This window comes from Bufo bufo, chromosome 5 (genome assembly GCF_905171765.1).
Source record: "Bufo bufo chromosome 5, aBufBuf1.1, whole genome shotgun sequence".
Lineage (NCBI taxonomy): Eukaryota > Metazoa > Chordata > Amphibia > Anura > Bufonidae > Bufo > Bufo bufo.
The window spans coordinates 425,095,064-425,167,152 of NC_053393.1; the positions used below are offsets into that span (position 1 = coordinate 425,095,064).

The following is a 72,089-nucleotide window of genomic DNA, read 5'->3' on the forward strand; positions in this document are numbered from 1 at the left end:
GGGCATTTTTTACACATTTTGATTTCAAACTACTTCTCACGCATTAGGGCCCCTAAAATGCCAGGGCAGTATAACTACCCCACAAGTGACCCCATTTTGGAAAGAAGACACCCCAAGGTATTTCGTGATGGGCATAGTGAGTTCATGGAAGTTTTTATTTTTTGTCACAAGTTAGTGAAATATGAGACTTTGTAAGAAAAAAAAAAATCATCATTTTCCGCTAACTTGTGACCAAAAAAAAAAAATTCTAGGAACTCGCCATGCCCCTCATGGAATACCTTGTGGTGTCTTCTTTCCAAAATGGGGTGACTTGTGGGGTAGTTATACTGCCCTGGCATTTTAGGGGCCCTAATGCGTGAGAAGTAGTTTGAAATCAAAATGTGTAAAAAATGCCCTGTGAAATCCTAAAGGTGCTCTTTGGAATGTGGGCCCCTTTGCCCACCTAGGCTGCAAAAAAGTGTCACACATGTGTTATCGCCGTACTCAGGAGAAGTTGGGCAATGTGTTTTGGGGTGTCTTTTTACATATACCCATGCTGGGTGAGAGAAATATCTCGGCAAAAGACAACTTTTCCCATTTTTTTATACAAAGTTGGCATTTGACCAAGATATTTATCTCACCCAGCATTAGTATATGTAAAATGACACCCCAAAACACATTGCCCAACTTCTCCTGAGTACGGCGATACCACATGTGTGACACTTTTTTGTAGCTTAGATGCGCAAAGGGGCCCAAATTCCTTTTAGGAGGGCATTTTTAGACATTTGGATCCCAGACTTCTTCTCAAGCTTTAGGGCCCCTAAAATGCCAGGGCAGTATAAATACCCCACATGTGACCCCCTTTTGGAAAGAAGACACCCCAAGGTATTCCGTGAGAGGCATGGCGAGTTCATAGAAGTTTTTTTTTTTTGGCACAAGTTAGCGGAAATAGATTTTTATTTATTTTTTTCTCACAAAGTCTCCCTTTCCGCTAACTTGTGACAAAAAATAAAATTTTACATGAACTCGCCATGCCCCTCACAAAATACCTTGAGGTGTCTTCTTTCCAAAATGGGGTCACATGTGGGGTGTTTATACTGCCCTGGCATTTTAGGGGCCCTAAAGCGTGAGAAGTCTGGAATATAAATGTCTAAAAAATTTTACGCATTTGGATTCTGTGAGGGGTATGGTGAGTTCATGTGAGATTTTATTTTTTGTCACAAGTTAGTGGAATATGAGAATATGAGACTTTCGGGCGTTTGTCGCGCGTTCCCGTACATAGACTTTCGGGAACGCGCGACAATGTGTGTTTGCTTGTCTCTGTATGCGCGATTGTAAACGCGCATACAGAGCGCTCCTTTCACAACACTCCGGTGTGAACCCAGCCTTAGGGCATGCTGGGAGTTGTAGTTTTGCAACAGCTGGAGGGCCACAGGTTGAGCATGCCTGCTCTAGAGGCATTCTGTTATAATAGAAGTCGAAGGGATGCATAACGGACTCCCCTGCATAACGGAAACGGGACGCATCCCATAAACTTCTATTATGACGGAATGAATAACGGGATTCCGTCATAGAATTGCGTTATGGTCCGTGGTAACGGAATCCATAACGCAATTCACCTTTTACCACCAAAGGAAGCGTGAAGGAATTTTATAAGTGGAAATTCGCTCCTCTCTAGTGGCAGCTTGCTGAGGGCACTCTCTGCCCCGTGTGGGGGTAGTTTCCGAGCTTCCTATGCCGGGTGGCACTGTGGTATCAGACGAGGGGATGGCGTCTGCGCGTCCTGTGTAGGCGCACACACGGCCAGGAAGGGGGCTGCACTCGGGCGGGCCAGCGCCTGCATCTTGTCGTCATCCCCGCTGCCCCCATCCTGCTCCGCACAGAGGACGGGGCAGCGGCCGTATCATGTCCCAGCACAACGTGACGGTGATCCGGACCACGGCCAGCAGCAGTAACGTGCAGCACACCAGCCCGGGGCTCGTGGACAGAGGCTACCCGCGCTCCAGCGGCGCCACCCTCAAGCTGTGCCAGGCGGTAAGGACGGACTGCCAGCTGCAGCCAAAGTTTCCAACTTCAGAGAGAAGTCTGCTGTACCCATAATCTGCTTCTATAGGTGCTGTAGTGCCCAGGGCATAACTGCTGAGGGGCATCTGTGATTGGCACTTTCATGTTAGCCCCTGTGGGGGGCATTGGCACTTTGCAGGCCAGCAGTGGTTGGCACATTGCTGTCTGTGCATGAGTAATTGGCACTTTGGCATGCAGGGCGTCAGTGGTTGGTACATTGCTATGGGTACATCATTGGTTGGCACATTGGCATGCAGGGCACCCATGGTGAGCATATAGAAGCCTATGTGGCTGATGTTGTTACACTGTTGGAGCATACCCACCTCCTCTTGCAGACCGTATTCTTGAACTAGAACCATTTATGGCGGTATTTGTAGCTGGCACTCCGCTTCTGCTGCTGAGAAAATCGGATTCGGCTACACGTGGTCTCGGTCACACCCACGGATCGTTAGCATAGACATGAATGGGGTCTCAGTGCCACATTTGCCAGCATTGTTGGATTTTTTGTGATTCCGGGGTAGCGGTCGTGGCACACGTGCGAGTCGTGCTGTGACCCCATTCATTTTTATGCTAGCACCACTACACTGCGATCCCTGGGCGCACCCTTAAGGTGCTGGTCAATGTGCAAAAGAGGCGCACGAATTTCCATGTGGATTCATGTGCGTTTCTGTACCACATCCGCACCGAAATCTGCAATTTCTAATAGCAGCGTTTGGTGCGGATTTGATGCGGTTTTGCCGCAGATCTCACCCTTCATTGGCAAACATAATTGACATGCTGCAGATTCGGAAATCCGCACGGCAGGTCAAAATCCACAAAGTGTACGTGAGATTTGTGTCATTTCATACACTTGGTCCTGTAATATGATGAGGTTTTTCCGCACAGGATTCGGCACGGAAAAACCTCATGTATTCCGCAACGTGTGCGGGTGGCCGCAAGGCCTTATGCACACAAACGTATTTTCATTCCGTGTCCATTCCGTTTTGTTTTTTTTGCGGACCTTATACGGAACCATTAATTTCAATGGGTCTGCAAAAAAAAAACGGAAGTTACTCCGTGTGCATTCCGTTTCCGTATTTCCGTTCCACAAAAAAAATAGAACATGTCCTATTATTGTCCGCATTACGGACAAGGATAGGACTGTTCTATTAGGGGCCAGCTGTTCCGTTCCGCGAAATATGGAATTCACACGGACGTCATCCTCGTTTTTTGCAGATCCGTTTTTTGCGGACCACAAAATACATACGGTCGTGTGCATGAGGCCTAAGGCGTATATTTCTTAAAGGGCTTCTGTCAGCCCACTAAACAGTTTTTTTTTGGTTACTTATAATCCCTATACTGCGATTTATCCATACATACTGTAATTAATCATTTTGGTTCAGCAGATTCTGTTAAAAACATACTTTTAAAATATGCAAATTACCTTGCTACCAGCAAGTAGGGCGGCTACTTGCTGGTAGCAGCCGCATCCTCCTATCCTCCGCATGTTGATTGACAGGGCCAGCGGACGGGATCTCTCTCTGCTGGCCCTGTTTGCATTCAAAATCTGGCGCCTGCGCCGTACCTGTCCTCAGTCGGCGCAGGCGCACTGAGAGGCGGACGCTCGCTCGGCGCTCCTTCCTCAATGCGCCTTCGCCGGGTGTAGATGTGACGTCATCACAGGTCCTTTAGCTTACTTCACTGATAATAGGAATACTATACTGGAGCTGGACAGTAATGAGTGTAATTAGGGGGCGGGGCTTTTCGTTCACCCTTTTCCCCACGGGCCCTATAGCAGCTGCGTGGTCTTCCTCTATTCGAGGTACGCTACTGCTCTCAGCATTAATTAATACTAGGAGCTTCAGGTACTTATAAAGAAGAAAAAAATCTAGCAATGGAAATCCTCTAAAACTCCATTTTATTTTAATCCATTAAAAGTATATACATCTCTATAAATGACACCAGGAGCGGTCAACACGTTTCAAACAGATGGTTCTTAATCATGACCTATGAGCGTGCATTAGTTTGTGTTTGTTTTATCAGGTACTTATACTCCTGGCCAGGAGTCGCAGGTGCCCTCCTGAATTCAACTGAATCGCCATCCTCAGTATGGTGATAGGGCACTATTTTATTCTGTGGTATTTGGTTTCGCTGGGGCAGTATTAAAGGGCTTCTGTCATCCCACAAAAGTGATTATTTTTTTTTGGGGCTAGTTAAATTAGTTATATAGCGATATATGAAAATATAATTGTGTTCCTTACTTTGATCCAGCAGTTTATTCAAAAAACGAAGTTTTATCATATGCAAATTCGGTCTCTACCAGCAAGTAGGGCGTCTACTTGCTGGTAGCTGCTGCAGAAATCCGCCCCCTCCTCTTGTTAATTGACAGGGCCAGCCGGGATCTCCTCCTCCGGCCAGCCCTGTCGGCATTTCAAAAATCGCGCGCCTGTGTGGATTCGGCGCAGGCGCTCTGAGATGAGGAGGCTCGTCTCCTCAGAACTCCCTCAGTGCGCCTGCGCCGATGACGTCTTCTATTTCGGTGATGTCATCGGCGCAGGCGCACTGAGGGAGTGCTGAGGAGACGAGCCTCCTCATCTCAGAGCGCCTGCGCCGAATCAACACAGGCGCGCGATTTTTGAAATGCCGACAGGGCTGGCCGGAGGAGGAGATCCCGGCTGGTCCTGTCAATCAACAAGAGGAGGGGGCGGATTTCTGCAGCAGCTACCAGCAAGTAGACGCCCTACTTGCTGGTAGAGACCGAATTTGCATATGATAAAACTTCGTTTTTTGAATAAACTGCTGGATCAATGTAAGTAACACAATTATATTTTCATATATCGCTATATAACTAATTTAACTAGCCCCAAAAAAAAAAATCACTTTAGTGGGATGACAGAAGCCCTTTAAGTGCTGCACTATGGTATTGCTGTCCCCGCCTACTTGTGTTGCCCCGCCTTCTGTCAGGTTGGATTCAGTCACAACTTGGGGACACTTTTAGGTTCTTTTCCACTTTAAATTCCCAGTCTACACCTGATCACAAGAATGAAAAACTAAATGAGTATCATTTGTCGCTCACTGCTTTAATACTCTATAATTAATAACTTTTGCACGATTTTTCATTCAATGATCTACTCGTGTAAAGGAGCCTTGAGTGTCTCATCCGTATGTTACCGGCACATACAGGTCTTCAGTCAGTGGCAGTGAAGTGATGGCGCGCACACCTATAATTTAGGCATCACCTCTTCCTCTGCGCGCTGAACTGTAGAATTTGTGTGAACTAGGGTTGCACCGGGTATCGAATTATTGATACCCAATTGATACTTTTGTACCGGTATCGATTTAATAATGGGATTTGCCCTTTACCAAGACTAGGCTGCGCTCTCCTAGTATCAGAGAACATGGCACATGCTGCTCTCAGCGAGCGCCATGTTCCCTCAGCAGTACAGGGGAGAAGGAGTCTCTTTCTCCCCCCTGAGGAGAGACAGGCGGAGGAGGGGAGGAACTGTGGCCACTGCGCCACCAATGAAGATAACTAATGTATAATACAAATACAGGAGGCGGGTGCCGGCGGCAGAATCACAGGCACCCAGCCTCTATGACGAGGCGCTGCGATCAGCGGCAGTTAACCCCTCACCCGCCTCCTGTATTTAAAAACATTGGCGCAATGCGGCCCCTCCCCAAGTAGTGAATCATTGGTGGTGCAGTTCGCCTTCGCACACCAATCCCCCCAATCATTGGTGGCAATGGCCACAGGGTCCCCTACACCCCTCTTCATTGGTTGTGCAGTGGCAGTTCTGATCAGAACCCCAGCAGTGTAATCGCGGGGCTCCAATATGTTACCATGGCAGCCAGGACCCTACTGAATCCCTCGCTGCCATTGTAAGATGGTAAGAGTGTAAGATCCTATTCACCCTAATTAGGCTGACTAGGACAAGGGATCAAAAGATCCCAGGTTCTAGCGCCTATTGGGGGAAATGGTTATTAAATAAAAAGTAAAAAAAAAAACACCAAAATATTAAGTATAAATCGCCCCCTTTCCCAATTTTACATATAACATATAAAATCAATAAAGAAATAAACATATTTCATATCGCCACGTCCGAAAAGTCCAAATTCTTAAAATCTCAAAAAATATCTCCTATCCGCTGAACGCCGTAACAGGAAAAAAAAAAAACTGCGCGATTCCCCATTTTTTTTTTGTCGACTTTTCACCTCAAAAAATGAGATAGGACTGTTCGATTATGGGCCAGACCTTCCATAAAATGCGGAATGCACACTGCTTTTTTGAGGTTTTTATTTTTTTTAATGGTATAGATGAGTATCTCAATACTTTTTTATGGTATCAAAATTTTGGTATCGTGACAACCCTAGTGTAAACCCGTCTTTTCTGGGTGATCTGATTATTGCATGACCCCGCAGCATACTGAGCGTATCTGTTTGGTGTGATAGTAACTTTTATTTATTACTGCGCAGTGTAAATGCACAAAAAGATCAACCATCAAACAAGTGGTGACCAATGGCCACGTAATTCTTAACTAAAACACTTTTTGCAGGTGGGCGTGGCTTGTCCGTATATGTTCAGCGCCATTTTGTGGCCTCACCCAAGAAATTCAATGCTACTTTTACTCCTCAGGCTAGGCAATCACTAGCTGATCGGCAGGAGCCCAACACTGTCCATCAGCCCGGACGCAGCAGTTACACAGCTCTGTTCACTAGGTAGTGGATGGAGCTCATTACTACAGTCTGCGCCCATTGAAGTCAATGGAAGCAGCGCTGCAGTCACCTTCCGGACCGTAATAGACAGATGTGTAGTTCTGACACTGGAGCTATTGCCAAAGGGGTATCAGACCTCCACCAGTCAACTACTGACGGCCTACCCTGAGGATAGGCCATCAATTTGTAAAAGCTGGGAAACCCTTTAACCTAGGGATGGCATTTATGAGCATGAAGCAGGTTAGGCTACTTTCACACTGGCGTTTCTGGGTCCGCTTGTGAGATCCGTTTCAAGGCGCTCACAACCGGCCCAAAACGGATCAGTTAAGCCCTAATGCATTCTGAATGGATAAGGATCCGTTCAGAATGCATCAGTTTGGCTGCGTTTGTCCTCCGTTACGTTTTTTAGACGGTCACTAAAACGCAGCTTGCAGCCTTTTTGTGACCGTTTGACGATGCGGAGCCAAACCAATCCGTCTAGACTTACAATGTAAGTCAATGGGGATGGATCCGTTTTTCACTGACACAATATGGTGCAATTGAAAACGGATCCGTCCCCCATTGACTTTCAATGTAAGTCAGGATCCGTTTTGACTTAGACTTTTTTTTTTTTTATGAATAATGCAAACAGATTGCATTATTCGTGCGGATTCGTCTGTGCAGATACAAGACAAATCCGCACAAAACTTGAAAGTAGCCTTAACCAGTTCAAGACTGGGCCATTTATCCCGATTCCTGACCCGGCTCATTTTTAGTTTTTTTTTTTACAACTTGGCTTTGAAAACCTTAGGCTACCTATACATGGGTGCGGATAGACTTGCAGGATTTTCGTGCAGATTTCTGTGTGTTTCTGCTTACTTGCGGATTTGATGCTATTTTGGCATTGAAAAGGGTTACGTTCGCACCAGAAATCGCACAAACAATTGAAACACTGGATTTCAAAATTCGCACTGCTAGTCAATTCCCACACCTAAGAATAAAGCACCGTGTACATGAGATTTGTCTAATCTCCTACACTTCACTGGTACTGTGTTAGGCCTCATGCACATGACCGTTGTTTTGCTCCTCATCCGGCTTGGATGTGGACCCATTCACTTTAATGGGGCCGCAAAAGATGCGGACAGCACTCCTTGTGCTGTCCGCATCCGTTGCTCCGTTCCGTGTTCCGCCAAAAAAATATAACCTGTCCTATTCGTGTCCGTTTTGCAGACAAGAATAGGCAGTTATATTAATGGCTATCCGCGCTGTTCCGCAAATTGCAGAACGCACATGGACGCCATCTGTGTTTTGCGGATCCGCAATTTGCGGACCGCAAAACACACAACGGTCGTGTGCATGAGGCCTTACACTAGTTTTTCCGCACAAGAATCCACACAGTAAAACGCACATAGTCCACAATCTGTGCAGGTGGCCTTAAAGTGGTTGTCCAGGTTCAGAGCTGAACTCGGACATATCCCCTTCTCCCCCCACTCAGCCCCTCTGACATGAGCATTTCATGCTCCAGTGCTCCCCCTTTCCCTGCGCTGTACAGTATAGCGGAGGGCAAGGGCTTTTTGGTTTACATTATTGCACTGCTAGGCGGAGGCTTCCACCTAGCAGTGTCCCCGGTGACATCACCTACGCTAATGGCCGGGCTTTAGCGCTGCCCTAGCCAGAGCCCCCTTAACTTTTTTTCCATCTAGTTACGTAAACAATTTTTGGCAGCTTTTTTCAGCGATACAAAGGGCTTTATTTTTTTTTAGGATTTTTATGTTTTTATTTTTTATATACAGGACAATGTAAAGAAAAAGGGTGAAAATAGTTTCCACATTTTTATCATTTTGTTTTCCTAATAGTACATTGTGCAACTAAAATACTTTATGTAAGTTGCAGCTTCCTGATCTGTATACAGCGATGGGGAGGTGAGGGATGGTAACAGAAAATGTCCCTGCCGTCCCTATGCTGTGCCTTAGGGCTCCTTTTTCACGAGCGGATGCCGTGCGGGTCATCCGCTGCGTGAAAGAGAGCCAAGCCCCGTTCCGGACAGCAGAGACACGGGGCAGTAACATGATTGATAATGCTCTTTGCCTCTCTGTGACCTTTTTACTACAAAATCACAGTGAGATAAAGTTGTTACTGTGATTTTGTAGTAAAAAGGTGACAGAGAGGCACAGAGCATTATCAATCATGTTACTGCCCCGTGTCTCTGCTGTCCGGAACGGGGCTTGGCTCTCTTTCACGCAGCGGATGACCCGCATGGCATCCGCTCGTGTGAAAGAGCCCTTACTGTCACTGACTCTTCAAGGACTTCAAAACCGTCTTTGCAGAGGTAAGTGCCGAGCTCTCGGACTGATATAGTCAAAGGAAGGCAGGCCACAGCAGGATCCCCCCTAAAGTGTCCCCAAAAAAATAAAATAAAATCACTTCACGTGACTGGAGGGTCGCTTAGCCGAAAAGGTAAGTGGGCAAGATCTTTCAGTGTGTGCCGAAATATTGACACAAAGTAAACAACCAAATTTGTCATCCAGCCTCAGCCACTGTGATAAAGGTGATCCATCTTCAGACTGGTCTGTTTGCATTGTCTGGATCAGGGATTAGCACTTATCTCCAACTGCCGTCAAACTACAACTCCCAGCATGCACACATAGTTGGCTGTTCTTGTAACTCCCATAGAAGGAGGATTGTGGGAGTTGTAGTCTCGGAACAGCTGGAGTGCGAAGGATTAGTACATCTGCCCCGCGGTCCTGTCACGTCGCTGTGCTCATACAGAAGACGTCTTGCTGTGAGTCATATTCCTCTCTCAGTCCCAATGTGAAGAATAAATCGGTTTCCTCCGCTGACGTCAACTGTCGGTTGGCACCTGCTTTATGTTACGGGTGAGGAGCCTGAACAGTGAAGTTGTAGGAGGCACATTTTATCTACAGCAGCCAGACTCCAAAAGACAGGAGATCGAAACACTTTTTCTTGAAATGTGTGATTTTATATTTTTTTTTTCATGTCGCTGCTTTCAAAGACCTTTTCATTGGTACCATTTTGGGGTAGATACTATTTGATTGCTGTTTAAGTTTCAGGTTTATTTGTCACACCCAGTGCAGTACATTATATCATGTTTTTTTGGGGGAATTAGGCCTTATTCACTTGTTCGTGAAATTCTTGATAAGAGGGTCAGTGATTCATCCGTGAAGAATCTGTGTTTGGTCCGTGGGTCCGTTTTTTTGCGCTCCCATTTGTCATCTGTGATACCAGTTGACATGGTAGCCCCAGTTAAGCCTCATTCACACGTCCGTGCTCAAATCCATGAGCAGGTGGTCAGTGATGCATCCGTGAAGCTGTCTGTGAAGGGTCAGTTTTTTGCTGTCCGTGTTGCATACGTGTTTCACTGACACTGAACAGCAGAATTTTTTTTTTCTTTCAAAGCATCTCTTGTTAATGATCCGTGAAACACGGATGCAACACGGACCCATAGACTGTAATGGACGTGATGGATCCGTGAACATGGACAAAATAGAGCATGCATCTTTGCTAAAAACACTGACCCACGACTGTGCTTAAACACTGATGTCTGAATACACACATTAAAATAAATGGGAACGTGTGCTGTCCGTGGAGAACACGTACAGCACACGTCCGTGTAACGCTGACGAGTGAATGAGGCTTTACAGGGAGAATACAGCCCCTAGAGAGGATATACAAGGTTGTACAGCGCTAGGGCTCATGCACATAAGCGCTCAGTGCCCATATTGCGGACCATAAACGGCCGGACCCCACTATAGGGGCACTGGCCGTGTGCACTCCGTGGTACAGATGCGGACCCTTTGACTTGAATGGGTCTGCATCCGCCAGATAGGACTTCACCTATCTTTTTGTGGTCCGTCCCTCTGCACCGCCAAAAGAATAGAACATGTACTATTTTTTTTAGGATGTGGAACATCTCTTGTAGATCGCTGACCCATTCAAGTCAGTATGTCCACGATGCACACAGACGGTGCCTGTGCATTGTGGACCGCTATTTTTGGTGTGCATGAGCCCTTACTGCAGAGCTGATCTTGTGCAGACATCTGGCCCCCCATGATCACGGGATCGCTAGGACTGGAGCAGCATTGCCACTTCCTGACCTTTTGACACAGAGCTTATTGAGCGCTGTGTATGCAGCAGTGGGGTAGGCAGATGCAGTAAGTAACTGTCCCTGACTTCTCTTTGGGGACCCCTACTGTCCCCAGCCGTGGCTGTACTGCAGCCAGCGAGTATGCAATACTTGGGCACCGACCGTTTGCAAACCCCACATCACATATGCGGACCCATTCACTTGAATGGATCTGCGGTGCGGAACAGGGGCACGGAAGCATTTTGGAGTGTTTCCATGGGGTTTCTGTCCATGCCTCCGCAGCGCAAAAAAGTAGTGCATGCACTACTTTTTTGCGGTGTCAAGCATCTGATGCGGATCGTGGACCCCATTCAAGTGAATGGTTCCGCGTCCGCATACGGCGGCCTTGCGGCCGGTGCCTGTGCATTGCGGACTGCAATTTGCGGTCCGCAGCACGGGCTCGGCCAGCACACATTCGTCTGCATGAGCTCTGAGGCTGGGTTCACACTTGAGCGTTTTACAGCGCGTTCAAACGCGCTGTAAAACGCTCAACACATGAAAACCAATGCTTCCCTATGGCCCTGGTTCTCACTTGAGCGTTTTACAGCGCTGAAAAACGCGCTGTAAAACGCCCTACGCTCAAACAAGTACTTGAGCTTCTTTGGGGCGTTTTGACGCGCGTTTGTGACCATAGGACATTGCAGTCAATCACACAAACGCGCGTCAAACGCGCGTTTACTATTGCAAAAAACGCTCGCCAAAAACGCGCGTCAAAAACGCGCGTTAAACGCGCATATCAAAGACGCTCAGGTCTGAACCCAGCCTAAAGCTAAGGCTTCGTTCTGAGATCTGTGAACAGCCTGCCGAATCCTCTCTAATTTTTTCTTTGACCGGTCGACAGCATTTGCACCGGATCTCCGAAACTGAGATGTGAATGCAGCCTAAGTTACACAAGAACCAGCATCCTGTGTTAATTTCCAGTATTATGCAGCTCTCTTAGGCTCAGTTCACTTCTGCGCTGTGAACTCCGGCAGAGGAACAGACTGCCAGAGTTCACCGTATGCGGCAGCATTGCCGGATACCACTGCGCACCGCCGGATCCCCATTCACTGCAATGGGATCTGATGGTAATCCGGCTGCTTTCCGGCATATATGCCGACTTTTGGCAAGACAAATAATGTTGCGTGTAGCGTTTTTTCCAGGCTGAAAGCCAACATGTACGCCGGATACAGTAACCGGATTACAGTGCCAGAGCTCAAAACGCAGATGTGAACCTGGCCTTACTAACTCCTAATAAACCAGGCGGGTGGACAGTGATAATAGTGGTGTATGTCTGGATGGACCTCACACCCTTGTTATACTGTAAATGTCAGTGTAGTGTTGTGTATTGTACCTTCATGTTGCTGTATTATGCAGTCTACGTCCTCGGTCTTTACATGTCGTACATGCCGATGTCCCTATGCAGAGCTTATAATAGGCTGCACAATGTTTGGTCAGGGGGTACTTGGTTTTGGCACATTGAGACCACTGGTCTGCAGTCGTAGCTGAAGCCCTGGAATTTACCTTCTCCTTAACAAACATGAGCCGTACTCTTTCTTCCCACAGGGGAAGGATCGCGTTGCAGAATAAATGGCTCTTTTTGTGCATATTCTTTGGCGGTTCATCAGTGTTATTTCTTCCGTTGAATCCTGTCTGGCAGAGAAAGTTCTGGTTACTTCAGGGTGGTTCTGCTAAAGCCTTTTACCTCTTATGTTTGGAGGGGTAAACATGTTTGCAGAACGCTAGGATTTAGCTTGGCTCACTACTGAAGCTCTGCGATAAATTTATATCTGTGTTGGCGTGGACATCTGGAAAAGAAGGATCAGCATGTTGGAGCTTAATCTGCCCGATCCTTTGTTCCTTTGGGAGATGAGCTCTGCCAGAAGTGTCTGGTAATGACATATTTCCCCCCACCCTCTCTCTATTGTATTATACATTGATCCTAGCATTCATGTGGACCTGTCACCGCTCCTGACATGTCTGTTTTAGTATCTACTTACATCCTCCTGGAGCATCTATTCTTATGAGGGTCCATTCACACGTCCGTAGTGTGTTTTGCGGATCCAGAGCAATCAGACGCCTTGTATTTTTTTTTTTTCTTGAAGATGTTTCATTAGTCATCTGACTGGCTTTCTCAATTAGAATGGGTTGTCTGAGAAATCTTTGGCATTAAATACTGGTGTCTCGTTCTTCATTTATGGTAGCAAGATGTTGATTGCATTTGCATGACTGAGGCTATTAGAGCTCAAGCACACGACCGGTTGCCGGCCGGGCCAGTATTGCAGCCCGCAAACAGCAGGTCTGCAATATAAGGGCCCTGGCCGTTTTTGCACCACATCACGGAGGCAGACCCATTCAAGTGAAATACAGAAGGTGCGTAACGGAGGCACGGAACCCCACGGAAGCACTATGGAGGGGTTTCTTTCCGTGCCTCCGCACCACAAAAAATACATGTTCTATTTTCCCTTTCATCCTCCATGACGACATACCATGAGAGATGACCCGCCTCCAACCAGGTAGGGACAGGGAGAATAAATTTGACCCTCCTTCGGCTCATTCTCAATGTCTTCCTGTCCCTCCAGGTGGGAGACGGATTATTCCTCACGGCACTTGCTGTGGGTCCTCTTCTGTGAAGGGAGGCAGAGGTGGCTATACTGGATTCATTATGCCTAGGCACGTGAGGGACGCAGGCAGCACCCGTTCCCTAGTTGGGTTATTGAGGTGCTGGGAGTAAGGGGGACAGACCTTGCAGAGGCCTGACAGTATGTCGGAATTAGGATCAGGCCAGATGGAGCCCTCTATGGGTCCTGCTATTGTTACTTCCACTTGGGGTTGGGTGAAAATCGCAAGCAAGTGCGGATGCGGTGCGATTTTCACGCACGGTTGCTAGGAGACGATCGGGATGGAGACCCGATCATTATTATTTTCCCTTATAACATGGTTATAAGGGAAAATAATAGCATTCTGAATACAGAATGCATAGTAAAACAGCGCTGGAGGGGTTAAAAAAAATAAAAAATAATTTAACTCACCTTAGTCCACTTGATCGCGTAGCCCGGCATCTCCTTCTGTCTCCTTTGTTGAACAGGACCTGTGGTGAGCATTAATTACAGGAACAGGACCTTTGATGACGTCACTCCGGTCATCACATGGTACGTCACATGATCTTTTACCATGGTGATGGATCATGTGATGACCGGAGTGACGTAATCAAAGGTCCTGTTCCTGTAATTAATGCTCACCACAGGTCCTATTCAACAAAGGAGACAGAAGGAGATGCTGAGCTACGCGATCAAGTGGACTAAGGTGAGTCAAATTTTAGTAAAAATTTTTTTAACCCCTCCAGCGCTGTTTTACTATGCATTCTGTATTCAGATTTCTATTATTTTCCCTTTATAACCATGTTATAAGGGAAAATAATACAATCTACAGAACACCGATCCCAAGCCCGAACTTCTGTGAAGAAGTTCGGGTTTGGGTACCAAACATGCGCGATTTTTCTCACGCGAGTGCAAAACGCATTACAATGTTTTGCACTCGCGCGGAAAAATCGCGGGTGTTCCCGCAACGCACCCGCACATTTTCCCGCAACGCCCGTGTGAACCCAGCCTTAAGGAGACGGAACATCACAATAATCCCCTACCTAGACGATCTTCTAATCGTGGGAGACTCAAAAGAATGTCTAGAAAATAATCTATTTCAAACTTGTCAGACTCTGTATCAATCAGGTTGGGTGATAAACTGGGAGAAATTAATCCCCTGCCCTTCGCAGAGTTTACATTTTTTAGGTGTTCGTCTGGATTCCACCCTTCAAAAAACTTTTCTTCCGACCGAAAAGTTCACAGGAGTAATAGGGAAAGCCTCAAGCTTCCAAAATCAGTCAGTCTGTACGATCAGCGAAGCTATGAAACTGTTGGGCACACATCATGTATTTCCGTAGTCAAATAGGCCCAATTCCACACTCTGATCCTCCAGCAGTGGTTGTTAGGGTGTTGGAACAGAAGTCAGGAATCTCTAGTTCAAACAGTTCAGATTCCCCTTTGGGTAAAACATTCCCTACAGTGATGGATAAATACAGATCACCTGAGGGAAGGAGTTGCCTGGTCTCCCAGTCATCTTCAGGTTATCACGACCGATGCAAGTCTGTGGGGATGGGGAGCTTATTGCTCTCATCACTCCTGTCAAGACCAATGGTCCGAGGATCAGATGAATCTCTCATCAAACCAGAGGGAATTCTCTGTGGTTTGGGAAGCTCCAAATGCACTATCCCAATATATAGTGGGGAAGGACATTTAAATAAGATCGGACAACATGACGGTAGTAGCCTATATAAACCATCAAGGGGGAACAAGAAGTGTGGGATTAAGTTGAATGGCAGAAAAAATATTTTCCTTGGCGGAGGCTCATCTAAAAGGGTCTTTAAACACAAAGGCAGACTTCTTAAGCAGGGTATCACTGAAGTCAACAGAGTGGAGTATAGAGAAACAGGTCTTTCTACAGATAACAGCTTTATGGGGGACCCCACAAGTGGATCTGTTTGCCTCCGCAGTAAACTCAAAATCAAAAAATGATTTTCCCTAAACCCCTCGACGGGAACATAGGGGTGGATGCCCTGTCCCAAAAATGGGACTTTCACCTAGCATATGCTTTTCCTCCCTTTCCACTGATACCCAGGGTGCTAAAAAAGATCCGTCAGGACAAGGCCCATGTGATATTGATAGCACCATTGTGGCCGAAAAAGTGATGGTTGCCTCTACTAAAATTCCTGTCAGTACAGAGCCCGTGGATTCACCTCCCCAAGGTGGAAAAATTACATCTGGCTGCTTGGAACCTGAGAGGCTAACTTTAAGAGCTAAAGGCTAATCAGACTCCATAATTAACACCATGGCAGCCAGCAGGAAGATTACCTCCAAGATTTATTCCAAGATCTGGAGAAGGTTCTGCGGCTGGTGTTCCCAATCCAAAAATGTATCCCAGGAGTTCTCTATTCAAACTATTTTGGGATTTTTACAATCTGGATTTGAGAAAGGATTGTGTCCAAATACCTTACGGATCCATATATCAGCATTAAGTTCCGTGTTTGATAAAGAAAATTGCAGACCATCCTTGGGTCATCCGGTTTTTGAAAGGGGCAGATAGATAAAGAACCTTTCTAAGGCTACTTTCACACTTGCGGCAGTGTGATCCGGCGGGCAGTTCCGTCGTCGGAACTGCCCGCCGGATCCGCCGATTTGGATGTGACTGAAAGCATTTGTGAGACGGATCCGGATGTGGATCCGTCTCACTAATGCATTGCAAGAACGGACCCGTCTCTCCGCTTCTCATGCGGACAGACGGATCCGTCTTGTATTTTTTTCACATTTTTACCGGTCTGCGCAGGCCGGAAGGACAGATCCGGCATTCCGTTTTTTTGAATGCACTAATGCATTCCTATGGGGGAAAATGCCGGATCCGGCATTCATGCAAGTCTTCAGTTTTTTTTGCTGGAGATAAAACCGTAGCATGCTACGGTTTGATCTTTTGCCTGATCAGTCAAAACGACTGAACTGAAGACATCCTGATGAATCCTGAACGGATTGCTCTCCATTCAGAATGCATGGGGATAAAACTGATCAGTTCTTTCCGGTATAGAGCCCCTGTGATGGAACTCTATGCCGGAAAAGAAAAACACTAGTGTGAAAGTACCCCAGGACCTGCGGTTCCTCCGTGGGATCTTAATCTAGTCCTGTTTGGGTTAACTATAGCCCCCTTTGAACCTCTCTTTCAGAAGATGGTTTAAAATATATTACACTAAAAACTTTATTTTTAGTGGCAATTACCTCAGCAGAAATTCAGGCCCTAAAAATTGTTGACCCATTCTTTACTGTGTTTCCTGACAGAGTTGTGTTTAGGTTAGACAATTCCTTTCTCCCTAAAGTTGTTACTAATTTTCACAGCCAGGAGCAAATTACAGCTCCCTCTTTCTGTTCTAATTCAAAATCGGAAGAGGAAGTTAAATTCCACAAGCTAGATGTGCGGAGAGCCATCCTGGCTTATCTAGAGGCCACAAAACCCTTCAGGAAGTCAAACTACTTGTTTGAACAGTTCCTAGGGACTTATAAGGGTCATAAAGCCACAAATAATTCCTTGTCCAGATGGATAAAAATGGCTATATCTGAGTCCTATGATACCTTGGGTGTGACCCCACCAAAAAACTGGAAGGCCCATTCCACAAGATCAGTCTAAACATCCTGGGCAGAAAAAGCAAATGCTTTTATAGAACAAATTTCTAGGGCAGCAACATGGGCAAGCCCTCATACATTTACCAAACATTACAGAGTGGCTACGAGGGCTAATCAAGACCTATCTTTCGGAAGGAAAGTTTTGCAGGCCATAGTCCCTCCCTAAGCAAGAATTAATCTGTTATATCGTTGCGGTCGCCAATGCATGGAACGACTGAGCAACGGCCGTGTACATGAGGCCTTAGGTGTGATTAAACTGACACGTGAGAGATGTTAGAACAGCATTGTAAGTAGCAGATAATAGATGTCCCATCCCTCCACCTCTGTTCAAGCTTCTCACACTTCTTATGCACCAGTCCTCTGTGTCTAAAGGGCCCTTTGCACGGGCCGAGAATCCGCCAGATAATCGCTAATGAGTGTTCATGGGAACGCTTGTTAGCAATTATCTGGCAGTATAAGGGTGTCTTCAGAAAATTCCACAACTGAAAATCAGTTCCATTCACCTTAATGGGGCTTGCAGAAATCCATGTACTCGCTGCCCCATTCAAATGAATGGGACTTATTTTCAGTCGCGGCATTTTCTGCCACAAAATCTGCCGCGTGTGAAGGCACCCTAAAGATGCTACCGATTACCCGATGACCGAGAGAAAAGCTCGTTCATCGGGTAATTGGGTCGTTTGTGCAAACACCTAAATAGTTGTTTGCCAGCAGCAGATCATGCCATCTAATCGCACTCTACTGAAGGAAAATAACTAGTCTGTATGGGGACGAGCGATGGTATTATTACCGATCGCTTCTCCCCACCCTGTGGAGGAGATTGCTGCATGTAAGTGCAGCGGTCTTCTCCACTGACGAGAAGACGATTGTCAGGAAGGAACGCTTCCTTCCTAACAATTGCCTGCAAAATTGGCCAGTGTAAAGGGACCTTTAGGCTGCGTTCACACGGGCGAGTATTCCGCGCCGGTGCAATGCGGGAGGTGAACGCATTGCACCCGCACTGAATACCGACCCATTCATTTCTATTGGGGTGTTCACATGAGCGGTGATTTTCACGCATCACATGTGCATTGCATGAAAATCGCAGCATGCTCTATATTCTGCGTTTTTCACGCAACGCAGGCCCCATAGAAGTGAATGGGGTTGCGTGAAAATCGCAAGCATCCGCAAGCAAGTGCGTATGCGGTGCGATTTTCACGCACGGTTGCTAGGAGACGATTGGGATGGAGACCTGACCATTATTATTTTCCCTTATAACATGGTTATAAGGGAAAATAATAGCATTCTGAATACAGAATGCATAGTAAAATAGCTCTGGAGGGGTTAAAAAAATAAATAAAAATAATTTAACTCACCTTAGTCCACTTGTTCGCGCAGCCCGGCATCTCATTCTTCTGTCTTCATCTGTGCTGTGAGGCAAAGGACCTTTTGTTGACGTCACTCCGGTCATCACATGATCCATGATCATGTGATGGATCAGGTGATGACCGGAGTGACGTCACCACAGGTAATGTTGCTGCACAGCTAAACATGCGTGATTTTTCTCACGCGAGAGCAAAACACATTACAATGTTTTGCACTCGCGCGGAAAAATCGCGGGTGTTCCCGTAACGCACCCGCACCTTTTCCCGCAACGCCCGTGTGAACCCAGCCTTAGGGTGCATTCACACGATTGTTAAAAAAAGCCATATGACAGCTGTTTTTTTAATAGCCATTACACAGCAATTTTCAGAACCATTGCAGCCTATGGGGCTATTAAAAAAATAGAACATGTCCTGTTGATGGCCATTTTGACAGCCAAACGGACCCCATTGAAATCAATGGGCCTGTTTTTATCGTCCATTTAGACAGAAGTACACCCGTCTAACAGCCATTAAAGATAGGTACACTGTGTGAAAAAAAATATATATACTACTTGGGTACTGGAGGCAGTAGCACCTGACACTCCCAGCTTTGTGACTTCACATGATCAGGCTGGGAGCGTTAGGTCCTGCTGCATGCAGTGTCGGCACTATGGGGACAGGGGTTTGGCGGCACTATATATACGCCTCCCTACAAGGGAGGCAAATATTTATACAGTTCCCAATCATGGCTGCTCAGAATACCTGGGACCTAGTTAGTATGGACTCTACAAAAAGCATTGATTTTTATTGATTGGAGAGGAAGTTCTCTCTGTATACTTCCCTTGTGATCCCTCATGGTGTGTGATAGTGGTCGGCAGGCAGCCAGCTGCTTAGTCAGCCTCGCATGTACATGGTGTTGAACAGGATGCAAATTGGTCTTATAAGGCTAGGTACATTTTACATTAGGAGGCTCCGTCACAGATTCTGTCAGAATGAGGGACTCTATAACAGAGGCCTGTCTGACCCCATAACAGTCAGTGGGGTCTGCCATGCACCATGCTTAAAGGGAGTCTGTTTTCTATTTTACTGATGTAAAGCTGCTCAAATCACACTGTAGGTCACAAATGGTACCTTTTAGGGTTGTCCCGATACCACTTTTTTAGGACCGAGTACAAGTACCGATACTTTTTTTCAAGTAGTCACCGATACCGAATACCGATACTTTTTTTAAATGTCATGTGACCGTTTTGGGGGATCTGTGGATCTGTGGATGACGCACTGTCATGTGGGGGATCTGTGGATGGCACTGTTATGGGGGACCTGTGGATGGCACTGTTATGGGGGACCTGTGGATGGCACTGTTATGGGGGACCTGTGGATGGCACTGTTATGGGGGATCTGTGGATGGCACTGTTATGGGGATCTGTGGATGGCACTGTTATGGGGGATCTGTGGATGGCACTGTTATGGGGATCTGTGGATGGCACTGTTATGGGGGATCTGTGGATGGCACTGTTATGGGGGATCTGTGGATGGCGCTGTTATGGGGATCTGTGGATGGTGCTGTTATGGGGGATCTGTGGATGGCACTGTTATGGGGATCTGTGGATGGCACTGTTATGGGGATCTGTGGATGGCACTGTTATGGGGGATCTGTGGATGGCACTGTTATGGGGGATCTGTGGATGGCACTGTTATGAGGATCTGTGGATGGTACTGCTATGGGGTGGGATATCTGTGGATGGCATTGTTATGGGGTGGGGGGATCTGAGGATGGCATTGTTATTTGGTGGGGGATCTGTGGATGGTGCTGTTATAGGGGATCTGTGGATGGAACTGTTATGGGGAGGATCTGTGGATGACACTGCTATATGTCATCCACAGATCCCCCTCATAACAGTGTCCCCCAATACACCGGGCCCCGCCGCTCACCGAAGTATTTATAAACGTGAATCCTTATCCTGTTATTAAGTTGAACTAACGCTGCCCTCTCCCATGTCCCCCTGTATCCCCACAGCACTTACTTAAGCTTCCATAGCAGGCAGAGCGGACGGCACCAGTAACGTCACTCACTGACGTCGCGCGTCTGCTCCGCCTGCTTCACTCATAAAGTGGGCGGAGCAGGCGCTCTACGTCAGTGAGTGACGTTACTGCTGCCGTCTGCTCTGCCTGCTATGGAAGCTTAAGTAAGTGCTGTGGGGATACAGGGGGGACATGGGAACATGGGAGAGGGCAGCGTTAGTTCAACTTAATAACAGGATAAGGATTCACGTTTATAAATACTTTGGTGAGCGGCGGGGCCCGGTGTAAGAGTACAGTGACTGCACCGGGCCCCGCCCATAGTTACGCCCATAGTATTCTATTTATGTATTGGGGCGGGGTATCGGCGGCTGAGTACCGCCGAGAAAACTCGGAATCGGTCCCGATACCGATACTAGTATCGGTATCGGGACAACCCTAGTACCTTTTATTGCCTTGTCTCCTGCTCTGATGGTCGAACTTTAAAGGGGTTTTTCCATATCAGACAATAGGAACATATTGCTAGGATATGCCCCCATTGTCTGATAGGTTTGGGTCCCGCACCTACACTGAGAACGGAGCCCCGAAAGTTATGGAGGGCGCACTGCTCATGTGCAGCCGCCCTCCATTCATTTTTAGGGGGCCGACAAATATAGCCGAGCACTGGCTCAGCTATTTCCATCGGCCCTATAGAAATGAATGGGCGAGGTGGCCGTGCAAGCGTGGTGCGCTTCCATTCACTATAACGGGGAGAGCACTTGGTGGTGGCCGGACCCCGGAAAACCTGGAGACCTCCGACCGCCACTTTCCCCGCTCAGTTCTTGGTGTAGGTCCCAGGTGTAGGCACCTATCAGACAATGGGGGCATATCCTAGCGATATGCCCCTATTGTCTGAGATGGGAATACCCCTTTAAAGCCATGTGCAGATGAGCTTGCAAGTGCCCAGGGGTGTTATCGATTGCTGTGAGTGCCCAGACCCCCAAGCGTTGCTCGGCGATAACCGCCCCCCCCTCTGTCTGACTGTAAGCCAGCCTAGTATCCTCCTGACATCACTGTCCTCTGCACCTGAAATCCCGGGCCTGAAATCAACTTATTCTTGCGTTTATCGGAGGAGTAACAGAGAAATGGCAGAATGCAGAGTTCTAAGAAAAATTCTCTAGATAGATCAAAAAATATTGTAGTAGCTGTGAAATAGATTGGTCTCTCAGTTACAGAGGCAGACACATACCAGCTGTCCGTCACCACTGACCGTGAGGAGGCGGCGAGGGGGAGCGCTCACCTCATGAATACGCCAGGTTTATAAGTGTGTATTTTTATTTATTTTTTTGCTCCCGTTAGCCAGATAGCACAATTTATGTGCCATTTGGGCTAATAGAAGAATGGAGCTGTCTCCACAATAAGCCTCCACAGTGGCTCTCCATTTTGGCTCACAGAGGGGTTTCTAAGCCGGGGACCCCGTCTATGATGTCCATGTGGGTAGAGGAGAGCACAGCCTGACTACAGATCTGCTTTGAAATATTGTACAGATTGATATCTTTGTCCCCTCTACGATGTGCTGCCCGGACACGGCATTGCGGATCCGCACTTCCGGGTCCGCACTTCCGTTCCGCAAAAAAATAGAACAAGTCCTATTCTTATCCACAATTGCGGACAAGAACAGGAATATTCTATTAGTGCCGGCAAAATGCGGAACGCACATTGCCGTTTTGCGGATCCGTGGATCAACAAAACACGTTGTGGACGTGTGAATGGAGCCTTAAGGCGGGAGTGTCACATGACACACAGTTATGTTAGCAATGTCAGGTATTTCTCACTAAAGTGAGATATTGGCTAACTCTTTTTTCTGTCATTACTTGTGAACTTCCTGCTGTATTACCCATGAGGTAGTTATTCACACACTTCCTCTTATCTGCCGACCTCATGTTCCGCTGTTAATATTTCTGTCATTTACTAACCTGCTCAGTAGACTGTGTCGGATGCACATTGATGTTTTACGTTACACAATGTGCCCTGTAAGTAGCTGGCCCTCGCCAGAAGCTGGATGCCTTTGTGCTCTATTCAGATGACCACATTGGAAAAACTGCATGCGGTTTTCGAAGCGTTTCCAGTTTTTACTACTTGAGACAGATTGGCCCACATTTAGGCTCCTTGCACACAGATGCAGGCTGCCTTGCAGAAATTCTACACAAGTTTTCTGTGTGCATTTCTGCACAAAAAACGCACGTGTTTCTTGCGGTTCTTAGTGCATATTTGAAGCGGGTTTTTCCGTAGATTTTACCCTTGCATTAAAAAGGGTGCACAAAGAATTGAGATGTTGTGGACTTCAGAATCTGCATGACAGGCCTGAAGGAAAAAAAGCAAATAGGGTCATTTATCAAACTGGTGTAAAGTAGAACTGGCTTCGTTACCCATAGCAACCAATCAGATTCCACCTTTCATTTTTGACAGCTCCTTTGGGAAATGAAAGGTGGAATCTGATTGGTTGCTATGGGCAACTAAGCCAGTTCTACTTTACACCAGTTTGATAAATGACCCCAGAAGTGTACATGAGATTTGTCTAATCGCATACACATTGCTGGGTACTGTATTACGCGGTGTTTTTTCCACACAAGAAAGTATAGGACATTTCCTATCTTTTGAAGAACACGGAAGGGTCCGCACTGTGATGCAGCGTGCACGCGGCCAGGTTCCGCGGTTTGCGCACCACAAAACAGTTACACTCACGTAAATGCACCTTTAGATGAAGCTGAACCTCCACGATTCTGGCTCAAGAACAAAGTGGTGCCGATTAGAACAATTTAGAGTAGGTCTAAAGTTTCTGCTGGGCAGATATATCACGGATTTGGACAGAATTTTCGGCGCATGTGGATACTTTTTTCGATGTAAGTCAACACATAGTGTAATAAACATTAAACAAGACTGGTCTAAAGGTCTTCATGGCAGTGGAAAATTTGACTCGATATATTTCACCTTTGTTTATAAAATAATCAAAATATTTGGAAAAATTCTCAATTTTCTAAATTAGAATTTTTCTACTTTTAAAACATATTAATTCCTCATAAATAGTTATCAATGAACATTCCCCATATGTCTGCTTTATATTGTCATTATTTTGTAAATGTCATTTTATTTTTTTAGGACGTCAGAAGTTTAGAAGCTATTTTTAAAATTTTCTACAAAATTTCCCCCAATTTTTTCTTTAAGCACCAATTCAGTTATAAAGTGATTTTGATGGGCTTACGTAACGGAAACCACCCATAAATGACCCAATTTTAGAAACTGCACCCCTCAAATTAACTTTAATAAACTTTGTTAACCCTTGAGGTGTTCCACAAGAATTAAAGGAAAATAGAGGTGAAATTTCTAAATTTCACTTTTTTGGTAGATTTTTTATGTTAATCAATTTTTTTCTTGCAACACAGCAAGGTTTAACAGCAAAATAAACCTCAATATATTTTAATATGATTCGGCAGTTTACAGAAATACCCCATATGTGGCCGTAAACTGCCCTATGGGCACGTGGCAGTGGTCAGAAGGAAAGGAGCGCCATATGGATTTTGGAGGCAGATTTTGCTAGAATGGTTTTTAGGCACCATTTTGTATTTGAAGAGACCCTTACATACCCCTACAGTGGAAACCCTCAAAAAGTGACCCCGTTTTGGAAACTACACCCCTTAAAGAATATATTAAGGGGGGTTGTGAGCACTTTGACCGCCTAAGCGGTTTACGGAATTTGGAAACACTTGGCTGTGAAAATGAAAAGTTTAATTTCTTCCAATAAAATGTTGCTTTAGCCCCAAATATTTCATTTTCACAAGGGGTAACAGGAGAAAAAGCACCCCATAAATTGTTACCCATTTTCTCCTGAATACGGCAACATATGTGGTGGTAAACTACTGTGGGGGCACATGGCAGGATTCAGAACGGAAGGAGCACCATATGGCTTTTGCATTGCAGATGTTGATGTATTGGTTTACGGGTGCCATTGGTTTTTATTTTTTGAGTGATTGTCTTATGTGGGGACTCATTTTTTTGCAGGATGAGGTGACCATTGGTGCCATTTTGGGGTACATAAGACTTTTTGATCGCTTAGTATTACACTTTTTGTGAGACAAGGTGATACATTTTTTTTTACAGCATTCACATGAGGGGCATATCATGTGATATTTTTATAGAGCAGGTTGTTACGGACGCAGCAATACCTGATATGCCTATCATTTTTATTTTTGTTAAGTTTTACACAGTGAAAGCCTTTTTGAACAGAATAATATCTTGTTTTGCCATTAGTTTTTAATTTTTTGGCCGATTGTCTTAAGTAGGGTCTCATTTTTTGCGGGATGAGATGATGGTTTGATTGGTACCATTTTGGGGTACATAAGACTTTTTGATCACTTGGCATTAGGGCTGCAGTAAACGATTATTTTAGCAATCGAGTATTCTATCGATTATTTTTACGATCAATCAAGTACTCTAAAATAATGTATTGCATTATAAAAACAATATTTTTATTTGTTACAGTGGTATAGCACTCACATAAGGCTTCTTTCACAGCTGCAATATACATTCTGTCAGAAGAACAGCCAGCCATAATATACCATATTGGGTATAGCTTGATACTGCCAGCCGCAGCAGCGATTGACTGTAATGGGGTCCGGCCTTGTTACAGCATTTAAAGAGGACCTTTCACTAGAATAAAAAATCTAAACTAAGCATACAGACATGGAGAGCGGCGCCCAGGGATCTCCCTGCACTTACTGTTATCCCTGGGCGCCGCTCCGTTCTCCCGGTATAGGCTCCGGTATCTTCATATGTTCGGCTCAACTGGGTGGAGCCTGTCAGCGTCTCCTTCTCCCAGGCTGGAGTGCTGGCCAATCGCAGCGCTCAGCTCATAGTCTGAGAGAAAAAAAAACCTCAGAGAGCAGCAGTCACCGGCCATCTTTGTTCCCGCAGTCGTGATAACATGTGATAAGTGCTATTCCAGTGCGTACTTACATCATGCACCAGCATGTGTTGTGGTGTGCCCATCAGCCGTTGCTTCTCCTATAGCTTGGTGCATGCCAACTCACTCTTCTTAAAATGCTCAACAAGGCATCTTACACAAGCCACACTTAGAGATAGCTTGGTGGTTCTTCAGAGCGCATTGCACAACCAAGTTCAGGGTGTGACCTGCACATCGCACCGATGCCCATCCATGTTTTTCTTTTAAAATCTTCACTGCTGCTACAACATTACGGCAATAACATCCTCAAGCCACTCTGCAATATTTGTTCAAGGGGCATCGTAGTTAGGCTGTAGGACTCCATTTCCCAATCCTTCCCAAGAAAGTGACACGTCACCCCCCAGATAAGCTTCTGTAGCAACGCTCGTCCAAATGTCAGTTGTAAGTGCAATGCTGTCAGTCTCCTTAAGAGTATTCCTTAACTTGCCTTTGATTTCTTCATACCTTTTCTCCACAATTTTCATGAAGTAGATTCTTGAAGGAAGAACGTATCTTGGATTGAAAGTGGAAATCATCCTCTGAAAACCTTCATCCTCCACCATGGATAGCAGGCGCATGTCTGTGACAATCATGTTCAGAATGCTGTCTGTAAGCTCAGCTGCTTCATGTGAACGTGATGCATCTGTCCACACATAGCTGTCCATACGTCGCTGTCCACACATAGCTGTCCATACGTCGCTGTCCACACATAGCTGTCCATACGTCGCTGTCCATACGTCGCTGTCCATACATAGCTGTCCATACGTCGCTGTCCATACGTCGCTGTCCACACATAGCTGTCCATACGTCGCTGTGATTTACTGAAAAATAGGTTAAATAAACAATTATTACTACAATACGAAGCCTGTGTGTTGTGTCTGTGTCACTAAGATCATATAACATGTTTGCTTTACTTACCTTGGGTCCGGTCCGCTCGGTGAACTACATGCGTAAGCTGGGTGTTTTCTGGTCAGATGTTGAAGCATTGATGTTGTGCTATTATGGTACGCTAGATCGGTTTTAAAATGGACACACTGTACAGCGTTTTCTTTCTTTTTTCAGCTTGAAAATGATCCCAAACTTTGGACACTCTGTGCTGTTTTCTCTGTCCTGTCTCTTCTGATCAGCCCTCAGCCTCACTATTTTCTCTCTCTTTCTCCATTTCGCAGTTGATGAAGTAAAGTAATACTTCTTTAGGTCTTGCCTCTTGCCCTTTTGCTTTGTGCCACAGTAAAAGTTGAGTTACTTGAGTCATACCTTTTACATGGGGGTAAAATAAGAATTTCAGAAACAAAATATTTTTTATCAGAACACAGATCATCAGCTCAAACTACACCCCCCAGATCAGACTATCACATCTCAGCCAGAGATAAGACACCCCCAAGTCAGTCAGCCTTGCCCTCAAATCAGTCCTCCCATGCCGCAAGCCCACAATCGGACCCCCATGCCAATTCCACCATGATAATCAGACCCCAAGGCTGCCAGCATGTCCCCCAGTGCCTCCATGCCATCCATTGCCAGCCCAATTGCCATGTTTCCCACTCCCCCAGTGCCATCAGATCAGCCCCTGCCTCCATGCCATGTCCCCCACTGCCATCCATTGCCATCTCCCCCTTTCCAAGTGCCTCAATGCCATCTACCATGTCCCCCACTCCCCTAGTGCCATCAGATCAGCCCTTCCATGCCTATCCATTGCCAGCCCAATTGCCATGTTTCCCTCTCACCCAGGGCCATCAGATCAGCCCCTGCCTCCATGCCATGTCCCCCACTCCCCCAGTGTCATCCATTGCCATGTCCCCCTTCCCCAGACCCCCAGTGCCATCAGATCAACCCCTCCATGCCATGTCTCACACTCCCCCAGTGCCATCAGCCCCTCCATACTGATCTATTGCCAGCCCAATTGCCATGTATCCCACTCCCCGACCCCCAGTGCCATCAGATCAGCCCTTCCATGCAATGTCCCCCACTCCCCCAGTGCCATCTGCCCCTCCATGCCATGTTGGCATCCATTGTGTCCCCCTCCCCCAGTGCCTTCATGCCATCCACCATGCCCCCCACTAATCCAGTGCCATCAGATCAGCCACTCCATGCCATGCCCCAGACTCCCATGTCCCGTGCTGTCCAACACCCCCCCCCCCCCCAGTGCCATGAGCCCCTCCATGCCATTGCTAGTCCATGATCATCCATGTCCCCTTTTATCACAGGTGCCCCCTTCAAACATCCCCCCCTCCCCCGCTCACTTTATACTTACCTTTCCTGGCACTGCAGTGCGCTGACATGGAGTCCGCAGGAGATGGACCGCGTCTTCTTCCCAGCATGCACTGGACGGGACCTGACGTCACACACAGCATTAGCCGTGTGTACGCAAGGCCCTGGCCAGTGAGAGGCTTTTCTTCACTCACGCTCCGTGGTCACGAGGATTTTTTTTGCCTCGATTTCATTAGATAGATGAATCGTTTCAGCCCTACTTGGTATTACACTTTTTGTGAGGCAAGGTGAAAAAAATGGCTGTTTTGGCAATGTTTTTATTTTTTATTTTTTTTATGGCATTCAGCTGACGGGGTGGATTATGTGATATTTTTTATAGAGCCGGTTGATACGGATGTGGCGATACCTAATATGTCTACTTTTCCCTTTTTCCCTATTTTTTTACAATTCTTTTTAACTTTATTTTGGGAAAAAGACCCTTTTTTTTTACTTTATTTTTATTACTTCTTTTTTTACTTTATTTTTTGTCCCACTGTGATCCCCTTTACAATGCATTACAATACTTCTGTATTGTAATGCATTGGCTGTAAGTGTATTACCAGTGGATTTCACAGGCTCACACGGAAAGCAGCCACGATGCCTAAGGAAGGCATTGGGCTGCAGTGCAAGCCATCGGGTCACAGCAGCGCGGGGACCCGATGGAAACTCGGCAGGATACCGCACATACCGTTTCACCGATGCCAGCGCATATAGCAAAGGTCCGGCTATCGGTGACTACCGAACCCGTGCAGCTGATCAGAGCTCCGTAGCTGTACGGCGCTGGGATTTGTGACCCTGTTTCCAGCGCCATACATGTACGGCGCTGGTATCCTGTGGGTTAAAGGGCATCTGTCATCAGATTTGCACCTATGAAACTGGCTGACCTGTTACATGCGCACTTGGCTGCTGAAGGCTTCTGTGTTAGTTCCATGTTCATATGTGTCCACATTGCTGAGAAAAATTATGTTTTAATATTTGCAGATGAGCCTCTAGGAGCAACAGGGGTGTCGCCATTACACCTAGAGGCTCTGCTCTCTCTGCAACTGCTGTACCCTCTGCACATTGATTGACAGAACCGGGTAGACATGATGCCGTTTTCACTGCCCGACCCTGTCAAAGTGCAGAGGAAGCAGCAGTTGCAGAAGGAGCACAGCCTGTAGGTATAATGACAACGCCCTCGTTGTGCCTAGAAAATTCACCAGTAAATAGGGACCTGGCTGTGTGCATACAGTAACCCTGGTAGTCGAATCCTCTGCCGGAACAAATTACCAGACTCAGGCCTCTTGCACACAGCCGTTGTGGGTCTGTTCCGTGCATTGGGGACCGCAATCTGCGGTCCCCAATGCACGGGCAACGTCCATGCGGCGACCTTGACAGATCAAGCCCCTGCCTGGTGCGAGCCGACCCTGAACTAGGTACTGACACAAAAGCCAACGGCTGCAGTTTTCTTTTAAAGCAGTTCTTGGAAAAATGTACTTGTGACTTTGCATGTGGTTTTCATAGTCTGCTGGTTATGCTCATTTTAAAATCATTGTATGTCTCAAAAACATGTGATTAATGGCTGCAGTATTTGGACTGGATTTACAAAGGTCTATTTACTTTATCTGCTCTGGTTTTTATTGGCACAAAAACCCCAGCATTTTAATACAACCTAAACATGTCATCTTAGATAAATCCAGTTCCATGTGCCTACATCTATCTCTCCTGACTCCTCCATACACATCAATCCATCGTACATGGTCAGCGTCTAATCTGGGCTCGGCAGGCAGTTCTTGTTTCTTTTGGACTGACCGATACGGTTTACGTCTTGTAGTTTCCGTGCTGCATTGTATATGCACATTTCAGCCTCGTCATTTTGTTTCCTTAGATTTTTGTCACTTTACAGTATTCTGTTCCCTGTGCAGCTTTTTCCAGATTGCTCATTAAAACCCGCCGAATATAATTTATGCAAATTGATGGTGAAGATGGATGAGGTTTGTGAGGAGTTCAGACAGGCACAAAATAGTTTGGCTTCACTCAGTGTTTGATCTGCGGGTTGCTGTACCTACGGAGATAATGAAGGACTTGTAATTGCTATGACATTGTGGTATATGTGCTGTGTTTCTAAATGTTCTAGATGTATATTATGGAGTGGGACTGGGGCCCTATCCTTGTTTCCTGGAGCCACACCAGGTCAGGAACTGTACAGTATTTACATGTTCCCCTCATAATTGGGCAAACGTCTGTATTTCACCCAAACCCCAGAAACATGCTTAGGTTTTTCCTGACGGCACCCCATCAGAAGTTCCGTCACATTGGACAAAAAGACAAAGCACTACATCCAGTCAAATGAAGGACACCATGAGGGCCCTATTAAAACTTAATGAGGTCTGTCATGTGCCGTTGGTGTCCATTGTGTAACGGATCCATCACTGCTCGAATTCTGTTTTTTCCTATCCTCAGAATATGTCATCAATGTCAGATCAGTGGCGTCCAACATCCAGGCTCCCACAGATCACCTGTCTGAGGAGGCCGCTGCGCTCCCATGAGCATCGCATCCTCGTCGCTGCATAGCAAGCACAGCTCTGTCCATTGGATAGTGGCTGTGCTTGGTATCACAACTCAGGTCCAGTCACTTGGCCTCATGCACACGACCGTTCCGTTTTTTGCGGTCCGCAAACTGCGGATCTGAGCAACGGATGCGGACAGCACACGGAGTGCAGTCCGCATCTTTTGTGGCCCCATTGAAGTGAATGGGTCCGCATCCGAGCCGCAAAAACGGCGGCTCGGATGCGGACCCAAACAACAGCCGTGTGCATGAGGCCTAAGCCACGTGGCCGGTGAACGTGATGTTTCGGGTCTAGGAAGGCCTCCTCAAACAGCTGATCAGCAGGGTTCCCTTTAACATGGATATGAACAGTACTGTGTTCTTTTCCTTATTTATTTATTTATTTTTTTGCTGCAGTTTTTATCATAGAAAATGTTGTGGTTCAGTCAACCGTACAAAATTCTCAGCAAAAAAAAGGAAACTAAACCACAACTCAGGTCATATAAAATACTATTTTTATATTTAATTACAAATTCACTTCTGCCGATCACTGACCTCAATGGTCTGGCATCGGCAGCGCGCGATCGAAGTCGGCTGGAAAGATGAGCGAAAAAGCTTTTATTGTTTTCTCAGGGCCCAAACATCTTGCGTTAATAAATAAAAAAATATATGAAATGCAGTGCAATCTGCAGGCAGCATGTCATAAAGCAGGCGCTGAGCAGATTTACATATAGCTTTGTGGGAAAAGATTCCGTACAGCATGTAATTTATACATTTTAAGGGTCCATTCACACGTCCGTAAGTGTTTTGCGGATCCGCAAAACACGGACAACGGCAATGTGCATTCCGCAATTTGCGGACCGCACATCGCCGGCACTATAATCGAAAATGCCTAATCTTTTTTTAACATGTTGGTCTTTATGTGTCTGTTTTAAAACGCCTTGCACACACTGTGGGGCGTATTTATCATAGCCTCGCGGCGTACGGGGCTGGTGTAGATTTCAGATGATAAATGTGATGGGGCCGCTGGCCCTGCCCTCTCCTGACCCTCGCCACTTCCCCTTCTCAGGAAAAGTAGTGAGGCTGGTGGTGAATGGGCACTTAAGCAGTTTGCAACTTTTTTATGCCACAAAAAATGGCGTATTTTAATATTAAATGGGCCTTTGTTTTTGGAATTGCCATTTTAAGAGGGTTTTTTAGTCCTTTGACAATTTTTTTTTTCTTTCAAATCTGTGTTCTGGGTGTGTTTTTTTTTGTTTTTTAGTTTAGACTTTTTCTAATGGCAAAAACAAAGTTGAAAGTAAACTGTGTGATTTTAAAGCCTCATTCACACATCAGTGTTTCGGTCAGTGATTTCCCTCAGTGATTGTAAACCAAAACCAGGATTGAAGCCTCCACAGACATGAGGAATAAGGGAAAGATCTGCACCTGTTCTGTGTTTAGAGCCGCACCTGGTATTGGCTCAAAATCACTGACCGAACACTGACGTGTGAATGAGGCATAAACCCTCTGAAAACTCTTGGAAAAACACATGAACAGCAGCAGTGGGAATCAGTAAAGTGAGTACTGACTGGTTATTATTTTACCCCACTCTGGCCCCACCGGAATACCCCTTTAAAGCTGATGCTACACTGCATTGTCTGTAAGTTGGGGCGACTAAAATAACACCTAATCGTAATGAATAATGCATGTGTGAGATATTGCTTCCAGTAACAGGAAACATGTGACAAGTGCGCCTCGTTGTTACAGAGGATGAGGTTTTACTGTGTAGTTATAGGCATTGTTATTTACGGAAATGAAAATGAAGTAACTTTTTCATCACTGAGTTTGTATCCTAAGTTCACTTTTCTGTAATACAATTGCTACTTTGTAAAAAACAAACAAACAAAAAAAAAAACATGTCCGATACTCGAGGCTAGATGAATAAAATCCATGACGTTACTGTTGAAACAGTGAAATAAAAAGTCCAAATATAGACCCCTCTTCCTGGTCTACGCGTTTCGGCTAGTATGCCTTATTCATGACCCCTCCAGCAGCGGAGAAAAGATATTAACCTTTTGTATACATCAGAATCTGTATTGGAGGATACGATCCTGTCGCTTATTCATATCCTGCGGTTCACTGGACTGTAGTTGCAGAGAGAGCAGAGCCTCTAGGTGTAAGGGCAACGCCCCCATTGCTCCTAGAGACTCATTTGCATATATTAAAACAGCAATGTGGGCACATAAGAACATGGGATGCATGTTGCCAAGTGCAGTTTCACAGGCACAAAACCACTGACCAATGCCCTTTAAAGTGCCGGGACTGCGTAGATATATTGTACGTCTTTTCTCCCTCACTTTCGGATAAATGTCTCCTAATACGTGTTTTTAGTGAACTAGTGGTACAACCCACATATTGCTTGCTGCAAGTAACACACGTTGCCAAATACACAATATTAGTGGTATTACAGTTGATGTCACTGCCAGTATTATATGCGGTTTGTGTCACTGATGATTTAAATTTACTACACACAAGTGAACAACCACCAAAAGAGCGCTTCTATAGTACTCAATAACATGAAGCAGATATCTGATATAAATCCAGAACGCCTACAAACAATATATCGGTCCAAAATAGTATCCATAAATAACAAATGGTAACATGTGCCGCAAAAATAATCTTTATTAAAGCTTATGTTAAATCATAAACACAAAGGCCACCCTCGCCACAACTTCCACCGCATCCTGTACTATAGATCTCAATTATTCATCCTGAAGAAGCGCAGGAATGTATTTCCATATTACTTGCTACAGATGCTATTTGCTACTTTATTTCTATCTTTGTGTAAAAAGTTTTGTTCATGTCTGTGTTGACCTTTCCATTGTTCTGTTCTGTATAAGGAACAGAATAAAAAGTATCCATTAGATTGAACAATGGATGCAAATGGAGCGCTTTCCGTTTCTATCCGTCATCCATTGACTGTAATGTTAAGAACAGAACAGAAACTCCATTCGGTCATATATTTGTTATTTTTGGCAGCAAAAAAAGTATTTCATGTAACGTAACTGATGCTCATAAACACCCATTTAAACAAATAGTATCACATCTGAGATAGCATGTAACAGACGTGTGGCGCAGAGGAGCGGGAAGAGTAGTACCCTTACACTTTGGAGAGGGAGGAGTGGTGACCCCTAGCTCGCCTGGCACTAGCAGGCTACCCTGATGTCCCTAGACGGGCTGCTAACCCGTACGCCGACCATGTACCTCGTCCCTGGCTTACCCTGAAATAAGCCCTAGGTAGTGAGTAGGGCGGTGGGAGCACTAGTCCTCACCACTGATGCCTAGGGTAACAACAGGGAAAGGACAAACAACACAATCCCCGAAGGGAGACAACAAAAACAGAAGTGAACCGGAGATCCAACAGCTCCAGTTCCAACGGCTCCACAGCAACAGTTGTCCACCGGAGGTCAGAATAGAAGATCTGGAAAGAAGGTCTATATCTGGCCACAAGGGAAGCAGAAAGGGAGAATATATAGTAGCTGGGAGTGGCTGACAGAGAACAGCTGAAAGTGGGACAAAAATGATCGCAAACCTAAGCAGGAAAACCCGGACCGGAATCTGTTCTCACCATTAGGTCATGGAGCGATCCCTTGAGAAACCAAGCGCGTAGCCACCCGCTGCGACCTTCTGACCCCAGGCACAACAGTGTCAACGATAGGTCGTGACACCCTCATGACAAATGGGTATTAAAACTGTTGGTTTATTTTTTCCATTTTTCTGATGGAACATAATTAAAGTCCTCGCAGATGTGAACAAGCCCTAAACAGTTATTTAACCACTTAAGGACCACAGGTTTATACCCCCCTAAAGACCAGGCCCTTTTTTACAAATCGGCACTACACTACTTTCACCTATTATTGCTCGGTCATGCAACTTACCACCCAAATGAATTTTACCTCCTTTTCTTCTCACTAATAGAGCTTTCATTTGGTGGTATTTCATTGCTGCTGACATTTTTACTTTTTTTGTTATTAATCGAAATTTAACGATTTTTTTGCAAAAAAATGACATTTTTCACTTTCAGTTGTAAAATTTTGCAAAAAAAACGAGATCCATATAGAAATTTTGCTCTAAATTTATAGTTCTACATGTCTTTGATAAAAAAAAAATGTTTGGGTAAAAAAAAAAAATGGTTTGGGTAAAAGTTATAGCGTTTACAAACTATGGTACAAAAATGTGAATTTCCGCTTTTTGAAGCAGCTCTGACTTTCTGAGCACCTGTCATGTTTCCTGAGGTTCTACAATGGCCAGACAGTACAAACACCCCACAAATGACCCCATTTCGGAAAGTACACACCCTAAGGTATTCGCTGATGGGCATAGTGAGTTCATAGAACTTTTTATTTTTTGTCACAAGTTAGCGGAAAATGATGATTTTTTTTTTTTTTTTTTTTTTCTTACAAAGTCTCATATTCCACTAACTTGTGACAAAAAATAAAAACTTCTATGAACTCACTATGCCCATCACGAAATACCTTGGGGTCTCTTCTTTCCAAAATGGGGTCACTTGTGGGGTAGTTATACTGCCCTGGCATTCTAGGGGCCCAAATGTGTGGTAAGGAGTTTGAAATCAAATTCTGTAAAAAATGACCTGTGAAATCCGAAAGGTGCTCTTTGGAATATGGGCCCCTTTGCCCACCTAGGCTGCAAAAAAGTGTCACACATCTGGTATCTCTGTATTCAGGAGAAGTTGAGGAATGTGTTTTGGGGTGTCTTTTCACATATACCCATGCTGGGTGAGATAAATATCTTGGTCAAATGCCAACTTTGTATAAAAAAATGGGAAAAGTTGTCTTTTGCCAAGATATTTCTCTCACCCAGCAGGGGTATATGTAAAATGACACCCCAAAACACATTCCCCACCTTCTCCTGAGTACGGAGATACCAGATGTGTGACACTTTTTTGCAGCCTAGGTGGGCAAAGGGGCCCATATTCCAAAGAGCACCTTTCGGATTTCACAGGTCATTTTTTACAGAATTTGATTTCAAACTCCTTACCACACATTTGGGCCCCTAGAATGCCAGGGCAGTATAACTACCCCACAAGTGACCCCATTTTGGAAAGAAGAGACCCCAAGGTATTCGCTGATGGGCATAGTGAGTTCATGGAAGTTTTTATTTTTTGTCACAAGTTAGTGGAATATGAGACTTTGTATGAAAAAAAAAAAAAAAAAATAAATCAGCATTTTCCACTAACTTGTGACAAAAAATAAAAAATTCTAGGAACTCGCCATGCCCCTCACGGAATACCTTGGGGTGTCTTCTTTCCAAAATGGGGTCACTTGTGGGGTAGTTATACTGCCCTGGCATTTTCCAGGGGCCCTAATGTGTGGTAAGTAGGTAAATGACCTGTGAAATCCTAAAGGTGCTCTTTGGAATATGGGCCCCTTTGCCCACCTAGGCTGCAAAAAAGTGTCACACATGTGGTATCGCCGTATTCAGGAGAAGTTGGGGAATGTGTTTTGGGGTGTCATTTTACATATACCCTTGCTGGGTGAGAGAAATATCTTGGCAAAAGACAACTTTTCCCATTTTTTTATACAAAGTTGGCATTTGACCAAGATATTTCTCTCACCCAGCATGGGTATATGTAAAATGACACCCCAAAACACATTCCCCAACTTCTCCTGAGTACGGCGATACCAGATGTGTGACACTTTTTTGCAGCCTAGATGCGCAAAGGTGCCCAAATTCCTTTTAGGAGGGCATTTTTAGACATTTGGATACCAGACTTCTTCTCACGCTTTGGGGCCCCTAGAATGCCAGGGCAGTATAAATACCCCACATGTGACCCCATTTTGGAAAGAAGACACCCCAAGGTATTCAATGAGGGGCATGGCGAGTTCATAGAAATTTTTTTTTTTTGGCACAAGTTAGCGGAAATTGATATTTTTAATTTTTTTCTCACAAAGTCTCCCGTTCCGCTAACTTGGGACAAAAATTTCAATCTTTCATGGACTCAATATGCCCCTCACGGAATACCTGGGGGTGTCTTCTTTCCGAAATGGGGTCACATGTGGGGTATTTATACTGCCCTGGCATTCTAGGGGCCCTAAAGCGTGAGAAGAAGTCTGGAATATAAATGTCTAAAAAATTTTACGCATTTGGTTTCCGTGAGGGGTATGGTGAGTTCATGTGAGATTTTATTTTTTGACACAAGTTAGTGGAATATGAGACTTTGTAAGAAAAAAAAATAATAATAATTCCGCTAACTTGGGCCAAAAAAATGTCTGAATGGAGCCTTACAGGGGGGTGATCAATGACAGGGGGGTGATCAATGACAGGGGGGGTGATCAATGACAGGGGGGGTGATCAATGACAGGGGGGGTGATCAATGACAGGGGGGGTGATCAATGACAGGGGGGGTGATCAATGACAGGGGGTTGATCAATGACAGGGGGGTGATCAGGGAGTCTATATGGGGTGATCACCACAGTCATTGATCACGCCCGTGTAAGGCTTCATTCAGACGTCCGGATGCGTTTTGCGGATCCGATCCATCTATCAGTGGATCCGTAAAAATCATGCGGACGTCTGAATGGAGCTTTACAGGGGGGTAATCAATGACAGGGGGGTAATCAATGACAGGGGGGTGATCAGGGAGTCTATATGGGGTGATCACCACAGTCATTGATCATGCCCCTGTAAGGCTTCATTCAGACGTCCGGATGCGTTTTGCGGATCCGATCCATCTATCAGTGCATCCGTAAAAATCATGCGGACATCTGAATGGAGCTTTACAGGGGGGGGTAATCAATGACAGGGGGGTGATCACCACAGTCATTGATCATGCCCCTGTAAGGCTTCATTCAGACGTCCGGATGCGTTTTGCGGATCCGATCCATCTATCAGTGCATCCGTAAAAATCATGCGGACATCTGAATGGAGCTTTACAGGGGGGTGATCAGGGAGTCTATATGGGGTGATCACCACAGTCATTGATCATGCCCCTGTAAGGCTTCATTCAGACGTCCGGATGCGTTTTGCGGATCCGATCCATCTATCAGTGCATCCGTAAAAATCATGCGGACATCTGAATGGAGCTTTACAGGGGGTTGATCAATGACAGGGGTGTAATCAATGACAGGGGGGTGATCAGGGAGTCTATATGGGGTGATCACCACAGTCATTGATCATGCCCCTGTAAGGCTCCATTCAGACGTCCGTATGCGTTTTGCGGATCCGATCCATCTATCAGTGGATCCGTAAAAATCATGCGGACGTCTGAATGGAGCTTTACAGGGGGGTTATCAATGACAGGGGGGTAATCAATGACAGGGGGGTGATCAGGGAGTCTATATGGGGTGATCACCACAGTCATTGATCACGCCCCTGTAAGGCTTCATTCAGACGTCCGGATGCGTTTTGCGGATCCGATCCATCTATCAGTGGATCCGTAAAAATCATGCGGACGTCTGAATGGAGCTTTACAGGGGGTTGATCAATGACAGGGGGGTAATCAATGACAGGGGGGTGATCAGGGAGTCTATATGGGGTGATCAGGGGCTAATAAGGGGTTAATAAGTGACGGGGGTGGGGTGTAGTGTAGTGTAGTGGTGCTTGGTGCTACTTTACTGAGCTACCTGTGTCCTCTGGTGGTCGATCCAAACAAAGGGGACCACCAGAGGACCAGGTAGCAGGTATATTAGACGCTGTTATCAAAACAGCGTCTAATATACCTGTTAGGGGTTAAAAAAAACACATCTCCAGCCTGCCAGCGAACGATCGCCGCTGGCAGGCTGGAGATCAACTCTCTTACCTTCCGTTCCTGTGAGCGCGCGCGCCTGTGTGCGCGCGTTCACAGGAAATCTCGGCTCACGCGAGATGACGCCTATTGGCGTTAGCGTAGCCTGGGGGAGCCGCCGCAATGACGCCTTTCGGCGTTAGCGTGGCGGCAAGCGGTTAAGACATGATGCAGTGTTTGTAATTAAAGGAGTTTTCTGACCTGGGAAATAAAAGGCTAAAGAGGGGAAGTGTCATAAAATAACTGACCTGTTAAATCCTCTGCCGTTCCAGGTCTGGAGCTTCCTGCCAGTCATGGTTTACTTTTCTGCGGTGAAGACACGCCCAGCTACCGATGAGACTGCTCCAGCCAATCACTGACCTCTGCAATGTACAGCATGAGACTGCTGAGGCCAGTGTTTGGCTGCAGCAGTCACAATAACATTTGAGCGTAATACTGAAGTAGGATGCCACCATTGTAACAAGTGTGTTTATGAAATATCATCCCTTTTACATATTCCACAATGAATTGTAAGTGGTATTATGGGTGGAAGCATTTAGACACAAAGTGGCAGACCACGTAAAGTTACAGAGCAGGGCCACCAACTGCTGAGGTGCATAGAAGTTACCAACGATCTTCAGACTGCAGACTTCCAACCTTCATCCGGTATTAACTACTACAGAAAAACTGTGCGCCAGGAACCTCTTTGGCATGGGTTTCCAGCTGCATGCAAGCCTTACATTGCCAAGCATCGGATAGAGTGGTGTAAAGCACACTGCCAGTGGACTCTGGAGCAGTGGAAACGTGTTATGTGGAGTGAGGAATCACTTTTCTCTCTCTGGCAGTCTGATGGACAAGTCTGGGTTTGGTGAATGCCAGGCGAATATTACCTGCCTGACTTCATTGTGCCAACTGTAAAGTATGGTGGAGGAGGAGGGATAATGCTGTGGGGTTGTTCTCCTTAATTCCAGTGCAAGGAACTCTTAATACTACAGCATGCCAAGACAATGTATACAATTGTGTGAAAGCCCTTTTCTGTTCCAGCATGACTGTGTCCCAAAGCACAAAGTAAGGTCCATAAAGGCATGGTTGGATGAGTTTGTTGTGGAAGAACTTGACTGGCCCCCCAAAGAGCCTTCATCTCAAACCCATCAAACACCTTTGGGATGAATTAGAATAGAGATTATGATCCAGACCCTCTCGTCCAACATCAGTGTCTGGCCTCATAAAAGTTCTTCTGGATAAATGTCCACACATTTCCATAGACACACTCCAAAATCTTGTAGAAAGCCTTCCCAGAAGAATGGAAGTGTTTACATGTAAAGGGGGTACCAACTATTATTGCCTATGTATTTTGAATGGGATGTCATAAAAGATCCTGTAGGTGTAATGTGTCGGTGTCCCAATACTTTTGCCCGTGTTGTGTTTGGTATCTGGGTAGCTCTCTCTTTACAATCAGAATTAAGTTTTGCAATAAAGTAGAACATCTGTGGGGAACTAAACCCAGTGGCTCTCTGAAGCATTATCTTATATAGTTTATTCTTCTTTGGTACTGCCACATAAAAAGGCTGGCATAGCAAGGCTAAAACTACAGGACAACAATAGTACTGTACTTGTGGGATGAGCTACTGGATTATAGAAGACCACAGTCCCTGAGATTCTGGGACTTGTCAGCAGAAATCCTGGTTCAGTTGTCATATAAAATTATAATCCATATAGTGAGACAGCTCTTCTTAGGCTACTTTCACACTAGCGGCTCGGACCTCCGACAGGCTGTTCCGTCGGGTGAAAAGCCTGTCGGATCCGCCCTGCCGCCAGTGACCGTGTGCCCCCGGACTGCCGCTCTTTCCCCATTGACTATAATGGGGGCAGTGCGGAGTTCCGGCGGAGGCACGGTGAGAGGCTGCCGGAATAAATGTCGGACATGTCGTAGTTTTATTCCGGCAGCCTCTCGCCGTGCACTGCCGTGCCTCCGCCCCCCCCGCCCCCATTATAGTCAATAGGGACGGAGCGGCAGTCCGGGGGCACACAGTCACTAGCGGCAGGACGGATCTGACAGGCTGTTCATCCGACGGAACAGCCTGCCGAAGGTCCGTGCCGCTAGTGTGAAAGTAGCCTTAGCATGATAATACCCCTGCACTGGTATCTGCTGTTAACAGATGACTTACCCTAAGGCAACAGTAGTAATCTACATGTATGGTGGTCAGTGGTATATAATAGGTTAAAAACACTGGTGTCCAAATGGAAAAAGGTTAGGTTGGATTCCTTGGCGCAAATCTGGAAGGGATTTGTTGGTTATATTCCCTGGTATCCCATACAGATTGGGTTGGTTATTTTCCCTGGTGTTCCTGTGCATAGGTTGAATGGTTTGTCATCATGGAGAACACTTGACAACTCATTTTACTATAAGAATCTAATTCCTGACTGCACAAATTAAATGGTTCCTTAAAAATACCTTGTTGGTATATTTCTGAGTAAGTAGCTTACCGGATGTCTGGTCACAAAGAATCCGTGTAAGTAAGTCAACTGGTGTCTAGCGATCTGTCTCACTGCTGCTTTCAGGTGGGTCATATGGTCTTCTCCACAACATTGCTTACGACAAGCAGATGCTGCCCGGAGATCTCAGTTTTAGGGCCCTTCACACGACCGTATCAGTTTTGCAGTCTGCAAATAGCGGATTTGCAAAACACAGATACTGTTCGTGTGCATCCCGCATTTGGCCCTTCTGCAGATCCCGCACAAATGCCTATTCTTGTCTGCAAAACAGTCAAGGATATGGTCTACTTTTTTGGTGGCACGCGGAATGGACATGGTGCCTCTTTTGCGGCCCCAATTAAATGAATACGGAACAAATATTTGCTTGTGTGAATGCCCCCTTAGAAGGAATATATTTCTTGCTAGCCCTCTCAACTAATGGTAAGATGCAATAGGCATCAAAGATGCAATAGGCATCATGGCAATACATTTTCTAACCCCTTTAACCCCTTAGTGACCAAGCACATTTTTTAAAAATTGCATTCCAAGAGCTAGAACTTTTTTTGTTTTTTTTAAATGTACTTGTATGAGGTCTTATTTTTTGCAGGACAAGTTATAGTTTTTAATGCACCATTTTAAGTTCATGTAATGATTGATCAAAGCCAGCCGTTTAGCTAAAACCCCCTTTGTTTACGTCAGTAAAAACACGTATGGGTGGTCACTAAGGGGTTAATAAATGCTATAAGTTTTTTCCTTTCATGGTAACACAGGGTGGGATATTTGGAGATTTATTAGGCCTGGGGTTTTATACACTAGCCTTAAAGAGGACCTTTCATCTGTTTAGCCCTAGTCTAATTAGGGTCTTACCTTTGAGGGCGACCTCCACTGATGTCACTTTTTTTTTTGTCCGCTGTTGTCCCCCGTTGTTTTCGGCGCCTTATATTCTAATTAGCCTGGCTGTGAGTGCATCCAATCAGAGCGCACCACTCATAGCCAGGGAGGAGCTCATTCTCCCTGGCTATGAGCAGTGAGCTCTGATTGGATGCACTCACAGCCAGGGAGAAGAGAACCGCTCCAGTCTCCGCCTAGTATAACCAAGTCGGCTAATTAAAATATAAGGCGCCGAAATCAACGGGGGACAACAGCAGAAAAAAAAAAGAAAGTGCAATGACATCAGTGGGGGTCGCCCTAAAAGGTAAGACCCTAATTAGACTAGGGTTAAACAGATGAAAGGTCCTCTTTAAATTGAAGATTGTCAGAGTAAAATGTTCCCAATTTATTAAGAGACACACACCTCATAATATTTTTTGTTGTTGTGTAAATCTTTTTTTATTGAATGATTTTCAATACAAAAAAGGCAGGGGTAGAACTGGGGTAGGGAATGGGAAAGGGGAAAACCTGAGGATAAAGTCTCATGACAGATGTACATTCTTAAAATGTTCACAAAATCACAAGTTATTCAGCAAAGCCAAAAGAAGAGGTACCTAAACATTAAAGAGTCTTATACAAAAGCAAAACATCTCATGTAATACCACATTTTATACAATAGGTCTCGGAAAAGAGAAATACATCCTGTCATTAAGCAATAGGCGTGCCATCACCCACATGGGTTAACCTGAACCGTCTCCATGGTTGCCAAAGCTTCACAAATTTTTAATGTTGCCTGGATGCCCAACTGGACAATTCCTCTTTTCTATAGAGTTGGTTTAGTTTATTATACCAGAGATCCATAGAAGGGGGTTCTCTGCTTAGCCAGCTGCTGGCTGCTTGAACTAGTAATGTGGGCAAATTATATCTGGAGGGTGTCCAGGAGGAGTTAGGCAACCACAACAGGACCATCTCAGGGGATAGACTAATCTTGGTGACAATAACTTACATAATATGGAGAAGTGTACCCACCTCATTTCCACATCTCCAACATAAATCAGATTGGGATAGCTGCAGTTGTTTAGGCTTCTGTGGATAATTATACCATCTAGTCATCACCTTAAAAGAATGTTCTTGAGTACGGATACATCGGGAAAACCCATGTGACTTCAAGCGAATGGCCACTGTTTCAGGGTCTGTGAAAGATTTATTTAAGTCTTTTTCCCAGCTTCTCAAGTGGGCCAGAACGTATCTCTGTTTGAATGTTGATATCATATGATAAAAGAGAGAGATCAATTTGGGGGCCATGGGTTCTTTGTCAGTGTTTTTTTTTTTTAGCCATGTCAAATCCTCTGGAATAGCATGTTTAGAAAATTCCCAGTAGGGAGATTTTTAGAGCAAAAGTTGGAGTCAGAGCCTATCTTGGACATAAGATCTCTCACAGTTTAATATTGCAATTTAGACTAAAAGCTGGGGGCGTCCACATGTTATGGGAGAATAAAATAGGGTTGTAGGTGTGCAGGTAATGGCCGAGGTAGGTGGCTAGAGAAAAGAGAAGACATGGTTTGCAGGTATTGAAAATTCAAGTAAACCACTTTGGTCAAGCCACCAGGGGCATTAGAGCGTTTGGCCAATCCCCACAAGCCTGACATTACCTCATAATTAGAGATGATCGAATTTCATGTTATGAAATTCATTCACGCTTCGTTTGGTGGTAAAAGCAGAATTGCGTTATGGATTCCGTTACCACGGACCATAACGCAATTCTATGACGGAATGCATAACGCAAACGGGACGGATCCGTTTTGCAGCCCCTAGACTTCTATTATGACGGAATGAATAACGGAATGCCTCTAAAGCAGTGATGGAGAACCTTTTACAGACTGAGTGCCGAAACTGCAACCCAAAACCCACTTATTTATCGCAAAGTGCCAACACGGCAATTTAACCTGAATACCAATACAGTACCGTATTTTTCGCTTTATAAGACGCACCTGATGATAAGACGCACCTAGATTTTTGAAGTAGGAAAATAAGAAAAAAAATATTTGAACCAAAAGGTGTGCTTTTGCTGGGTTTTGAACTAATGGTGGTCTGTGGATGACGCACTGTTATGGGGGGACCTGTGGATGACGCACTGTTATGGGGGGACCTGTGGATGACGCACTGTTATGGGGGGACCTGTGGATGACGCACTGTTATGGGGGGACCTGTGGATGACGCACTGTTATGGGGGGACCTGTGGATGACGCACTGTTATGGGGGGACCTGTGGATGACGCACTGTTATGGGGGGACCTGTGGATGACGCACTGTTATGGGGGGACCTGTGGATGACACTGTTATGGGGGGACCTGTGGATGACGCACTGTTATGGGGGGACCTGTGGATGACACTGTTATGGGGGGACCTGTGGATGACACTGTTATGGGGGGACCTGTGGATGACACATTGTTATGAGGGGGATGTGTGGATGATACACTACTATGGGGGATGTAGCATCATATATAGCATCTTATGTAATGGGGGTCACTATTCACACAGGGACAATATACTGTGACACATATGATACTGTGACCAGCATAAGATGATCTTATGCTGGTCACAGTATCATATGTGTCACAGTATATTGTCCCTGTGCGAATACTGACCCCCATTACACCTCAGGGGCAGGGCACACAGGAGACTTTATATGTAAAATCTTTTAAATGCTCTGCTTTCTTCTAGACCAGTACTCACTATAAAAGCAGCATGTGACGTCACTCACTCAGTCAGTCACGCTCCTGCCAGCTTCATTAATGAAGTGGGAGGAGCATGACCGAGTGAGTGACGTCACGCGCCGGCTGGACCGCTGCTTTCATAGTGAGTACTGGTATAGAAGAAAGCAGATTGTAATGAAGCAGTTTTCATATGTAAAGTCTATAATCTTCAATCAGTATCTCTGCTTTTAACTAGGGCAATCCTCTGTAGTGCAACTCACTATGAAAGCGGCAGGCAGAGCGGCAGCGTAACCTCGCGATATTCACTCATTCACGCTCCTCCCACTTCATTCATGAAGGGAAGTGGGAGGAGCGTGAATGAGTGAGCATCGCAAGGTTACGCTGCCGCTCTGCCTGCCGCTTTCATAGTGAGTTGCACTACAGAGGAATGCCCTAGTTAAAAGCAGAGATACTGCTTGAAGATTATAGACTGTACATGTGATAATTGCCGTGAGCGGGGCCCGATGTATTACAGTACAGTGACTGCATCGGGCCCCGCCGCGAGTGTTGCCAGCCTCCGTCCCCTCCTCCCACTCCTCTGATACATTGCGGCTTGCGATGTATCAGCGTCACCAAAGTAAACATGGCAGTGTTCGCTTTATAAGACGCACTGCCATTTTCCCCCCACTTTTGGGGGGGAAAAAGTGCGTCTTATAAAGCGAAAAATACGGTATATCTTCCATGTACTTTATCATTTATCTATAATAGCCTGCCTACATTCAATGTGCTGCCTGTGCTGTTCATAGTGCGCCCTGCGCTGATGAATGGTAGGAAAAGTCTAAGGCATACTGGTACACCATAGACTTTTTCCAGGGTGTGGGTGCCTACAGAGAGGGCTCCGAGTGCCACCTCTGGCACCAGTGCCATAGGTTCGCCACCACTGCTCTAAAGGCATTCCGTTATGCATTCTGTCATGGAATTGCGCTATGGTCCGTGGTAACAGAATCCATAACGCAATTCTGCTTTTACCACCAAACGAAGTGTGAACGATTTTCAAAATATGAAATTCGCTCACCTCTACTCATAATAAATTTGTGGCATCTTGTGCTATATTGAAACTGGAAAATGAAAACTACCCTGCTGTGAGCTGCAATTTCGGCTTTATAACACCACAAAACTGAAGGAAATTGAATATTGAATACCCCCTTATTCTATAATTGCTTTGTATTCATTTAGGACACTTTCACCCAGGTGTGTGTGAGCGTCTTACAAATACTGACCAAAATACTGCGCGTGAAACTGGCCTTAAAGGGAACCTGTCCCCTCACTGAGCGTTTCTAAATGTTCATTGTGTTACCCTAAACATATAAATTACACTTTTAATTTTATTTGCAGATGAATTCAATAAGTATTATGCATTTTTATACTTCCCGCCTTTTATGCAAATTAACATAAAAGAGTCATATCTTACTTGTGTGACCAGAGAAGAGTCATATTTTCAAGCTCTGACTCATCTCAGGTTAATTTGCATATGTATCAAATCGGGTTTTTTACACAATAAAAGCACACAGAGCTATGGGGACTGGGTATTGCGGATGTGCTAGCGGCCATCTAGCAACCCATATCCTCAGCTCTATACCCAAAATCCCGTTTCTGTCACCCCACTAAAGTGATTTTTTTTTTTTGGGGCTAGTTAAATTAGTTATATAGCGATATATGCAAATATAATAGTGTTCCTTACTTTGATCCAGCAGTTTAGTCAAAAAACGAAGTTTTATCATATGCAAATTCCGTCTCTACCAGCAAGTAGGGCGTCTACTTGCTGGTAGCTGCTGCAGAAATCCGCCCCCTCCTCTTGTTGATTGACAGGGCCAGCCGGGATCTCCTCCTCCGGCCAGCCCTGTCGGCGTTTCAAAAATCGTGCGCCCGTGTTGAATCTGCGCAGGCGCTCTGAGATGAGGAGGTTCGTCTCCTCAGAACTCCCTCAGTGCGCCTGCGCCGATGACGTCTTCTATTTCGATGATGTCATCGGCGCAGGCGCACTGAGGGAGCTCTGAGGAGACGAGCCTCCTCATCTCAGAGCGCCTGCGCAGATTCAACACGGGCGCGCAATTTTTGAAATGCCGACAGGGCTGGCCGGAGGAGGAGATCCCGGCTGGCCCTGTCAATCAACAAGAGGAGGGGGCGGATTTCTGCAGCAGCTACCAGCAAGTAGACGCCCTACTTGCTGGTAGAGACCGAATTTGCATAGGATAAAACTTCGTTTTTTGACTAAACTGCTGGATCAAAGTAAGGAACACAATTATATTTTAATATATCGCTATATAACTAATTTAACTAGCCCAAAAAAAAAAATCACTTTAGTGGGGTGACAGAAGCCCTTTAAAGGAAATGGGTAATAAAATCTGCCCCGATACCACTTTTTTTTTTTTTTTTTTTTTTAGTTTTTCTGGTGTTTTCTCAATTGACCACGAAATCTGAGGGGGTTAAATGATCAGACATTAGCTACAAAATGATGCTGTTTAAAACAGCAGAAACCCAGTGGCTATGATGCCTATGGAGCGGGCGTCATGTTTCTAGGGAATCCATCTGATTAAAATCAGCTTACATGTCCGATGAGCACTTGCCAGCTGAATCTAATGTTCTTGCTCCCATGTTGCAACAAGAGCATTGCTATTGCGCCGCTCACTCTGTACATGCGGCACCCCCCACCTCTTTGACTGACAGGACCAGGCATGTAGATGTATTCATGCCTGGCCCTGAAGTCTTGTGGCAGCGCTATCGCCACTGTGTTCGACACTTGCACAATACAATGGATGAAGCTCGAGGAGCACCCAGACATGCAAGCTGATTTTAATAGCATGGATTTATTAAGCGATTCCTTTTTAAAGACCTGACTTGTACATGCATGGCGGAGGTTGGGAAAGGGTTAATCATGTCTACAGGTAAATAGGCCTGCCATCTTCACATCATCATCATCGTTTTATTGTTCCAACACTCCCAAAATAAAGGAACTTTGAAAGTAGAGTTTCACATCATTTTGTGTCTACAACTCCAATGCATCTCCGTGGTAACAGACTACAAAAAACGGTGTAGTCTGATTATTTAGTCGTACTTCCTTTCGTTTGTTCCGTAAGTTGTTGAGAATTAGAAAACAAATAGAAGTAAATATGACTGCAGAAGCAGATTACACCGTTTGTAGTCGGTTACCATGGAGACACATAGACCTGCATGAGAGCTGTTATTTCAGATGTAGTCAGAGGCAATTAATAAAGGACTGTGTTAACCTATTTCACAACCATTTCTTTACTCTATAAAGCACTATATGGCCAATTTACTAAAAAAAAAAAAACTACGGTAAATGACTGACATAGTCTCCATCCTCTGGCTCTCTCTGACATGCACGCCAGAGGTCTCTCTCCCGTCAATCATACCTTCCAGAGCCTTGACCTTGACATAAAGGACCATCTACCACTGTTTTACTTTACCCACATGATTGGTATATACTATTGCCATTTACACGATAGTTTACCCAGTAAGGCTACTTTCACACTTGCGGCAGAGAGATCCGGCAAGCAGTTCCGTCGCCGGAACTGCCTGCCGGATCAGGCAAAATGTATGCTAACTGATGGCATTAGTAAGACTGATCAGGATCCTGATCAGTCTTAAAAATGCCTGATCAGTCGAAAAAATGCATTGAAATGCCGGATCCGTCTTTCCGGTGTCATCCGGCAAAAACGGATCCGGCATTTATTTTTTCACCTTTTTTTCAGTCTGCGCATGCGCATACCGGAAGGACGGATCCGGCATTCCGGTATTCTGAATGCCGGATCCGGCACTAATACATTCCTATGGGAAAAAATGCCTGATCCGGCATTCAGGCAAGTCTTCAGTTTTTTTAGCCGGAGATAAAACCGTAGCATGCTACGGTTTTCTCTTTTGCCTGATCAGTCAAAACGACTGAACTGAAGACATCCTGATGCAAACTGAACGGATTACTCTCCATTCAGAATGCATGGGGACATACCTGATCAGTTCTTTTCCGGTATAGAGCCCCTGTGATGGAACTCTATGCCGGAAAAGAATAACGCAAGTGTGAAAGTAGCCTAATTCCAATTTGTGGTGGTGCCTGCAGCGTTGGATCCCGGTCCTAAGGTTCCCGTAGCCACGGCACTCCAATGGATATTTTCCAATACCTTTATTACACCTAAATCAGCAGCGACGTTTCGACCTCACGGTCTTTATCAAGCTCACATTTGCCATTTAATTAGATTTTTATTTTTTATAAGATTTGTAGACGTCATTATTATTATTATTATTTTTTTTACGTCTGACTAATGTATGTATTTTTTTATTCTTGGTTTCTCCGTTTATTTTCTTCCAGCTGTGTTTGCTGATTGCCTTTCTTTGCGTGACGTTCTCCAACTGGACAGACTACAGTGCTTACCGCTATTTTGAAGTTGTCACAATTTGCTTCATGATCCTCATAATTATCTTTTATGTGGTGAACCTATTCCGGATTTACAGGATGCTCACTTGTGTCTCGTGGCCGCTAGCGGTAGGTAAATCTTTAATATGCTTGTATGGCTCATTACTCAAAAAGCATTTATAGTTCTCAGTGGCGGTGGCTGATGAGGCGGCACGGCCAATGCCCTCCTTCCTTGTATCAAATTATTCTTGAGAGCAAATGCGATTGTTAGAAATGAGTTCTGGTTGATCACCTACAATGATTAATGTTATATTTTAGATAGTACAGCAGGGGTACTCAACTAGTTTTATTAAAGGTTCACATACCTGGGTCTGCAGTCATGTGAAGGTCCAAGCTGAGCGCCAACAGTAAAGATGCCATCTTTGTAATGCCTTGCAAACTTTGTAGAACTACCGTATTTACATTCAGATTTATAATTGTTTTTAGTGTGAAAACTGGCATTTTTTCTCTTTCTTTTTTGAGGGCTGCAGATAGGGTTGCCACCTTTCTCAACAAAAAATACTGGCCAAGTTGTGGGGGCGTGGCTTAACATGGTGTGTTACGTCACTGTCATACTCTGCTCCCCAGTAATATTAATACCCCCATTAGTGGCGCCCAGAATAAATAATGCCCTTATTAGCGCCCCCATAATTCATATTGCCCCATTAATAGTAGTGCCCCCCAGAATTAGTAATGCCCCCATTAGTGCCCCCAGTAAGAGTAATGCCACCATTAGTGCCCCCAGTAAGAATAATGCCACCAGTAGTGCCCGCTTCTCTGCTTTTGCCAAAAAAAAAAAAAAAAGCATTCACCTCGCCGCGGTGACCATTCGCTGCTGACTAGAAGCTCATGACAGGACCGGTGCTCCAACGTGATGATGGTCTTGCAGGTCCTGTCCTGAGCTTCCAGTCAGCAGGGAGTGTTCCACCTCCATTTGCTCACGCTGTGGGGAGGTAATTTTTTTTATTTTTTGGATTAGCACAAGTGGCGGTGGAGGTAAAGGCTGTACTAATGAGCGCTCCACGATGGAAGCGCTCATTAGTAACAGTCCTTACAGGAAAATTCCGGCAGGGGAACTAAAATACCAGCCTTGCCGGTGAACTACTGGCCGGGTGGCAACCCAAGCCGCAGAACAGACATATGTATTTTTGTTCCACATCCAATCCCCATTATTGGGGGATTGGATGCAGACCCCTTAAAGGGAACCCGTCATCACCTTTATGCTAACCTCACTGAGGGCAGCATAAATTTGTAACAGAAATGCTGATTTCAGCGGTGTGTCACTCATGAGCTAAAAGTAAGTGGTTGCCGAGAACCAGCATCATAATCATTGCAGCCCAGGCCTTAAAAAGAGTCAAATCTACTTGAGAAGAGTCATGGTTATTAATGGTTATATAATCTCCTGCTCTCCCGCCCATCTGCTGATGATTGGCAGTTCTCTCCTAGACAGAAAGAGAGAAAACTCGGTAGAAGACTGTCAGTCATCAGCAGGTGGGCAGGAATTCATGAATAACCAGGACTCTTCTCAGGTGGCCGTGACTCTTTTCCAGGCTCAGTCTGCAATGTTTGGGATGTTGGTTCTCGGCAACCACTTAGGCTGCGTTCACACGGGCGAGATTTCCGCGCGGGTGCAATGCGGTAGGTGAACGCATTGCACCCGCACTGAATCTGGACCCATTCATTTCAATGGGGCTGTTCAGATGAGCGATGATTTTCACGCATCACTTATGCGTTGCGTGAAAATCGCAGCATGCTCTATATTCTGCGTTTTTCACGCAACGCAGGCCCCATAGAAGTGAATGGGGTTGCGTGAAAATCGCATGCATCCGCAAGCAAGTGCGGATGCGGTGCGATTTTCACGCACGGTTGCTAGGTGACTGTCTATACACTGTATTATTTTCCCTTATAACATGGTTATAAGGGAAAATAATAGCATTCTGATGACAGAATGCATAGTAGGTGATCAGTTGAGGGTTAAAAAAAATAAAAAAATTAACTCACCTTCTCCGTTTGTTCGCGTAGTTCTCCCGGTCTTCAGTTCTTTAAAAAGATGAACTATGGGCTAAAGGACCTTTGATGACGTAAGATCACATGCTCCATCACCACGGTGATGGACCATGTGATTGGAGCATGTGATCTGACGTCACCAAAGGTCCTTTAGCCCATAGTTCATCTTTTTAAAGAACTGAAGACCGGGAGAACTACGCGAACAAACGGAGAAGGTGAGTTAATTTTTTTATTTTTTTTAACCCTCAACTGATCACCTACTATGCATTCTGTCATCAGAATGCTATTATTTTCCCTTATAACCATGTTATAAGGGAAAATAATTACATCTACACAACACCGAACCCAAACCTGAACTTCTGTGAAGAAGTTCGGGTCTGGGTACCACAGTCTGTTTTTTATCACGCGCGTGCAAAATGCATTGCACCCGCGCGATAAAAACTGAACATCGGAACGCAATCGCAGTCAAAACTGACTGCAATTGCATTCCTACTCGCGCGGGTTTGCCGCAACACACCGGGACGCATCCGGAACTAATCCGGACACGCTCGTGTGAACCCAGCCTTACTTTTAACTTATAAATGACAGACCGCTGAAATCAACTCACCTGTCTCTACTTTATACTGCCGTTAGTTATGGGCAGCATAAAGTTGATGACAGGTTCCCTTTAATTACAATGGGGCCACATAAGATGCAGACAGCACAGTGTGCGCTGTCTGCATCTTTTGCGGCCCCATTGAAATGAAGGGGTCCGCATCCAATCCCCCAATAATGGGGATTGGATGTGGAACAAAACTATCGTGGTTTGATGGGGCTTTATCTTTATTTAAAATCATTACCTTTAACTTTACAGAGAGGCCCAGGAAAGATGGGAACACGACACTGACACCCTGGAGTCCTTTCCTGCAGTCAGTGATGTGCTCCCGCCTGTCTGTACCCCTCTCCTCCCTTCCCCCCCAAATGTGAAATGTATTTAATTGGTGGCAGTGGTGATGTCCACCCCCCTCTCCGTGTGTGTCCTTTGGAGCTTGAAGCTCCCTTACGTGCCGCTGCTGCAGGAGAGAAGGGACCTGTAAACACAGCTCCCTCCACGTGGAGGTGTCGGATGAAAGCTCGGGTGCCTGCATGTGGAGGGACCTGTCTTATTCAGTGCGCACCTGGGAGATTAGGAAGCGCCCAGTGCGCTGGAAAGAGCAGAAGCTCCTCCCCATGCAGGCGCTGGAGGAGCGAGCTGAAGGGATGGCAGGGGTTCGGACCGCGGTCTGCCAGTTGAGTACCCCTGCAGTAGAGGATTCTTCTCCACAAGCCCAGTGCAGTGATGAGAAAAATACATTTATTACCAAATGAACTTGTGAACCCCAAGAAGTTGTACTAGTATAATGAGAATGTGTATTAGAACATCAGTTCATTTTTTGAGGGGTTTCTTTCATTCTAGGAATTGTTACACTATGCCATATGTACCTTCCTGCTCTTTATTGGCTCCATTGTGGCTGCTGTCAAAAGTTCTGGCGTTGGTGGATTAGTGGCTGGATCGGTAAGATAATATATTGAGTTCTCTGTTTCAGCGCAGTATTCATCTGTGCATTTTAAGCTCTGCTATACTGGGCATGGGGTCTTTTCAGAGGTTATTAAGAGCTATTTGGTTATTCAGAATTATTGAAAACATTCCTTGTCTTCCCGATTCCGGTGCTGCAGACTATTTCTCCCTCCCGCTTCAGAGTGCTCTGTATCTAGACATGCACACCACCAGGCATTCTGCAATGATAGCAGAGAAGAAGTAGGCCAGTCAGTGTATGTGGTGAGTGGCTTTAGGGTCCCGTTTGTAATTGCAACAGCTGCAACCCCCCATACCTTCCCTACTAGCAGTACACAGCTAGATGCATGTAGTGTGGTCAGTATCTAGAATAAGAATACCATCACCGTTGCCGTTTCCCACCATAGACTCTCATGGCATATTTGATATGTCATAAAAGTATGATCAGAGGACTCCACCACTAGACTATTACATTCTTGCTGAATACAATAGTGGTACTTTATTCAGAACTAAACTAAATTCATAGCAGTGTCTATACATCTGGCCCACTATCTAAGATTATTACGATGGTAATTTTATCCTGTATTGGGATGGATACCTGCAAAAAAATACATTGTCCTGGTTTCATTGCACATCGCTGGTCCATCTGATCTAAATCAGCTGGTCCAATCGAGTTTTTCTAGTATGTTTAGACCATTTTAAAATGAATTGTCCTGAGTTATAGGGCTGCAGCTAACAATTATTTGAATAATCGATTAGTTGTCGATAATTTCATCGATTAATCAGGAAAAAACACCAAAATGACAAAAAAAAAAGGAGTTTATATGATTTCACTTGAAAAATTATGTTCAAAGGCCATATTAAAACAAATTTAGGAGTTACATAATTATTAAAATTTTGCATTACAATGTAAAAAAGACACGTTATGGGGGATCTGTGGATGACACTGTTATGGGGATCTGTGGATGACACTATTATGGGGGATCTGTGGATGGCACTGTTATGGGGGGGATCTGTGGATGGCACTGTTATGGGAGGGAGATCTGTGGATGGCACTGGTTTGGGGAGGGAGATCTGTGGATGGCACTGTTATGGGGAAGGGGATCTGTGGATGGCACTGTTATGGGAGGGGGATCTGTGCACTGCTATGGGAGGGGGATCTGAATGGCACTCTTATGGGGAGGGGGGTCTGTGGATGGCACTGTTATGGGGAAGGGGATCTGTGGATGGCACAGTTATGGGAGGGGGATCTGTGGATGGCACGGTTATGGGGAGGGGGATCTTGGCACTGCTATGGGGATGGGGATCTGTGGATGGCACTGTTATGGGGGGGGATCTGTGGATGGCACTGTCAAAGGGAGGGGGATCTGTGCACTGCTATGGGAGGGGGATCTGAATGGCACTGTTATGGGGAGGGGGATCTATGGATGGCACTGTTATGGGGAGGGGGATCTGTGGATGGCACTGTTATGGGGAAGGGGATCTGTGGATGGCACTGTTATGGGGATGGGGATCTGTGGATGGTACTGTTATGGAGTGGATCTGTGGATGGCACGGTTATGGGGAGGGGGATCTGTGCACTGCTATGGGGATGGGGATCTGTGACTGGCACTGTTATGGAGGGGATCTGTGGATGGCACTGTTATGGAGGGGATCTGTGGATGGCACGGTTATGGGGAGGGGGGTCTGTGCACTGCTATGGGGAGGGGGATCTGTGGATGGCAGTGGTACTGTTATGGGGAGGGGGATCTGTGGATGGTACTGTTATGGGGAGGGGGATCTGTGTATGACACTGTTATGGGGAGGGGATCAGTGGATGACACTATATCCGTATGCTATATGTGTCATCCACAGATCTCCCCCATAACAGTGCCATCCACAGATCCCCTCCCCATAACAGTACCATCCACAGATCCCCCTCCCCATAACAGTACCATCCACAGATCCCCCTCCTCATAGCAGTGCCATCCACAGATCCCCCTCCCCATAACAGTGCCATCCACAGATCTCCCAATACACCGGGCCACATCAGTATTCAGACTATTCCGTAACTGGCAGTAACTTTTACTTGAACTTTAAATCAGCTCTATGATCTTTATTACCTTACAAATACAATGAAGCTCCAGTACAGCCTGCTCCGCCCACTTTATGAATGAAGAGAGGCGGAGCAGGCGCGTCACTTGAGTAAGTGACGTAACGCCGCCGCCCGCTCTGCCTGTTACCGGAGCTTCATTGTAAGTTAGTAAAGATGCGCTGATTTAAAGTTGAGGTAAAAGTTACTGCTGGTTAAGGACCCTGTCCGCCCGCTCCGGCCCCGCATAGCAACGAATCGGCCGATTATTCGATAACAGGATTTGTTGACAATGAATCCAGTTATCGAATATTATGGATAACTTTGATTAATCGTTGCAGCCCTACTGATTTATAATTTTTACATTCTATATAACAGTATCCCTGAGCTCAGTAGTTTTGTGTTGCATACTGTACATTCAGAAGTTCAAAAGTCTCAGAACTGTAAGTAATATTGATACTTTCTGACCAGTGATGTTCCACATTTGGAATAGTGTGTGTGTGTGTGTGTATGTATGTATGTATGTGTATATGTGTGTGTATATATATATATATATATATATATATATATATCTCTCATGATTTCCTTTTTTCTTTCAGATCTTCGGATTCATCGCCTGTGTCCTCTGTATTGTAGGCATGGTGCTATCATATAAAGTGACATTTGTAACTCAATCCAGTGGTAAGTTATATTACCAAAGAAAACCCATGTATTCAGGGTCTGCACCCAGAGAAGGGACTTCTATATGTTTAATCAGTATATACTGAGATGTTGGCATTTTCCTGTAATGGTACAGTGCCATTTTTAAAATGTGACCATAGGAAATGCAGTCTTATTTGTAATCACTTTTGACTTGGCTTCTTTCTCATCTCTGCATGGCAAAAATGACGCTTTCCTATTTATTGAACAAAATAATAGATGATGATTGTGAGTGACAACCAGTATGGCCGTACGTCCTACTATCATTTTTGCAAAAGATGTCAATACCTGTGGAAGTTAGGTTGCGTTCACACCACAAAAAATGTATATGTTAAACGGATGCCATACAGTGGCATCCATCACCATAGAAATCTATTGTAAAAAAAACATATACTGTACGTTAATGTATGCTGTCATTTTTGCTAAATATGTCTATCTGTGGAAGTAAGACTGGGTTCACATCCCTTTTTTCCAAGCATTTAACAAATACAAAAACGAACATGCATCTGTTAAAAAAAACCACATATACTGTATAGACTCTGCAGGATAGAAAAGTGTGGTGTGCTATGTTTTTGTATCCTTTGTTTTCCCCAATGTAGACATTAAATGCTTGGAAAAAAACACAATGTGAACCCAGCCTAAAACAACATAATTATGCAGCTTTGGCTACTGCTCTAACTTCTGATTCTCTGTTTGGTGGCAAATCAGCCCAAGCTCAAGACCTGAAAGCAGGTTGCCAGGAATTAAAATGAAAAAACTGTGGTCTCTTCGCATGGTTTCCTTTCCACCAGGCTGTCATGGGGCATATATGTTTGTCAAAAGCCAGCTATACATGGGATGGTTTCTAGACACAATCCCACCAACATGAAATGACTAAACTGACCGACCAGGAAAGCAATAAAAAATAAAAAAAACAACATGCTGGGCTTGCACAAAATACCAAGTGATGGGTTACATTGAATTTTTATACCATGTTTGGCTGAAATGTTCAAAATTGGCCATTTCAGACTACTTTTATCACAGGCAGTCTGTGAGATCATAGACATGGACAGATGCACAAGAACATATATTAGTCACAGTCGGTGCTCTCATAGCAAAGTACCCATATCTGTAACAGTCAACCTTATGCCACCATACCATGCCAGACACATTTACCACCAACCTCCACGGCTGCTCCCTGCAGAGCCAATGCATATTTTAATGTTTCCATACATGTATGCTATATAAGACCAGACAGCAAATGCCCATTGTGGTCTACCCCTCCCCATGTGTAAGCCTGTGGTCAGTTTTCAATAAAATTAAGTGCCTTAGCTGAAAGCTGGATCGGTAGTTTGCTTGTAACACTACAGAAAAATTGGCAAAGTGAAGTCTGTACATTTTGTTTTGTGACACTCATTTTTTTTCTGTAGTGCTTAAAGCTTCACTGAGCCTTCAACAAACTCTGCATTCAGCAATAGTATGGTGTGTAGATGAGGAATAACACTATTTCTGGCCATTTTATCATGTGTATCTGGCATTTGTAGCAGTTTTCCTCTGTGCTTGCTGAATATCTAGTTTGCAGTTCTCACAGACATGGTGGGTGGAGACTAGCTGCCATCTACTGCACACAGAAAGTAAAGGAGAATCCCCTTCCTAACCGTCTCACAGTCACTCAGAAGCAGGATCAGGATAATAGAGGACATTACAGAAGTACTGACCTGCATGGTTGTGAATGAAGCATTTGTGTTGAGCTATAAGCTTCCTATGTAGCCATGCAGTCTTTCTTTGTCTGTGCCTGTCTATGAGATCCTGCTCACTCCTTCACCTCCCATCTCCATAGACTTGCATTAACAAGTGTAATATAATCCTTCTGCACAGATGAACTATCCTGGACAGGAATAAGCGCATTTTTCAAAGTGAAAAGCAATTAGCAGGGATGCTGGTAAATAGCTGATAACAGGAGAACTAGACATTTTTCACTGATAAAACATATTACAAAGTTTCTTGTGGTCGCTTGTACTATTGATTTATGCAAAGTTGTGTGAAAGGTTAGTCATCATTTAAAGAATATCTAGCCTAGATGGGGATGTTTTGACAACTACTGCTGTAATCTCAGTAATGTGCAGCAGCAGTTATTGTCTATGTACTCTGCATTTCTTTACTGAAAGGATCACCTGAGAAAAGTTTTTAGGTACTTGGATGAAAACATGTAAAAACCTGGAATGTTGCTATATGTTGTATACCTTTTATTGTGGTTTCCGTACATATGTATTAGGTTAGTATTAATCTAACCTACAGTTTTGCCAAGTTTACACATGATTACTTTTCAACACGAGAAATGAGAACAGTTCCCAGAGGGTAAGCTTGTATTATTATCTCAAGCATTGATAGCATATCCACAGACAAATGTCTGATAGATACTGGTCCCAAGAATGCCCCCCACCCAAACCCCTGGAAACTGGATGTGGCAGCCAGAGGTGGTTGGAACAACTGAAACATCCATAACTTGTGAGATGTGGAAACAGTGTAGTGCCGTGCTGTTTCTGTGACTCCCAGAGATGGGAATACCCATCATCATTATAGTTCTCTGGATGATGGTGATATCACATGATTAGATGATGGAGAACGTCAAGCTGTTTCATGTTTGTAATGCTTCACGTGATCTCTTCCAGGAGCGACGTTATGACTGCCTGGTCAGCACAGGATTCCAGAGCTGAAGTGAGAATGAAAATCTCCTGCACAAACACTCATGTCGGAGCACAGTTTGCACTGGCTGTGAGATCCTCTCCGCAGGAAACTTCCACCGCCTCTAATGGATGCACAGCTATGGAATATACACATACCTGAGGCAGCTAATTTGTAGCAGGGAAATATGAATCACATTGTCTTACACCATATCCAGTAATGGAATGGAGGACATATGTGTTCTCTGGAGGCTTGCTGCCATTTATGCTTTAAAACTGCTCCTGAAAAGCAAGTGTTAAAACCAAAGATGACAATACGATTGTGTCAATCAATAACTTTCATGTGTATTCCATTACTTATTAGATAAAAATGATATTTATGGACAAGCTATGGAGTGGTGGTTCCGAAGGTTGGAGACTGCTGCTGTCGATAGTAGTCAGTAGTTTTACCAACCTAAATGACTTTAAATTGTAAATGCCATTTTAGTGTCTTGAAGAATCAGATTATGCAGATTCATTAAAGGGTAGATTGAAACAAGGGGTCAGCAAGTTAAACATTTTTGGGGTATGTTTATATTCTGCTCATATTGCTCGGCAAGGATATACGGTGTCTGCCATTATTTTTACAGCTGTAATAATATCCTCCATGAATGGACAGTATCTTGGTATAACTATTGCAGTATATGTGATGGCTGCTGACAAATACTCGATAGCACCGATATTGCTTTTTCATTCTTATAATTTGTTTCCTCTCCACATAAAATATGTACAACTTTTCTTTATGGGCTGTGAGAATCGTAAGCAGTTAATATACGTGCATGTAAATTAACTCAGTTAACGTCTTTTTTTTTTTTGGGCATTTTGTATTTTATGAAGCTGTACAGGATCGAAAACGGTAAACAGTGTTTTTACGTGTGAAATGAATGGTCATTTTGTGTCCGTAATTGTAATCCTAGTTTCATACTATTATATGATAATGTGAAAATATGGAGTAAAAAAATTAAAGGCTAACATCTTTGCGATCTTGCTGCAAATATCGTGAGACTTGCTTCATCTCGCAACTGTGACACTTTGGTTATGCTCATAAATTACAGTGTCAAGATCCAAAGCTGAACTTTGACACTGTAATTTAAGAGCATGTTAGTGTCTCCAGGATGCTGCTGCTGTCCCCTACAAACTGCCTTGTGTGTGCTCTCCTCTCTATCTATGGCTTATGTGACCTGCCCTCATTGAATCCTCTCCCCACTCCGCTGTTATCTGTAAGGGTACGGCCACATGGTCAGGTTTCTGCACGCAATTTTGGAAGCCCAAATCAGAAGTTGATCATAAGAGGGGTGGAAGTATAAAGGATATATAGGAAGTCTGCTCTCTTCTGGTTTTGGTTTCCAAAACTGCATCTAGACAATCTGACCATATGGCCGTGAGAGAAGTATGTGACGGAGCAGAGAGAGAGCAGTCCGCAGACTGTTTAACGTCACATCAGAAGCACCAACAGCTAGGTGAAGAACTTACACTCTCTAGAAGCAAAATGGTACGACATTTTTTTTTATGAAGACGGTTGTTGCTTAACTTTGACTTTAGGAAGCAAAATGAACAATAAAAAAAAGTAGTTGCAAACCCTTTCTATAGCTTTTCGCTGGCAGGAGTTTTTGGACGTTTTGCACTTCTGGTAGCCAGACACTTTTCACATACAGCTTTGCTATACAGCCAGAGATAGAGCCTTTAGAAATGAAGTCAGAAATGGGAGCTGTAGGTATATACAGTTCCCATCTCTCAGCTCTATCCAGCTGTATCTTGGGATATATCGTGGCTAGCAATTCCATCTTTGTCTTATTTTAAAGCTTAGATTCTTAGCTGCTATAAAGCCTGAAACATATATCTGTCAGGAGCACAGCTGTATCTCATACTGACTACTGAAGTACCACCCTATGAGGACGTATGAGATAATCCTTGAAAGGGAAAGAGTTAAAGTAGCACTCCCACAAAAAATGTATTTCTCTGACCTGTTAGTAAGGTGCATGATGTAAACTGTAGAGAAAATGTTTCTTTTCAAGGTTGACATCAGGTGGTAGGGATATAACAGTTTGCAAGGGATAACAGTAATATAAACCAGATAAAGAGCAAAAGTCATCACATTTCCTGACCCAATATTTCATAGTCATCTTATAAGTATATATTATAAAAGCCTAAGATATATTGACATTAATGGGATTGATCACATTTTCTTTTCTTGCAGAGTACAGTAGTGTAAAAGCAGAGCTGATTGAACAGAATTTGACTGTCACAAAATCAATAGAAGTCAATGGGGACTCTTAAAAAACATTATTATACTGGTATTTTCTTTTTCAGTAAAAATATGGGAAAAGCCAGTGTGAACAGAGCTTTAGCAAGTGGTCTCTTATAAAATGCTGCTACACAGGTAGCATTTACGGTAGGAGTTTAACTTTTAGTACTGTATGTGATGCAAAGTAGCTCTCCTCCAGAAAGACTGAAAACTGTCTCCCTAGTGCCACCTATTGGGGGTAGGTAGCTACCCTTTTAACATGTCTTGCAACGACAAAGGATATGCCAAACCAAAATCTACTCCATAAGGGAAAAAGCCCCATCCACAGGCAGTATTTTTTTTGGGGGGGGGTTGTACTAGCTGGCTTGGTGAAAGGCGTGTGATGATGCTTCTCTTTGTGGTGATATGTGAGGAGAACTATGACATAGTGGGAATAACTGAGACATGGCTGGATGATAGCTATGACTGGGCGGTTAACGTACAGGGTTACAGTCTGTTTAGAAAGGATCATAAAAGCCTGAGAGGGGGAGGGGTCTGCCTATATATAAAGTCCTGTCTAAAGCCCACAGTCCGAGAAGATATAAGTGAAGGACATGAACATGTGGAGTCACTGTGGGTAGAAATACATGGAGGAAAAAACAATGATAAAATACTAATTGGTGTATTAGGTGGCTTATAATAAACTCCTGAGTCCACAAAAAAATCTACTTCTAAACGAGATAGACGAGGCGGCAAATCATGAGGTGGTTATTATGGGGGACTTCAACTACCCAGATATAGACTGGGAAACTGAAACCTGTAAATCTCATAAAAGAAACTGTTTCTTGACAATAACCAAAGACAATTACCTTTCCCGACCAGACTAGAGGACGGCCATACTGGACTTAGTATTAACCAATAGGCCTGACAGAACAACAGACGTGCAGGTTGGTGGACACCTGGGAAATAGTGACCATAAAGTAATAACCTTCCAATTATCATTCAAAAGAGCGTTTCTTCAGGGAGAAACAAAAATACCAAACAAAAAAGCTAATGCTGCTGCAAAGGCCAATAAGATAATGGGTTTAATCAAAACGGGCATAGATGCCCGTGATAAGAACATAGTCTTCCCACTTTACAAATCACTAGTCAGACCACACATGGAGTACTGTGTACAGTTCTGGGCTCCTGTAAACAAGGCAGACATAGCAGAGCTGGAGAGGGTACAGAGGAGGGCAACTAAAGTAATAACTGGAATTGGAGGACTACAGTACCCTGAAATATTATCAAAATTAGGGTTATTCACTTTAGAAAAAAGACGACTGAGGGGAGATCTAATTAATATGTATAAATATATCAGGGGTCAGTACAGAGATCTCTCCCATCATCTATTTATCCCCAGGACAGTGACTGTGACGAGGGGACATCCTCTGTGTCTGGAGGAAAGAAGGTTTGTACACAAACATAGAAGAGGATTCTTTACGGTAAGAGCAGTGAGACTATGGAACTCTCTGCCTGAGGAGGTGGTGATGGGGAGTACAATACAAGATCAAGAGGGGCCTGGACGTATTTCTGGAGGATAATATTATTACAGGTTATAGTTACTAGAGAGGGGTTGTTGATCCAGGGAGTTATTCTTATTGTAGTTGATCCCCCCTCTAAAGTGGGGAAAATTGGCTTCTACCTCACAGTTTTTTTTTTTTGCCTTCCTCTGGATCAACTTGCAGGATAACAGGCCGAACTAGATGGACAGATGTCTGTTTTCAGCCTTATAAACTGTTACTAGACCTGTACCGTATGTTAGTAGTGGTATTCTTTTAACAGTTTACACAGAATGTACAAATATGACACTTGTAAAGATATTCTATTAAAGAGGTTTTCCAGTTTATAGATATTGGTAACTTATGCTTAGGATAGTTCATAAATATCAGATCTGAGGGGTCCGACACCTGGTACCTCCACCGACCAGCTGTTCACAGCACCCACCGGCACAAGAACTTACTGGATTACTGCAGCTCAGCTACCATCCAAGTGTGAAGGGATGGTCGCTGCGGGTGATGGGTGTCACACCCCCACTGATCTGATATTGATAAACTATCCTAAGGATTTCTATAAACCGTAAACCCCTGTATTGGTACAATGTAATCACCTAAATAAACTTGGTGGAAAATAAATTAAATTTAAATTATAAAATTTAAAACTAGAATAGGGAAAAAGCAAGGGGAAGGGAGTCTTTCTTTCAACTTGACATGTTTTTTCTTTACCGCTAGCGGTTTCAGATTCTCTCTGACGTTAAGATGCCTAATATCTACTTTCTGAGTTCTTTGAACGGCTGGCACAGAGGCTCTTTTGTTTCATATGCACATATTCTTTATCACGTCAACCATCATTATAGGGAGTAAAATAACTAAGGAACAACTCTGTATAAAGCCGCCTACTGCAGCGGTAATATTTGTGATTCTTATTTTACAGTCTCATTAAAAGTATTCTTTGATACTTACAAAGGTATTGGTAACATTGTGACACAATACAAATCTGTATGCCTGACTTCTGATGTATTTATACTAAGGAATATGTAAAATTACACAGCAGGAAAAAATCTAAGGGAATCAGCAGGAGCGTGAAAACTAGGTTGCCTTACGAACAGAAGGAGGAAAGTTCAAATCTGAATGTTGTGTATTCTACTGATATGATATATTTGGATTGTAAAAAAGGGTATTTGATTCCGTTCATCATAATAGCCTGGCTTGGAAGTTATAGATACGGAATCTAGAGATTTTTTTTTTTATTTTTTTACAAGGAAAGTGTGAAATGCAGACATTCTATAAAATGCCTAGGTAATGTATATACAGTGGTGCTTGAAAGTTTGTGAAATTTACTATATTTCTGCATCTGGACCAGGATGGTTTGCCATCATTGATGGAACAATTAATTCTGTTCAATGAACTTCCATTTTTTTTTGCGGACCCATTTGCAAAAAAAAAAAAACGGAACAGACATGGAAAGAAAATACGTTTCTGTGTATGAGCCCTTATTTACAAAGCCAGTTGGATGACTAATGAAACGTCTTGAAGAGAAAATACAAGCCCAGTAGCTGTGAATTATACTACTGATATAATGGTTTAAGACTATTAAAGTTTGGGAATAGCCAAGTGAAAGTCTTGACCTTTCTACCAGTAGAAATGTTGTGGGAGAACCTGATGCGAGCAGTTCATGGTAGAAAACCCACTATCCTTGAGAGTTGAAGCCAGTTTTGTATGGAGGAAAGGACTAATATTCCTCCAAGCCAATGTGCAGGACTCATTAACAATTACCAGAAACATTTAGTTGGGGGGTCACACCAGATACTGAAAGCAAAGGTTCAAATAGTTTTGTCACTCCCAGTCATGATATTGGATCATTTTTCCTCAATAAATAAATGACCAAGTCTAATATTTTGACTCATTTATCTGATTTGGTTATCTTTATGTACTTTTAGGACTCGTGTAAAAATCTGATTTAGTTTTAGGTCAAATTTCTGCAGTTATATAGAATTCTGAAGGGTTCACAAATTTTCAATGTATAGGCCACGTTTCCATGCTATGAGCACAAACACAATAAGGCCCCTTTCACACGGGCGAGTATTCCGCACGGATGCGATGCGTGAGTTGAACGCATTGCACCCGCACTGAATATCGACCCATTCATTTCTATGGGGCTGTTCACATGAGCGGTGATTTTAACGCATCACTTGTGCGTTGCGTGAAAATCGCAGCATGCTGTATATTCTGCGTTTTTCACACGACGCAGGCACCATAGAAGTGAATGGGGTTGCGTGAAAAATCGCAAGCAAGTGCGGATGCGGTGCGATTTTCACGCACGGTTGCTAGGAGACGATCGGGATGGGGACCCGATCATTATTATTTTCCCTTATAACATGGTTATAAGGGAAAATAATAGCATTCTGAATACAGAATGCATAGTAAAATAGCGCTGGAGGGGTTAAAAAAAAATCAAAAATAATTTAACTCACCTTAGTCCACTTGATCGCGATGCCCGGCATCTCCTTCTGTCTCCTTTACTGAACAGGACCTGTGGTGAGCATTCATTACAGGTCAAGGACCTGTGGTGACGTCACTCCGGTCATCACATGATCTTTTACTATGGTGATGGATCATGTGATGACCGGAGTGACGTCACCACAGGTCCTGTTCAGTAAAGGAGACAGAAGGAGATGCCGGGCATCGCGATCAAGTGGACTAAGGTGAGTTAAAAAAAAATGTATTATTTTTTTAACCCCTCCAGCGCTATTGTACTATGCATTCTGTATTCAGAATTATTTTCCCTTATAACTATGTTATAAGGGGAAATAATACAATCTACAGAACACCGATCCCAAGCCCGAACTTCTGTGAAGAAGTTCGGGTTTGGGTACCAAACATGCACGATTTTTCTCACGCGAGTGCAAAACGCATTACAATGTTTTGCACTCGTGCGGAAAAATCACGGGTGTTCCCGTAACGCCCGTGTGAAAGAGGCCTAAGGCTATGAGAAATTTATAGAAAGACTACGGTGAGGGTTGATATTTGGCTAGCGGGGGCTGTTTTCAGAGTAGGTGCTCCAGTCAATATAGGAGTGGAGTTGCTGAGAGAATTATCAGTATCCCCCTTAACTGAAGAATAGCAACTCTAGCATATGAGCTACACCTTAAAGGGGTTGTCCTACAAAAAATATTTTTCAAAGCAGCACCTGGATCTGAATATTTTTGCGAAAGCATGTAGCTAAAAATGTAATATAAATTGTTCAATTAAATCTGTATAGTGCCACCTGCTGGTGGCTCTTTTCCCTATTCCCCTGTCTACCTCAGTAACATTGCTGAGGTGGTCACACATGCTCAGTTCCATCCTTCAACTGCTTCAAGCGCTTTCTCCTGAAAGACGCTGTGACAAGGGTATAGTCACACAGCATCTTTTGCTGGTGGAATTTTTGCAGGGATTCTGCACCAAAATTCTGGTGTCCGTCTCCCATCTTTTGGCCATCAGTGGCCGTAGCTGGCAGTTTAAAATTGTGATCATGCCAAAAAGAAACAAAGTCATGTCCCTTCTTGGTGCGGTAACAGGACAGATGCCGCTGGATTCCACAGTGGGTGTCCATACACAGTTTAGGTACATTCATTGGGGCAAAATCGCAAGTGGTCCGCAGCATTGAAAGTGAAAAAACGCTGTAGTTTCTGCCTTTGCTTCTGCAAAATCTGATGTGTACACATACCCTAAGGCGCCTTTCACACGAGTGAGTTTTCCGCGCGGGTGCAATGCGTGACGTGAACGCATAGCACCCGCACTGAATCCTGACCCATTCATTTCAATGGGTCTGTGTACATGAGCGTTTTTATTCACGCATCAGTTCTGCGTTGCATGAAAAACGCAGCATGTTTTATATTCTGCGTTTTTCATGCAGCCCTGGCCCCATAGAAGTGAATGGGGCTTCAGTGAAAAACACATTACAACTGGAAGCAATTACGGATGCAATGCGTTTTTCACTTATGGTTGCTAAGATATGTTGTTTGTAAACCTTCAGTTTTTTATCACGTGTGTGAAAAACACACCAAACGCATTGCACCCGTGTGGAAAACACAACGCAGGACTTCCCGTTCCGGCGCGCACATGTGAGGACGTGCAAATAAGGAGCTCCGTGAACTCAGGCAAATATCTAGGGGAAAAAGCCGTGGACTGGGGAAACAACACCCAAAAAACGCTACCCGCGGTAGCGTGGACACTAAATGAAAAATTCATTGTGCGCAGCGGCTCCCCGCTAACTGAGTCTCCTCTTCCACAGCGAGAGAACTGCAACTATCAGCAAGGCAAGATGGCCAACAGGAGGCGGAGACTGAGGTCTCTCCGCAAATACAGGGACTTGATATACCATGCAAAGAACCTGCAATAACAGTGGCAAATCTGCTTACTCCTGACATAAAAGTCACGTTGGAGGCAATGGTTGCCTCCTCCATGAAACAACTACAAAATGATGTAGCGCAACACTCAGTGCAAATACAAGAGCTGCAGCAAAGAGTCGGTCTGATAGAAGATGAGCTGGAGAGGGCACAGACCAAAGTCAGAGACACGCTTAGAACAAACCAAGCCCTAAGACAGGGATGGCCAACCTGCGGCTCTCCAGCTGTTGTAAAACTACAATTCCCACCATGCCCTGCTGTAGGCTGATAGCTGTAAGCAGTCTAGGCCTGCTGGGAGTTGTAGTTTTGCAACAGCTGGAGAGCCGCAGGTTGGCCAGCCCTGCCCTAAGAGATAAAATGGAAGACTTGGAAAAGCATTCAAGAAGGAATAATCTTAGGATTGTGGGTCTACTGGAATCGATACTCCCAAGTCAGCTCACCCAAATATGTGTAGTGGAACTGCCCCATGCTCTTGGAATTCAAGGCCCACTAACGTTTAAAAGATACACAGGCAGAAGCAGCCACACTGGGACCAAAGTCCACCATTGTACGGTACATCAACTATGTAGAGAAAGAATACCTCTTGATTAAATACATCTGCGCAACCCAACAGCTTAAAGTAAGGGGACATTCTCCTTTTTGGGGACCACTCAGCGGAAGTGGCCAGGAAAAGACGATCTTTCTCCTCAGTATGTACACATCTAGTACAGAGGAAAATAAAATTTGCATTGATATATCCTGCGGTCTTGAAAGTCTTTAGACAAGGAGGCATCATGGATACCTACCTATCACCTAAGAATGCAGAGGCAGCTATAGAGGGAGAATCTACTGGTGGAGGCAAAGAGGAGGAGACAATAGCCAGAGGGAACGTTTCATCGAGAGGTAGCCATCACCAGGGACTATCCCGTAGAAACCGCATCGAGAATCAAGTCCGGAATGGGACTGAGGAAAAAGGATCTGGGGACTTACATGAAAGGTCGCAAAATCACAGCTACAAGAGCACTATAAAGACATATATGAAAAGTACTTGATTTGCCATGCAACGCAAGTTGGTGAGATATACAAGTTGTGTAAAATGTTAAGAGGTGGAGGGGGGCTTAGTCGAGCATTTGTTTAAAAACTCCCTGAGCTCAAGTGAGCATATATAGATAGAAAGTTACAATGAGAATAAGGTGGTATGCTGGAAATAGAGACGCCAGCAACTCTAGCCAGATAGGTGCCAAAAAAGTGAAGTTTATACGATTGAAAGGCTGGTTGCCAAACCCTAGACTGGGGAGTCAGGGCATTGATGCATTTTGCTAAGCTCCATGGATGTGATACTAGTGAATGGAGGGGTGTGCTCAAGTGGATCTCTCTATAACACATACCAAAAGTAGAACATGAAAATAGTGACATGGAACGTGAAAGGCTTGAGATCCCCACAAAAAATAATAATGATTCTCCGACACCTCAAGAGATTAAATGTGGATATTGCGTTATTGCAAGAGACGCACCTGGAGCATGCTGATTTCTGGCGCATGAAACGGCTTTGGGGGGGGGGGGGGGGGTTTAGTGCTAGGCTCTTCCTCGGACAGTAGAAGGGCAGGAGTCTTGATGCTGGTCCATAGGCACATGCGTCACGAGACCATTAGGGTTGTTCAGGATGAAAAGGGGACGACTATTAAAGGTGAAACTAGATTCAGAAGCAGGACAGATTACTATATACACTGTATACGGGCCTAACTCTACCCAGGTGACCTTCTTTGGAGAGCTGGAGAAGGAAATTCTCCAGGAGGAAATGGGACAGGTATTGGTAGCAGGGGACTTCAACGTGGTACGGGATGTGCGAGAAGATCGCCGACACAATAGAAATGACTCACATACGAGATTGTCTGGAGTATACACTCTCGAGTCCTTCTTGGGATCTACGAACCTCACGTCTGGAGATTTTATAATCCAATTTAAAGAAAATATACACACTACTCCTATGCTCAGCAGTCATGGTCAAGGCTGGATTATATCCTGACCTCACTGCAATTTATGCAGTGAGGTCAGACTTGGCAGAAATAACCGATATGCTCATCTCAGACCATGGCCGGGTAGTTATACAAATAGCAGAGAATACACCTAGAGGAACTGACTATATATGGCGTCTTCCTAATAATTTAGTGGCTGATGAGGACTTCATAGACAGACTAAAAGGGATGGTGGTGGGAATTCTCTGAAAACAACATTAACCATAAGGATGAGCATGTGCCGTTTTGGGATACTGCAAAGGCAGTAATAAGGGGGAAAACAATCTCATACACAGACAAAAAAGAAAAAAAAAAAAACACAAGCTCATTATAAATAAGCTAATGACAGGGTGAGAAATACCTACACAGCCTTCCTAGAAGATCCCACAGACGCAACAAAACCAAATGGGTAACTGCAAAGCATACCTATGACTTCCTGGACCAAAAGTCGGCAGACTTATCCAAATACGGCAATAAAGCTGGCAAAATGCTAGTGCATCTCACAAAAACACAGGGAGGTTATTTAGGGAATAACTCTATACTAAGTGAGTCTGGGGAAAAATTTAATGCCCCAAAAAACATAGCAAATCGCTTTGGGAGATATTACACAAAACTATATCGCCAAGATCAATGTGATATCTCTAGAGCGGGGGAACTCTTGGCTAAGGTATGTCTGCCACAGGCCTCGGAGGAAAGGCTTACCCATCTCAATGCTCAGATAACAGAGGAGGTAAAGAAAACTATCAAAACGGTGCACAATGGAAAAGCACCGGGTCCTGATGGGTATTCAGCTGAATTTTTCAAAGCATTGAGTGGAGAAGCGACCCCGACCCTAGTTTCCATACTCAATTCTTGCCTGCAAGGCGGGGAAAAAATGCCCTAAAGGAAATATGGCTCATATAAAAGTCATACCCAAACCAGGTAAGGATCCAACCCTAGTTGGTTCCTATAGGCCAATCTCATTAATTAACCAAGACTTAAAGATAGAGGATGCCACCTGTCTAAACTGATGGCAAATAGACTAGCGCAATACATGTCTGAACTTATAGGAGCTCACCAAATGGGCTTCACGAAGGGGATAGCAGCTGTAAATAATATTAGAACAGTATTAGCAGTCCAAGATTATTATGCATAACCAAGATAGAGGATGCCACCCAGCCCTCAATAGACACGGAGGAGGCTTTTGATAATGTAAACTGGGAGTGGCTTGGGAGAGCCCTTGATGCTTTTGGCGTCCGAGGCCCGTTCAGAGCTATTCTGAACAGTATGTACAAGAGACCTCAGGCAAGAGTGAGGGTCCCAGGCTTTCTGTCAGAACCTTTCAACCTTTGTAAGGGGACAAGCCAGGGCTGTCCCCTTTCCCCCCTTCTTTTTAATTTTGCTTTGGAACCATTGGCTCCTCTGCCGTTTCTTTCATATACATTCCAGGGTATCCAGGAGGGAAGTAAAACTTACCTGTTTCGCAGACGATATTTTGCTGTTTTTGAACTCTTCACAGGAACAACTGGGAAAAGTCCTAGAGACTATGCTTTACTATGGGAAAACCACCGGATATAAGATCAATGTAAATAGGAGTCAACTATTATATCTCCGAGGCCTATTGGATGGGCCTCTGCCTTAGAGGTGATGCCGAATCATCCGACATACTTGGGCATAGGGATAGGCAAACAACCATCCTCTTTATACACTTAGAACAAGAATTAAAAAGATGGTCAAACTTACCCTCTTTGACAGAGCGCACCTTATAAAAATGGTTCGTTTTGCAAGATTACTTTACCCGATGCAAACAATACCCTTCCTTATAAGACACACAGATATCAATAGACTACAAAAGGCATTTACCTCCTTCCTATGGAAAAAGAAGAGACCTAGGATAGCCTGTGCAAAGCTGTGTTTGATGAAGTGGGAGGGTGGGACACAGCTACCTAATATTAGAAAATATAATTTGGCAGCTCTTATTAGACATGTTAGAGACTGGCTTTGGGGTACGTCACACTTTTCAAATACGCCTTTGGAGACAGAGTTGGTAGCCCCATGGGATCTTGTAGTGTTACTACACACCAGAATTAGAGATACACCACCCTCGATTAAGAATTAAAATGCAATAAAAGACACAACAGTGACATGGAGGGCAGTCAGGAAATTATATACAGTGAAGGAAATAATTATTTGACCCCTCACTGATTTTGTAAGTTTGTCCAATGACAAAGAAATGAAAAGTCTCAGAACAGTATCATTTCAATGGTAGGTTTATTGTAACAGTGGCAGATAGCACATCAAAAGGAAAATCGAAAAAATAACTTTAAATAAAAGATAGCAACTGATTTGCATTTCATTGAGTGAAATAAGTATTTGAACCCTCTAACAAAAAAAGACTTAATACTTGGTGGAAAAACCCTTGTTTGCAAGCACAGAGGTCAAACGTTTCTTGTAATTGATGACCAAGTTTGCGCACATTTTAGGAGGAATGTTGGTCCACTCCTCTTTGCAGATCATCTCTAAATCCCTAAGGTTTCGAGGCTGTCTCTGTGCAACTCTGAGCTTGAGCTCCCTCCATAGGTTTTCGATTGGATTAAGGTCCGGAGACTGACTAGGCCACTCCATGACCTTAATGTGCTTCTTCTTGAGCCACTCCTTTGTTGCCTTTGCTGTATGTTTTGGGTCATTGTCGTGCTGGAACACCCATCCACGACCCATTTTCAGTTTCCTGGCAGAGGGAAGGAGGTTGTCGCTCAGGATTTCACGATACATGGCTCCGTCCATTTTCCCGTTAATGCGAATAAGTTGTCCTGTGCCCTTAGCAGAAAAACACCCCCAAAGCAAAATGTTTACACCCCCATGCTTGACGGTGGGGACGGTGTTTTGGGGGTCATAGGCAGCATTTTTCTTCCTCCAAACACAGCGAGTTGAGTTAATGCCAAAGAGCTCTATTTTGGTCTCATCAGACCACAGCACCTTCTCCCAGTCACTCTCTGAATCATTCAGGTGTTCATTGGCAAACTTCAGACGGGCCTGCACATGTGCCTTCCTGAGCAGGGGGACCTTGCGAGCCCTGCAGGATTTTAATCCATTGCGGTGTAATGTGTTTCCAATGGTTTTCTTGGTGACTGTGGTCCCTGCTAATTTGAGGTCATTAACTCCTCCGGTGTAGTTCTAGGATGCTTTTTCACCTTTCTCAGAACCATTGACACCCCACGAGGTGAGATCTTGCGTGGAGCCCCAGAGCGAGGTCGATTGATGGTCATTTTGTGCTCCTTCCATTTTCGAACAATCGCACCAACAGTTGTCACCTTCTCTCCCAGCTTCTTGCTAATGGTTTTGTAGCCCATTCCAGCCTTGTGCAGGTCTACAATTTTGTCTCTGACATCCTTGGACAGCTCTTTGGTCTTTCCCATGTTGGAGAGTTTGGAGTCTGCTTGATTGATTGATTCTGTGGACAGGTGTCTTTTATACAGGTGACTAGTTAAGACAGGTGTCCTTAATGAGGGTGACTAATTGAGTAGAAGTGTCTAACCACTCTGTGGGAGCCAGAACTCTTAATGGTTGGTAGGGGTTCAAATACTTATTTCACTCAATGAAATGCAAATCAGTTGCTATCTTTTATTTAAAGTTATTTTTTCGATTTTCCTTTTGATGTGCTATCTGCCACTGTTACAATAAACCTACCATTGAAATGATACTGTTCTGAGACTTTTCATTTCTTTGTCATTGGACAAACTTACAAAATCAGTGAGGGGTCAAATAATTATTTCCTCCACTGTAGGTTACCCATGTACATCACATCATACATGCCACTGTGGTCCTTACCAGCCTTGTCTTCAGGGAGAGATTCTAAGATGTTTGGCAGATGGAGGGAAAAAGGCATCAATACGGTGAAACAATCGTTGTCAACTTCAGAAACTGAGATACTCAAGTGGCAGGAGTTCCAGAGTAAATTTCAGCTACCATAGGCTCACTTCCTGCCCTTCAGACAAATAACATCCTACTGTAAATCACAAGCGGATACGCTGGGAGACTCGGAGATTGGGTGGTTCGGGGCCTTGATGGGTAGTGAAGGGGAAGTAGGCTCACTATCTGATCTGTATTGGAAGATCCAAAATATACACTGAATTCCACTGGGAGAAACACTTTTTAGAAAATGGGAGAGAGAACTAAGTGACACTTCCCTAACATGTACAATTAGGGCGGGGATGGAAAGAGGAAGGCAAGCAATTAGTAGTGAGATATGGAGAGAAATGCAATTCAGAATAATACATAAGGCCACACATGCCTTTGACCTTTCATATGGAGATGCCCCGACACACTATCTTAGATGGTGCGCTAAATGTCAACTTCAGAAGGCCAATTTGATCCATGGATTATGGGAATGCCCTAACTTAAATCAGTTGTGGAAAGCAGCTATTGAATATATCAAGAAGATGTGGGATGTAGAGTTACAATTTTCCCCTCAACAATGTATCTTCCACTATATACCTGTGGATCCAAAT

The 72,089-nt window shown here is 44.5% G+C and overlaps 1 protein-coding gene across 2 annotated transcripts; it reads left to right on the forward strand.

Annotated features, from left to right (window-relative positions):
* The first annotated feature begins 1,717 nt into the window (after positions 1-1,717).
* Positions 1,718-58,433, forward strand: CMTM7 (CKLF like MARVEL transmembrane domain containing 7). Of its 2 annotated transcripts, none has more exons than XM_040433385.1 (5): positions 1,718-2,013; positions 48,359-48,532; positions 51,885-51,983; positions 54,654-54,735; positions 55,290-55,657. In XM_040433385.1, the coding sequence occupies exons 1-5, from the start codon at positions 1,885-1,887 to the stop codon at positions 55,301-55,303; spliced, it is 498 nt and encodes a 165-aa protein (XP_040289319.1). In that variant the 5' UTR covers positions 1,718-1,884; the 3' UTR covers positions 55,304-55,657. The 2 variants fall into 2 exon arrangements, with proteins under 2 accessions (XP_040289319.1, XP_040289318.1); XM_040433384.1 differs by lacking the exon at positions 55,290-55,657 and adding an exon at positions 57,405-58,433 and having other exon boundaries at positions 1,722-2,013.
* Positions 58,434-72,089: the final 13,656 nt, after the last annotated feature.

Bases quoted from the DNA above. Each gene is read 5' to 3' on its own strand.
- CMTM7 (XM_040433385.1), top strand. From the start codon at position 1,885: ATGTCCCAGCACAACGTGACGGTGATCCGGACCACGGCCAGCAGCAGT. The intron at 2,014-48,358 runs GTAAGGACGGAC...ATTTTCTTCCAG, and splicing joins CCCTCAAGCTGTGCCAGGCG to CTGTGTTTGCTGATTGCCTT. The intron at 48,533-51,884 runs GTAGGTAAATCT...CTTTCATTCTAG, and splicing joins GTGTCTCGTGGCCGCTAGCG to GAATTGTTACACTATGCCAT.